The sequence below is a fragment of the Notolabrus celidotus genome, chromosome 16 (genome assembly GCF_009762535.1).
Source record: "Notolabrus celidotus isolate fNotCel1 chromosome 16, fNotCel1.pri, whole genome shotgun sequence".
Taxonomy (NCBI): domain Eukaryota; kingdom Metazoa; phylum Chordata; class Actinopteri; order Labriformes; family Labridae; genus Notolabrus; species Notolabrus celidotus.
In genome coordinates, this window is record NC_048287.1 from 15079256 (window position 1) to 15144493 (window position 65238).

At 39.8% G+C, this 65238-nt stretch overlaps 7 protein-coding genes and 2 long non-coding RNA genes across 11 annotated transcripts in view; 2 read left to right on the plus strand and 7 right to left on the minus strand.

Annotated features, from left to right (window-relative positions):
• Window positions 1-7285: 7285 nt before the first annotated feature.
• twist1a (twist family bHLH transcription factor 1a) lies at window positions 7286-10105 on the minus strand. Its single transcript, XM_034704259.1, has 3 exons — window positions 10025-10105; window positions 8197-9800; window positions 7286-7751 (listed from the first exon to the last, which is right to left on the minus strand). The coding sequence occupies exon 2, from the start codon at window positions 8781-8783 to the stop codon at window positions 8223-8225; it is 561 nt and encodes a 186-aa protein (XP_034560150.1). The 5' UTR covers window positions 8784-9800; window positions 10025-10105; the 3' UTR covers window positions 7286-7751; window positions 8197-8222.
• Window positions 10106-10205: 100 nt separating this feature from the next.
• On the minus strand, window positions 10206-11862 carry LOC117827639 (pancreas transcription factor 1 subunit alpha). The gene has a single exon (XM_034704260.1). It carries the CDS (start codon window positions 11419-11421, stop codon window positions 10975-10977), a length of 447 nt encoding a protein of 148 aa, XP_034560151.1. The 5' UTR covers window positions 11422-11862; the 3' UTR covers window positions 10206-10974.
• Window positions 11863-20803: 8941 nt separating this feature from the next.
• Window positions 20804-33129, plus strand: LOC117827973. The gene is made up of 3 exons (XR_004634308.1): window positions 20804-20847; window positions 31963-32256; window positions 32638-33129. It is a non-coding gene; the product is annotated as an uncharacterized LOC117827973 (long non-coding RNA).
• On the minus strand, window positions 22593-25312 carry polr1f (RNA polymerase I subunit F). The gene is made up of 4 exons (XM_034704874.1): window positions 24934-25312; window positions 24245-24386; window positions 23948-24156; window positions 22593-23805 (listed from the first exon to the last, which is right to left on the minus strand). Exons 1-4 carry the CDS (start codon window positions 25233-25235, stop codon window positions 23316-23318), a joined length of 1143 nt encoding a protein of 380 aa, XP_034560765.1. The 5' UTR covers window positions 25236-25312; the 3' UTR covers window positions 22593-23315.
• LOC117827971 (transmembrane protein 196) lies at window positions 29521-38006 on the minus strand. Its single transcript, XM_034704880.1, has 6 exons — window positions 37507-38006; window positions 34902-34958; window positions 31959-32094; window positions 30743-30861; window positions 30198-30265; window positions 29521-30089 (listed from the first exon to the last, which is right to left on the minus strand). The coding sequence occupies exons 1-6, from the start codon at window positions 37669-37671 to the stop codon at window positions 29981-29983; spliced, it is 654 nt and encodes a 217-aa protein (XP_034560771.1). The 5' UTR covers window positions 37672-38006; the 3' UTR covers window positions 29521-29980.
• Window positions 38007-39600: 1594 nt separating this feature from the next.
• On the minus strand, window positions 39601-40795 carry LOC117828320 (4-galactosyl-N-acetylglucosaminide 3-alpha-L-fucosyltransferase 9-like). Its single transcript, XM_034705360.1, has one exon. The coding sequence runs from the start codon at window positions 40793-40795 to the stop codon at window positions 39785-39787; it is 1011 nt and encodes a 336-aa protein (XP_034561251.1). The 3' UTR covers window positions 39601-39784.
• Window positions 40796-44510: 3715 nt separating this feature from the next.
• On the minus strand, window positions 44511-46704 carry LOC117827969 (4-galactosyl-N-acetylglucosaminide 3-alpha-L-fucosyltransferase 9-like). The gene is made up of 3 exons (XM_034704875.1): window positions 46637-46704; window positions 46282-46363; window positions 44511-45877 (listed from the first exon to the last, which is right to left on the minus strand). The coding sequence occupies exon 3, from the start codon at window positions 45875-45877 to the stop codon at window positions 44798-44800; it is 1080 nt and encodes a 359-aa protein (XP_034560766.1). The 5' UTR covers window positions 46282-46363; window positions 46637-46704; the 3' UTR covers window positions 44511-44797.
• Window positions 46705-48364: 1660 nt separating this feature from the next.
• Window positions 48365-52943, minus strand: LOC117827970 (4-galactosyl-N-acetylglucosaminide 3-alpha-L-fucosyltransferase 9-like). Of its 3 annotated transcripts, none has more exons than XM_034704879.1 (2): window positions 52892-52943; window positions 48365-50135 (listed from the first exon to the last, which is right to left on the minus strand). In XM_034704879.1, exon 2 carries the CDS (start codon window positions 50133-50135, stop codon window positions 49056-49058), a length of 1080 nt encoding a protein of 359 aa, XP_034560770.1. In that variant the 5' UTR covers window positions 52892-52943; the 3' UTR covers window positions 48365-49055. The 3 variants fall into 3 exon arrangements, with proteins under 3 accessions (XP_034560770.1, XP_034560769.1, XP_034560767.1); XM_034704878.1 differs by lacking the exon at window positions 52892-52943 and adding an exon at window positions 51390-51434; XM_034704876.1 differs by lacking the exon at window positions 52892-52943 and adding an exon at window positions 50438-50448.
• Window positions 52944-64676: 11733 nt separating this feature from the next.
• LOC117827972 overlaps window positions 64677-65238 on the plus strand; it is a 5040-nt gene continuing 4478 nt past the window's right edge. The window contains exon 1 of the long non-coding RNA XR_004634307.1: window positions 64677-64741. This is a non-coding gene — a long non-coding RNA (uncharacterized LOC117827972). The remainder of the gene's footprint in view (window positions 64742-65238) is intronic.

Genomic DNA, 65238 nt, shown 5'->3' on the forward strand with positions numbered 1-65238 from the left:
TAAAATAACACAACCAACCCCTTCTAAAAGAGAGAGAGACACAGACAGAAAAACAACAGGCAGAAGTGCCGTAATATTAAACTTTTTGCTGGGTTAAAAACATGCTCACACTCACACTCAGCACAGCACAGCACAATTGCCATGAAAAATGCTGGCCGGCGATAATCTCTGCATCAGCAAGACTTTGTTTTCCTACAGTCCCGGCATCTTTCTCTTTGTCTCGGCTGGATTTTTCTTCTTTCTTTCTGCACACACACTTTTGGCAAACACCTCCAAACACATAGTGAGACATGATGAGTGTTATTGTATTTGTGCATGGACGTAAACAAAAAGGGGAGAAAGGGAGGGGAGTTTGAAGGAGACAAGGAAATGAGAGACAGGGAAATATTAAACAGCGAGAGGGAGATTGCACGATAAGAAGAGTATGAGATGAAGAGGAGGAGGATTTGAGGGACAGAGGTGGAAAGACAGAGAGCGACCACCTCAAAGCGAAGAGAGCAAATCGAGGAGGGAGGTATAAAAAAGGTGGAGACAGAAAAAGAAAGAGAGACCACCCGATCAGAGGGAAGGTTGCAGATTTCAATGTCTTTTTCTCTCCCAACTTTGCTCCCCTTAGACCTACAGAGAGGCTGGATTTGCTCCTGCTGCCAAGTCATCCCTCACTTTACCCTTGTGTGTATGTGTGTGTGTGTGTGTGTGTGTGTGTGTGCGCGTGCGTGTGTGTGTGTGTGTGTGTGTGTGTGTGTGTGTGTGTGTGTGTGTGTGTGTGTGTGTGTGTGTGTGTGTGTGTGTGTGTGTGTGTGTGAGTGTGTATGAGCTGGCTCATTACAGAGGCCCTCAGAACGCCAGTAAACTATGGCTGTGCTCTGGTTATTGCTTTCAACAGAGAAAAGCTCGGAAACTTTATATAATCCAGGATGATGCAACAATCTCTCTTTACTTTTAACACAACAAGGAAACACACATTTAAAGTCACAATGCCATCAGTGTGAAGGGACCCTTGTTCAGTCAAGCAATGCCCTCTTTTTCTGTGTAAAATGAAAGGTGTGTTGTGCGTGACTTTGTGTTATTTCATACCAATAGTCCACAGATAAGAGGCCAGTGTTGTTTTAAATGTAAACATAGGGAAAAAGCCCCTTTAAATCCATCAATAGAGCCCCTAAAGTTCTTCATTTTAGGCCAGAATCAAACATTCAAACAGTGCAAATCCAATATAGGACCTTTGTGTATAGGTTCGAGTTAAATTAAGTTAGGAGAAAGAGCCTGTGAGTTTGAATGAGCTGTGCTGCTCTTTGATAAAAGCGTGTGTGTTTATGTTGGTGAAGCGAGGGTCACTGTGATATTGTCTGGTATGCGGAGAGTTATAAGAGGCTTGTGCTTAACTCAATCTGCAAGATAAACAGCCCTGAAGCAAGGAGCGAGGCTGAGAGGATTCGTAGCTCCGCTCTTCCTGCCCTCTTTTCCTCAGCTCCCACTCTTTTTTTCTCACTCATTTGTCTTCTCGTTCATTTCCCCCCCGTATCCTCCTCTCCACGACCCACACTCCATCCCTTTGTGCTTCTCAGGCCAACAATCTGAGAAGTGTTTTAGCGAACTGAGGGGTTACTTTGTGGAGGTGAATGTGGTGGCTCGTGTCCCAGCTTGGGGTCCCTGATCTCTAGGGATGGGGTCAGTGTGACAGGTCAAAGGTCAGGGCTGATTGGTCCTGTTAGTGTGTGTGTGTGTCAGGTCATTATGTTACAGCGCTGGTGGGACAGTTTTTGCGTTGACTTCCTTTCTGTCACTCTTCTGTCACTCTACTCCTTCCTGCTTACTTTAACAAAGCCCCAAAGACATGCTCTCTTACATGGCTGCCAACACTTAAATGATAAATGTCCCACTTATTACTTCATACTGCTGTTCTATTTGCTGTTCTATTCTGTAAAGTACAATGATTTGAGTGATTACGATGAAACACATTTAGCTGTGTCACAAAACTGGTGCTCACAAGTATTCACATGGCTCAGAAGTCAAGGAATTTTAAAATTAAGAAAACCTGAGTTTACATCCCTGGCACAGAGTTAATTCCCAAATTGCAACTCAGTACCATTTTTTTTATTACACCTTCATGCCTGCCAAACATCTACTTCTGCTTGGAGATATGGGTAACACAATACAGCAAGGATATAAATAAAATACTAAAGTAATGCTTAACTACTGCATGACTCATACAAACTCAGTGCATGACTTGATGCAGGGTGTATCATCAATTCCTCTTTAAATTAACAAGTATGACTTGAAGCAACAGTTGCTGATTTTGAAAAAATTTAATTACTATTGAATTTGTGAGATTCCATTTACAAAAAGTTTGAAGTGAACTATTTGCTTTGTCAGTCTACTTGCAGAACAGCAGTTCATATCAAAATATAGACCTTAACTTTTTTTAACCAGATTTCATTTGAGAATATTTACATGACCAATATAAAAATATGGACACAGTCTCATTAATATCCTGTATCTAACTGGAATCCAGCCAACATTGTGCACATTATGTTGTACAAAGTGACTCCAAAACAAAATCCTTTATAATATATTCACTGTTAGATGCATTAAGTCGTAGTGATGTGATTATTTGTTATAGTTGTAAAGAAATGTATGATATATCCTGCACTGCCTCAGAATTTTTGTCATGATAAGCCATACATCAGTTTTTCTATAGCGTACTAATTTTTCTTTTTACCCTTCCGGGCAGAGATCACAATGGTGACGTCATCAGGGTAAGATTCAAGTGTTGGAAATCTTGTTCCAGAACTACAAAAAACTTTATACAACTGATCTGACTGAGTACTCCCGATAATGAGTATGTTTAACTTAATGTGTTTCACTTTTTGCTTTAAAATGAAGGTAATGTGTACATTGTAAACGAAATGAAAGCAATATAGGACACTGTGAGTTTTTGACAGAGGAACAGAATTGCATAATAGTCAACCTAGATTGTGTTCATTTTAAAGAGTTGAACGCCAAACTGATCAAGTTGCCATGCAAGGATTTGGACATCTTTATATTCATTACTGATGACATGTTAATCGTTGTCTGATTTTATTGTTTAATTTATCAATACTAGTCTAAAGGCATCTGAATGTGTGTCATACTTGAGTCTTGGTGAAATTGCCCTCAGATGAAAATATAGTGAATTGTATTGCATTGTATTGTATTGTATAATTTTGTATCATTTTTGTATTATTTTGTATTGTATGGTATTGTATCAAATAGTATCATATGGTATCGTATGGAATCGTATGGTATCGTATGGTATCATATAGAATCTTATGTTATAATATAGAATCATATGGTATAATATAGAATCTTATAGTATCATAGGGTATCGTATGGTATCGCATAGAATCTTATGGTATCGTATGGTATCGTATGGTATTGTATGGTATCGAATAGAATCTTATGGTATCGATATACATTTCATATATTTATATATACATAATTTTTTTCTCTATATTCAAAAAATATATAAATTTCATTTCGCAGTTCTCCATTCCTGTTCAGGGAATATCCTCTGGTGTAATTGCCCATGATATAAGATCCATTAGTCAAAGCAAAGGAAGATAAATAAAAAGAGGCTCTAACAAATACACACACATGCATACACACATACATACACACATGCAGGCACACACTTTACTGCTTTACGTTGAGATGAAACGCAGATAATTAGCCCTAATGGAAACCAGACTTACAAATCTGGTCTGTCTTCCTCTTTCCGCTGTGTATGTGTGTGCATGTGTGCTCGTCAGTCCACCCCCCAAGTCTTCTTGTGGTGTTGAGGGTTAATGTAAACCAGCTCTTGTTACCCTGTAATGGGGAACTTCAGAGAGAGATAGAAGTAGGGGAGACAAAAAGCTGAAACACATGAAAGCGGAGGCAAGACAGGTAAATATGCAGCCCTAAACAACAATAATGTAGGCCTATTGGAGTTAAAGTTCTGTTTTTACAAAGATTTATAGCTCTTAGGTACACACAGACCTGCACCTTTGACTTTTAGATCTGTTTAAGGTCTGTGTGCCTAAAGCGAGGAGATATAAAGTGTGATTAATGAGCGGGAGAGAGTGTGTGTGTCAGTCATCAAAGAGCCTGTCATAGCACACTTAAACCCAAAGAACCAGATGCCTTCACACTGATAACAAGCGATCATCCCATTACCTTCAAACATCAAAAGGCGGGGGCAGGAGCTGAGGAGCAGGAGCCCTCTTCCCCTTCTCCTTCTCTCCTTAGAGGAATGTATTTCCCTGTTTGGTAGGCGTGAGAAATCTCCCTCTGTTGTGTGTATAACCTATATGTGTGTGGGTGCATTTGTGTGTATGTGAGAGGTGACATTCCTCTGTGTCAGAGCAATAGCCTCAAGTTTAAGATAACATGGCCACGGTGATCTGAGGGTGGGAATCGATTCCCCCCCGTGGCTGGCTAGGGCCGGGGGTCAGAGCTGATGGCTTTACCTTACGCACGCACACCCACAATCCAAAAACACTGTAAAGCTCCCATAACCACCCTCAACAACCCCACAGAACGATAGGAACACACTATGATTAGTCTAGATTGACCTCAGTATCTTTCATATGTGATCTGTCTGGCTGATAAAACGGTTAAACTTCGGAAATAGCCTAGAGCTTAAGGAGCTTCACACTGTGAGAAAATATAAATTTATTAATCAATCAACTGTTATTTATGCAGCACTAATTATCAGTCAACTCATGACACTTTGCATAAAGAGCAGGTCCAAACTGTACCATTTGTAATATTAAGTACGGACCCAACATTAACTTGGGTGAGCCAGAACTTGGCAGCAGAGTTAAGGAAAAACTTTTATTAAGAGGCAGAAGCCTTGAGCAGAACCATTCATATTGGTCTTACAACTATCTGCCTCGACCTGCAGGGCCCAGAAAGTGAGACAGAGAGAAAGACATGGCGTATGTCATCTATAAGTGGACATTTTGGAATATTTTAGTGGAGAAAACATACATATTTTGGCAAATAAAGATAAATTCAATCCAAATACATTTTCAAGCCCCTTAAATCTAGTCCTACTCTACCTAAATGCATTGATGGACCTGAATTAGTCTTTTAAATATATATTTAATGATATGTAACTTAAAAGTAAGTATCTGATAATATGTATCTCGTATATTACACCTGTTCTGTCATATCTGTGTTTCTTAAATGTACAAGTTATCCACGAGGTGTCAGAATGCTAACCCTATGTGCTCTGTTGATATCTAATAGGTTATCAAATCTGTTTTTAAACTCAGTGTACAGCCTGACGCCTCTCTAGATTTGAGGTATCCATCGCCTTTGTAGTGTCTTGTTTATTGGAAACTATAAAATGAATATAATTAGTCAGACAAGGCAGTACATTGTAACACTGAGCTTCCACTATAACCACTTTGAGAGGGTGACAATAATGTGGATCTTTGGATCGCTTAGGGAGCTTTTATTTCTGTACTTTCGCTGGGTGGCACTGTGAATTTGTATTTTAGCTATTTAGCTATATAAACCACTAATCGGGAGGTTTAAAAATTTAACATCTAATATTAAAATGTGTACTAACCTTTATGTCTAACATTAAAATAAAGATATAACATTTAGCATTTGTTTTCAATATTTAGATTTAACTTTCAACATTTAGATTTCATATTCAACATTTAGATTTGTTTTTATGTTTAAAAATTACATAATCTTTCATATATTTTTTACAACAAAAATCAATGACACAAATTATTCTTAATGTGATAAGTTACTTTAAAAAGTTCATACTATGTTTTTGAACAATTTTAAAGCTAATGTTGGGGGAAATGCCTGTTAATATCAATGTGAACAACCCTACAATTCCGTGTCCCCTTTGACTTGACAGAATCTAGTATTTGTCATCAAAACATCGACAAAGGTGTTTTTTCCAGAGGAGTACATTAAAGTGTTCTGATTTTGATCCAGAAGACTTGATTTCCGTGGGCAGATGTTGTCATCTATGAACTTGCAATTAGGGAAGATGGACTGAATCCTCTACACCATTGCTCTTTTTGTACTTCCTGCAAGAGTTTAAAGCAAGACTTTTAAATCTTTATTCCAGTTTGTTTTGATCAATAGAAAAGACACAAGTAGATATTTTCTAAGACAATTTCACATTTTATCTTTAATATTGATCTTATATAAACATCAAGGTCTTTTTGTTTGTTTTGTTTTGTCCTCAGAAATATAGACATATTTAGGACTTGTACCAGTCCCGGGCCAGGAAACGGGTAGGTAGCATCACCGCTGACCCCTCACACCCTGGACACAAGTTCTTCAAACTCCTCCCCTCCGGCAGGCGCTACAGATCACTGTGCGCCAAAACAATCCGCCATAAGAACAGTTTCTTCCCCCTGGCTGTCACTCTGATGAAAACTAAACCATAACAGTGCAATGCAACAATTCTCCAAGCAGAATTCCATATTTTTATTTATTTTATTATTTAACTACTATTTTTTAATGTAAAAACTACCTCTGCTACTCACCACTGCACTTTATCATATTATTTTAGTCTGTACATATTAGTCATGCCTATTTGTTGTTCTTTTGTATTTATAGCTGATGTTGTTGTTATTATGTTATTATATTTTTATTTGTGTGTCTTATTCTTATGCCTTTTTACCAAGTCAAATTCCTTGTGTGTTCAAGCATACCTGGCCAATAAAGCTGATTCTGATTCTGATTCTGATTCTTTAATGACCAATGACCAGGGCTCTTTAGTTTGCATTATCTACCCTTTTTATCTGTCAGAGCTGTTGTTTCTAACTGCTGCTGCTGCAGCACCTGCAAGAGACTCCCATGCTGACCTGTGGTTTCACAGGACATCTGGGAATATCATGCATGCCTCCCACAGCTACACATTCACATTTTTAAAACAGACCACCAGCTAATTATGGCTTTCCCAGATCCCCCAGCTCAAGAAATCACTACAGAATAAGCCTTGGGTATGAAATGTTTTCTTTTGCCCCCCTCCCTTCTGTGGTTTAGTTAACCGGGGATTCAGCAACAACCAATGAAAATAAACTTTCCTGAGTAAGCTCAAAGTACTGAGACTATGGGAAATGAGTTTGTTTCAAGAAATTTCAGGTATTGAAAACAACTTTTGGGTCAAATAAGCAATCCTGAGGCATTCAGCTGATGGTCTTTTATTGAGCAGTTTATTGTCTTATATCCTGCTCCTAGTTATATAGCTTATTTTAGGTCTATAATGAAAATCCAAACTACTTAGAGATAGGAATGATACTTTCATTTTTAATTCAAGATATTAGCAAATATTTACAACGTTAGGACTCCAGATCTGTTCAGCATTCCGAGATATCCAAAAATAAATACATTTTATCAGAGAAGCAGGGAAAACAGATTTTGAGCCTGTGTAGAAAAATAAATACAAAATACTTTATTTGCTGTGAGACACTGTCACAGGAAATGTGGAATGAGTTGTGGTTTTTCCAAACAGAGCAGTTCCTCATATCTATTTTTACAACATTCATAGTCGCAGTGGTCTTTCTTCCTTCATATCTGTCCTGTGGGTCATAAGTGCTCCCTCTCAAACATAATGGTCCATGCAGAGGGAAATATGAAAAGCCTGCTCTCCTCTGAGGCCTGAAACATTGATATGGCTCAGCCTCAGCTTGGTTGCCCTGTTTCAGTCTATCTGAAGGGCTTGCCGGATCCACTGGCTCTTCAAGCTGGATAATCTGTAATAAAAACAAGAAAACAATCTGGATCAATACATAGAAATGTGTTGTTTGGTGAACCCGGGTTGAAAGTATTCTGATAGATCTCATTTTGACTAATTGGGTAAGCAGCATTAACATAAATTCATATTTCAAGGATTACAACATGATTACCTCTTGTAAGCAGTAGTTTTGTGTGGTTTAATGTAGTACTTTCCCAAATTTTGGTGAACAGTCTGTTTTGAGGAAGCTGTTTTGTTATCTACAGGGATCTACAATCATTTTATATCATATCAAACGTTGTTAATTACAGTGGTGTTGGGCTAATACTTTACATATTTGCCTTGGGAATTGTCACTATCTCTTTTTTTGTGTTCTGGTCAGCAGTGCGTAAAAATACGCACGGTACCATTTTGGCACAGCTTGTCTTCCTGCAGGATGAAAAGTGAAATAGCACACAGCCTACCGTGCTGTTCCATCCACTGCAGCCTGCTAGTGGGACGTTGTAGACAAGGACCACGAGCCCCCCATCCTCCAGACAGAGAACGCGTAGCTCAAGCGCTCGTGCGCCACGTAGCTGCAGCTGGTCCCTCGCGCATCCAGCTCGTCGCTCTGCAGAACTTGGCAAAGAAAGTCGATATACCGGGACGCGAGCTTCAGGGTCTGAATCTTACTGAGTTTGTCCGATGGCAGGGTGGGGATGATCTTACGTAACGACGTGAAAGCCTCGTTGAGGGACTGCGTCCGTTGCCGCTCACGGATGTTGGCCATCACGCGCTGTGTGTGTAGGTCATCGAAGGAGGGCACAGGGCTGCTGCTGCCCTCGCTGCCCTCGCTGCCACCGCTGGTACCGGCGCTGCCACCTCCTGCGTCGCAGCTCTTCCTGCATTTCTTCTTTTCTGGACCCGGACTCTCCATGTCTCCCTCCTCATCCTCTTCGGCGCTCCTCCGTGCCGCCCTCCGGTTCCTCGCGCCTCTCCTCGGCAGCTGACGATCTGTTTCCTCCTCGCTGTTCCCTGCACTGTCCATTTGGGAAGGGTCTTCTTCCCGCATCGTCTCTTCCAAAACTTTTATATTGTTTTTAGGTCGCTTCTAACCGCTGAGCTTAATCTACTGAACTTGTTACAGCATCAACAAACTCTACAGGTAATAAGAAACCTTGCATTCACAGGGCGTGGGCTGAAATAACGGTAAATCTCGGGCGCCAAAGAGAAGGAGAGGTGTCTGCCAGACTAGGAGGGCCGGGGCTCTTATAGAGGGGAGCGTGCAGGAGGATTTGGGGGAGCTCTGTGATTGGGTGAGGAGGGGTGTAACATAATACTGCCGAAAGAGAGCTCTAGTTATTATATCAGGAATGGTGTTTAAGACATGCAGGCTCCTTGCACGAGATTATGAGAAGGGGAGTAGTCGAGGCGTTGTATTATATAATAAAGGTGTAGATTTATAGGAGAGACATAACTTTTTGGGATGTTTTTTTTCCCTTCTCCATCTCAATTTGTCTTCAATTTATTTATTTATTACCTAAAACCACAGTAGTGTTTTCCCCTCTGTACTCTTGGATTTATTTATTAATTCATTCATTATTTTTCAACCAGATAATATCTGTTTATTACAAGTCTATAAAAAATGAAAATACAGCAGACGCTTGCTTTGATGTTCCGACTCATTTTGTGTCTCTTTCCAAATTCTAAGCCTTTTCAAAAGTATAGCATTGACCTTCTTTGGGCCAAACAAATCTAACATCAGAGAGGAATCTATAAGTCTGTTGTCTGCTGCCCAAGGTCTCCTCGCACATGTCTAGACGCTGCCTGAGATGAGAGCAGGGGTGGCGGTGAAAAATATCAGACTCACTGAAACACAGGAGGTTGTCACAGCAGGAGGCCTCCGCTCGTAAGTAGACCGAGGTGTTTATTTTCCCGTCAGCGGCCCCGCGTTGAGGTATGCGCTTAAATGGGGTCTAACTCCCGCAGGGATCTCGACACCGCGGCTCAGGTTTAAAAGACTGGCCGTTCCAGGGAGCTCTCAGGGCGGATCCGTGCTCACAGCAGGGACGCTGAAGGCGGTGGACGGCTGAAGAGAAATGCAAACAGTGGAGGTGATAAAGATGGACAGGGGAAAGAGAGAAAGAGAGGGAGATAGAGAGTCTAAACACGCACACATGACCACCCAGCTCTGGGGCCTTCCGTGGTATAATATCAAAATCCAGCAGAGCAACCTCAACATGTGGCTGAAACTAGATCTGGCAATTTGTGGAGGTGGTCTGTGGTGTGAATGTGTCCTCAGAGAGGCCTCACCTTTGATGAGGAAGGATGACACGCGAGGAGGGCCACAGCAGGCCCCGTCTAGTCCATTTTTACGATTATGATCAGAACAAATCCACAAGCGCCAAATATTAGCCCGGATCCCCATGCAACAAATATCTAAACATCACTGTCTTTCATCCCCATAACGCACGTCTGAGTATTTGTCACCTTGTTTACCCCTGACTCAATTCACACCTCTGCGCTAAAGATAACATTCAGCGTCATGCAGTGAGCCTTGACTTTGCGATTAAAATCCGCTCAATCTTTACGCATTTGCAAGTGACAAGTTGATAAGGCTTCAAGGGGGGAAATTAAAACTGTTTTACTTGTTTGAATATTCTCTGGAAGAAGGTAAAGCCTAACACTGCATTTTTTTCTCAGACACACCTGTTCCATGTTACCACGAGGCCAGGTGAGGCTCGCGGCTGTGTCGCTCTCCAGGGTGCTGAAAGAACACACCTGAAAGAAGCGTCGCCTTGCGGACTTTGACTTTTATTGGAAGTTATTGGAATTTATTCATAGATGCAGGGTTACAGTAACGTACACATTGTGCTAAACTCGTAAAACTGTCATCAGTTGAGTATGACGTGTTGTCTCGCGTATCCTGCATGTTTTTAGATTCAGTTTTAGGCCCATTGTTTAATGTTTGAATTTTTCTACATAGGCCTATAGCTAATCATTCTGGTAGTTTGGGTAAAATAAAATAAAAAAACACTGAATGTTTAATATTTTTAGTGGCTTCTTTGAGATTACTCCTAATGCGTGCCATGAACAATACTGATGTCACCGATAGAAATTTGAGAGAAAAGAGGGATTTAAAAAGTTTGTAATGGTTTCAAATATTTTTAACTTTTGTCTAGATTTACGATCTCAGTCTCTGAAAAAGGAGAGTTTATCAGTCCACACTTTCAGCGCGGTCCAATATACCCATGGAATTAAGTTCACATTGGACTACTGTGGCTGGTTTGCTCCAGCAGGTCCGTCATAAAAGAGATGTAGACGATGGCCAGACGCAGCGTATCTATCCGTGAAAGTCTCTTCTCGTAAGCGAACGTAGGCACCTTCCGCCTCAGTTCATCAAACGCCTCATTCAGACTGAACATCCTCTTCCTCTCCCGCACATTGGCCGCTTGCCTCTGCACCACAGTGATGATCCTCCTCCGTTTGGACTTGTTTTGATACCCGTGCGCCCCGCAGCTGTAAAACTTGGGTGCACCAACAACCACATGCTCGCCGCTTTCCAGGTCCAGGTCCTGGCTCCAGGGTGAGGTGTTGCTGTTGGGACTCGTTGGGTCATCGTCCATCTGCTGTTTTGGTGTCATGTTGTATTTCTGCGAAATATCCATCAGGTTAAAGTCAGTGACAAAATGAACTAACGGGGAGTCCATTTAGTTGCCTTGCATCTCTGCATCCAGGTCCAGAGAGTAGTCCTGCGTTAAAAATGTCACTTTCGTATGTCTGCAGGCGCAAAAACTGACGCAAAACAAATCGTACAGGATGGACTGAAATCATCCAGAGACCGAAGAAGAAGGGCATCGCAACAAGTACACCCAAAACTTCTCCAAATCCGGTCAGCTCACGACAGGGTGAGATCCTATTTGGCTCAAGTCCAAGGGCCTTTCCTGCTGTTTTAATATGCCTCCTCACAGCGCCACATCTTTCATGTCCACTCTGCTTTGGCTCTAAATTGAGTCCATTTCTGACGCTCCTCGGCCAGTGAGTGAGTTGAACCCGAGCAGAGAGGCTTAAAAAGGCAGAGAGGAAACTCCAATTGATGCGCAGTCCTCCTGGAGGCCCTTAATGAGCTTCTGAAGAACGGAGGCTCTTGACAGAGGGTCATGCAGTCGTGTTTGCGCTCTGCCTTCTGCTTTAGAGGCTAAATAATGACACTTTTATCACTTAAACAGGCCAAGGGAAGAACAAATAGAACATTCCCTAACTGTCGCTATACACCACACGCTTTTCTGTTGCAAATTAAAGCAAATAACTCTCGGTTCCCATGGCAGGACTGAGTCCACAGCGCAGGGGATGCTGGGAGACACGCTGGTATCATTATGCACTGTTCAACTTGGATAAGAGAGACAGGTCTCAGCAATTCTGCATCATGAGACCAGATCATGATAATGAGCTAGATTTTGCTCCAGCCACCTGTAATGAATGACGTTGGCTCGATTAATTGTGTAACAATTTGTTAAAAGAAAAGAAAAACCTCACACGTGCTGAATCTTACCTGACCCATGACCCTGGCCTTCCCTAAACTCCTAGACCTGGATAAAAAAATATAGCATTAGCAACTAAACACTCATCAAAAAGGACAACCCCAAGGCCCATCATCATTAACATTGATACTAAGGTTAGTAGAAGTATTGTAACTCCAAATGCTTAGTATCTGTAAGTAGTATTTGACAACAAAATGGTTTACAACATATAATTCTATGGTCCCAGACACCTATATGTGCTTATTAATGTCTTAATAGAGCATCCCTGATATCAAAACAGATAACAGTGTTATACATAGTCATACACAATGATATGAACTGCCCTAAACCTCATCTTTACTTTAATACACAAAGGAAAACCATGGAAAAGCACTTATATTTTCTCATTAAATATTTGTGTAAAACGCCATTATTAAGTATTTGTAGTGTGCTTATGAATGCTTAATAAAAGTTGGTACCGTGAAGAGTCAACACAAATAATTAGCCATCATGAGTCAAGAGTAAACACAAGAAGCTTTAAGCCTCTACTGGATGAAAACAGGCTCTAGAATCTGTGTGAGAATGGAGTCTTTGGGTGTAGGCCAGGATCTAAAGTGTCCTGGTTCTCATGTGAAATTAAAGTCATTTGGTATTTGGGAAAACAGTACAGAGAACAAAAAGTGTGGAATGCATCAACCAGTGAAGTGCAATCCTGGAAGTCATCATTGGTTAGATTATGTAGATTCAAGTGAGATAATATCTCTAAACAGACATTTGAACGAAGGTGGAGCAACTGTTCTCCAGTACGGGCCTCAGACTAGTCTAACTAGAGTCCTGATTTTCAGGACGTGTGACTCAACTTGGACGCTAGCATTGACTGCATTCAAACTCAGACCCCAGAAAGGAGGACTCAGACTTTTTTATGGGTGAAGAATATTTTATTGCTTTTTTGTTAAAGGTCCTGTTAGATAGGCTAATTCGTTTTAGAGCAAGAGCAGGCACATCTGTAAACCTGCATGTGCTATCACTTCAGCCGTCTTGTTCAGTAACAGCTCCTGCCAGGTTGCACATAGAGGCACTTCCGGTAATGGGGACTTGACTTGGACTTAAGGTTTGGTGAATCAAACCAGACACTAAATTAAACTAACAACATACTCGCGGATATTGTTTTTCAATATCAATTTCATGTTGCTCTTCAATTTGCTGGTCAGATTGTAAAGAAAGGCACTGCACAGTGAAGGAAGTCGTGGCTATTAAGTTCTACTTGCTAAACAGAAAGCCCCAAAAGTAAACAGTCGCTCGAAAAAGATATGTCTTTGTCAGAGGATAGGTCGGTTCTGAGTCTGGTTTTGTGATTTCCTGTTATGGGTGTACTTTAAGCAGCATTTTGTCAAAGCTCCTGCCGGTGTGAGGAGTAACACCAGCAACATACCAGCAGTAGCTTTGTTTTTTCGTTATTTGAAGTGTCTTGTGCTTTCCTGTGTGGTTATTCCAACAAGTATTAGGGTTTGAGAGCATAAGTGTCTGTATACAAACTCTAATGCCAATCTAAGTGTATCTCCTCCATCGTCCTCCGCTGCCTCCTCTTCCTCTTGCTCTCTGTTTTCCTGGCGGGCAGATAAACATGATGAGACATTCCGCCGGTTGTCGTGGAAACGCTGAGAAAGCACAGCTGGGTGGGAGAATATGAGGTAATCTCACCCTGGGGCTGCTGGGTAAATATTGGTCTTAAATAAGGAGTAAAACCCCGAAAGAGGCACACAAACATACACACACACACAGAAAAACACACACCTACAGGGGTTTATCCCAGTTTTGTCAGAGTGGAAACACACAACACAGGCCTTCACACAAAGACTCATAATGGCCCGTTTCCTGCTCTGCTTTGTTATTAGTGGCTTCACAGAGTGAAATTAATGATAGTTTGTGGTGCGACTAAAAATTTATGGAAGTAAACTGTGGAAGTCAACAGATAAAACCTCAGAGCTTTGTCAAAGTCAGTCAAGCAGAGTTTCTTTAGTTTTAATTAAGAGTCTACAGCTATGCTAACAGGTGCTACGAGGCTGTACTTTGAAGTAGAGCTCTGAGACAATGCTAAAACCAAAATGCTAATGTGGTAGCCATTACGCAGCTAGCATGCTGGTGCTTAGCAGGTATATTTACCATGTAACATATTTGAGTTTAGTATGTTAGCATGCTACACTCACTGACATGCTAAACTTCCCCATAAATCAAGCAGCCTAAAACGTTGTTGTTGACCTGATAATAGCACTTTGGTTATTCAGGGTATCACCAAATGCATGTGCTTTATCCCAAGGGGAAATTAAATATGTGCACGACAAATTTCATGTCAATCCAACAGATGCTAAGACATTTTTTCTGGAGAGAGACATACCAATTATGTAAAGATATGTTTGGATTATGTGTTTTTTTAGGTCTTTTGCACTAAGACTCTACAGGGGAAATTGAAATTGACAGGCATGAGTTGTGAGGAGAAGCGAAATCATCACCCCTGTAGAGCCCAGGCTCGCGTGTTGGAGGTGGTTGATGACAACTCCTGCTGAAAATGAGGAAACGATGAAGCTGATAAAGCTGATGAAAGAGCTGAGACTTAAGGTGGTGATGTGGAGATGAAGGGATGCATGTAATGATGAAATGAATGAACTGGAGGCAGAGGAAATGCCTCATTTAGGAAGAAAGCAGCAATATAATAAGCAAACAATAAAGGTGTGTTGCAGAAATCATAGAGTCAAAAAGTCTGTATGGCTCATTCATTGGGGACAATGATTATCCATACAGAACAACTACACAAGCCTGTAGAAAGTTTTCAAGATATATATCTGTGCTAAAGAAGTACTATAAAGCCAAGTTTCTAAATAGACTGCATATTTAATTTAGGACAGATAGTTGCACGGACTGATAATGAAGACAAAGAGAAGAAAATCTAGGCTCCAGTCTAAGCAGACTGACCCAGAGTATACAAATGCAACTTGATACCTCAGCTCATAGTCACCAAGTTGTGACACAAAGTTTATTCATCCTTGTGGTACCACAGTAATATCTGGGAGGACGGCTTAGGGAAAAAACAGACTTGTGTGTGTGTGTGTGTGTGTGTGTGTGTGTGTGTGTGTGTGTGTGTGTGTGTGTGTGTGTGTGTGTGTGGGAGCGAGAGAGAGAAACATCATTTCACTTTTGGATCTGTGGATTTTTTAATATAAAAGTATTGTTCTTTTGTGCTGAAGTTGTTTTCATGTGTAGTTCTTTTAATGTAGAGATCACTGGAGAACAGTCTGTGTGCAGTGTGCTGCTCCAGAGTAGCCTGAGCTGTTCTCACTGTGTAAATCTGTCTTCCTACTCCTCCTCTGGTTCAGTCCTCAGTGTGCTGTAAGAACAACGCCAAATCTCTCCCACCACCTCAGTAAATCTGAAACTAGACACTTCTCTCTAATTCTTTTTTCAGCTCTCTTCTCTCTCTCTGACTCTTTGTGTCTTCCTCGGATTACCATTGAGTCTGTTGCTCTCAAATACTTTTCTATGAAGCATTACTGACCAGGGTCTTTTCAATAAAGCAAATCTGAAATTGAAATTTATGAGGGGGTCAGAGGAAGACATGAGGAGCAAAAGAGATTAATTTAACTACTGACCTCTGTCACTCTGACTCTCTTTCTCGTCTCTCTCTCTCCTCCTCCCACACCCAGAAGCTGACTCATTGGCACATTTGTCCTGCCTTCCTCTAAATCTCTACCTCTGATTGGCTGCAGATTTCAGCCAACAGCCAATCATGAGATATTTACATGGGTAGCTGGCCAGTTAAAGATGGGATACTTACATTAATGTGTGGAAGTTGAATAAACCTCAATACCACATCATATACAGTTGTGCTCATAAGTTAACACACCCTGGCAGATTGATGGTTTCTTGGGTAGTTTCAGTATTCTTTATAATATAAAAAGAGTAAACAAAATTGTTTGATAAAATGTTTTGCTTCACCCAACCACTAACCATGAGTGAAAAAAAAGTTTGTCTCTTATCATTCATATTCTCTGAAAAATGGCCAGAAAAATTACAAATTCTGCCAGGGTATGTAAACTTATGAGCACAACTGTATCTGCTTCCCCCTCCTCCCATCCCTCCCTGTCCTTCTCCGAACAGCTGCGGCTCCTCCTATCTAGATTACCCTCCTCCTTCTAATCCAACCCCTCAAACCTCTCAGCTCGCCTTCTCTACCACCATGTTGAAAACACACACACCCATGTCAGCACCTTGCCTCAGCTCACCCACACCCACTCCTCTGCTGTCTAAGTAATGTCTGTGTTTATTTTTCTAAAAGAGGGTCACCCTGTTAAAGCGGATTTTCTGGATGCTGTGTTGCATCTGGTTGAATAGTCATATCCTCTTACCAGAGATGTCTGATAACAATATGACCATGACTATTTGGACATTGGTGAGAGGAGTCATGCAGTGGGTTTATCTTTCATGAGGTTTTATTTTCTGGTTTTCTTTGTATATAGGGCTTATGATTAATCAGTCTTATCCCCTCTTTGTTCTGATATATGTTAAATATGTGTGTTCCAGATGGATTAGACTTTTCCCTAAGAAAAGACACAAAGAGCAGGGGCAGATCAAAAGGGTGGCCAGGGGTATAATATACTGTATATATACACACCCACCCACCCAGGAATTGAATATCTCTATCATACTTTCATGTTAGTAGTCAAATGCGATAACAGCGTTGACAGAAAGGATACATTTTCCACCCCTGAGTAAATCTGTGCTGAAGTTGGGCCTGGAGATCTGCCCCTGGCAAGTCATAAAACAATGAAAATAAACGTTTTCACATAAACAGTAAATAACCAGAGCTTCAAACAGAGTTGAATAAAAACTTTAAAATAAATGTATCTTACCAACTTGATTACTGGTTAGAGGGAGGGCTACAAGAAGCCTACACTCAGCTTCAGCAATCACCTTAAGTAATCATAGCACTTTATTGCAACCCATTGTATTCTCTCTTAGATTTTAAATCATAAATATAACATGACAACACTTTGGAGATTCTGCTGCATATTTAGCAAGTCAGAACTGCTTAATAGCTTTCAATATCCTCTGGTTAAGTCTTTTTATCAAGAAGGGGATGAACCAAACCTTACAAAATTAATGTAAAAGCCCAAAAAGGCAAAAGCACAGGAGCTTTCAAGTTATCACTTCTATCTCTCTTACTATTGCAAAACACAAGTTAAACTCAAATCCAGCTAAAGTTCAAATGACATTCATTTACCAGTAAATAACTTTGATTACTTATACCTCTTTGAACACCATGATAAAGTTGTCTCTGAACTATCACTGTATCTCTATTCTGTTTCAACATGGAAACTTTGTTTATCAGACTTTAAGATTTTCTTTCACTGAAAGCTGTATGAGTGTGTAAACCCACTGAAGAAACCTGATGATCATTGTGTTTTCCTTCTTATAAACACATTTGCCATGATTTAAACTAGACTGCCGGCCAGAGTCAGCAAATATTTCACCAACTGATCAGAGGAGTTTCCATCTTCGTATTAATGGCCTTTTAATTGCTTACGAAGCACTTTAGCCATCCAGGTTTTACTTTCACTTTTTCCCTCCCCTCTTTTTCTCTTTCTCTGTCTCTCTCCATCTTGCCATCTTCCCTCTACCTCCCTGCACAGCACTTTGACAAGGTTGTCATAAAAGTAAAATAAAATATTTAGTGTTGTCCTGGGTGTTGTCGCCCCACACAACTAAAGATGAGGTCATTTTTTCCAGACTTAGAACTTTTTTTCCCTTTTGGCTTCTTCTTTTTCTGCGGTTTTGGGAGGTTGTGGCTAAAAGTTTGGAGATATTCTGTGTGTGTTCTTCTTCTTACCCCTCCACTCTCCTCTCTGAATGCCTTCTTTCCTCTTGATTTATATGAGGAAGGAACAGGGAGTGATAAAAATACATTTTTTTTACATTAGCTTGTTGTTCCACAGTATATCACTGTGTTTACTTTTACTTGCAAATTCATGCTCATGTTATTTGGCCTCATTCTTTCATTGTTAGTTTTGTCTCTGTGGATGATGTTATTATCATAATAGCTGCATAAAGTTAAGATTAAACTATTTTTTATTGTACCTTTTGTCCCCCAGAAGCCATATCTCCTAGTTCTCTGGGTGTAGGAGTAATGATTTGGTCTGAACACTGTCTAGACGCCTGAGAGCCTTCCATTAACTCCTGATTAAACTGAGCCCTATAAATCTCACTGGACTGGGCTGGACACACACACACACACACACACACACACACACACACACACACACACACACACACACACACACACACACACGTACAAATATTCTCGCACAAAAATGAGATTGTAAAAAAGAAGGTATTCAATGCAAAATGACTGAATATTATGACTGTGTACATTTAATACAGGTTTGATATATGGCCGATAATGCAGGGATGCATTCGGCTGAAAGTCACCAGCTATCAGGTTCACTTAGATTTCATACTCATATTACATCTTAGTCATAGCACAAATTACTGTGCTAGCTAGCACACTAACAACAATAGATGACTATTACCCAAATATGAAGGAGCAGTTTGCTGTCGGGATGTGTTTTTTTTTGCTTGTTTTTTACAACCCAGGTCTCTTACATAGCGGTCTTGTGTGTTTGTCTTTTGGCTAAGGGGGATTTCCTTATTTCAAGACACAAAACTTAAGAGTCTCTGTCTTGACATTGATAGAGTGACTTGTGTGCTTGTTTTATCTGCTAAAATAATCTGGCCACTGAATATTTGTATACTGTCTATTGTCTTCTATCAGTTCACTTATATCGCACCGATCTGGAAATTGTTTACCATTTTTCAAAGTCAGTCAGCAATCACGATCTTTGGTGGTTAATTTCCTCACGCAGCTTGACAAGCTATTGTACTGCATACATCTGTTGGGCCACCTCATGCAAAAATTCCTTGGCAAGTCCGTGTGTATGCCACTGAGAACGAAAATTATCGATAGAAATGTAATGTGAGATAAAAGGCTTACCTTTGTGATAGTAAAAAAGTTTTTAGTGAGTATTTGTAAAATAACACTGCTGAGCAAACTTTACTATGAAATTCAGGATGTTGAAAAATCTGGTGACAGGAAAATCATATATTTTTTGTTACAAATCTGAAAACAACTCTTTTAAAAAAGGTTGTACAAAAACCCAAAGCTTAACCATAGAAGCTGAATCTGAATCTTTTATATCAGAGCTACTTACCTTTAAAACACCTATGCCTTTAATTCTGTCAACCTGAGAGACACAGACACTGAAACAGATACACAAAGGTCAGATGAAAATGTCCAGTGATCTAATTGGACACAACACAATCTCCATTGTTGTTTGATAATTCCCTGAAGTATCTGAAAGATGATAAATGTCTTAAAGTGGAAAAACAACACACATAGACTCACACAGATTATTTAAAGTACAATGGTTGTCATCACAGGTAGGGATGTGGGTGTTGGGTGCCATGGAAACAGACTAACTATGAGAAACCAACTCATCAGCCTACAGTCCTGTTTACTTTTGGGGTTAACAGTGTGTGTGTGTGTGTGTGTGTGTGTGTGTGTGTGTGTGTGTGTGTGTGTGTGTGTGTGTGTGTGTGTGTGTGTGTGTGTTGGCCTTTGCCATCCTTGTGTGGACATTGATCCCTTGGGAAAGAGTTTAGCACTCAAACCGGTCTGACTTTATGTGACCACAAGCTCTTTGTCTACCTGAGGGAGCATGAAAACAGAGATGCATAGCAGAAGTGCCAAAAATCTTTCAGAAATGCCTTTGAAAGCGCTGTAAAGGGATTTCATGGATGTCAGTAGACCTGTGAGAGACGGGCTTTGATACGACTTGGCCGTGTTGGACGATATACGGCCACAGTTGCTCAGCTCTGACTGCTGGAACACTTAAAGGTTTTATGACCTGCTGCCATTTGGGGCTCTGGGACAGAGCAGAGTGCCGACCACAGGACTAATTAGGCCTGGCCAAGGCAGGTGGAGATTTGCGGATTGAGGGTTGTGGATGTGGTGTGTGTGGCATGGCTTGTGTGAGTGTGTGTGTGTGTCCTGAACCTGGAGCATTGCGTCAGGGAGCCGTTTGTTCTCCATAAAGACTTCAGGGGATCTTTCATGTAGGAGGCCTGGAAACTTTGACAAAGAAGATAGAGAGACAGCCAATTTACACACACAAACACACACACACACACACACACACACACATACACACACACACACACACACACACGCGCACACACGCACACACACACACGCGCGCACACACACACACATTAAACCGGCAACAGGCAGACAGAGGTGGATGAAGAGAGAGTCTGGCCTCCTCAACAAAAACAACACTCCTTTTATTGTTTCATCTCTCCTGCTCTTCTTTTCTCGTCTTAATCACAGAATCATGAAGATAGACGACCATTCAGAGATATGAGAGTGCAGTGGCAGGAGGAGGAGGTGGAGGAGGGGGGGGCTGTCAGAAGTGGAATGTGTGTGAACTGCACACCGCCTCTAATAAATCAGAGAGACAAGTAGAAGAGGAGGAGGCAGAGCAGGATGGAGGAAGTTCGGGAGGCAAGGTAAGGGAGTGATAGGAGGACTGGCAAGATAAATGAGTGGTGATGGAGGGGAGGGGGAGGGGGGTACAGGTGCAAGAGAGGTGCACACACGTGACGGTTGAAGTCTGGCAAAAGTGTGAGAGGCAGACGGAGGTCATGGGAGGACAGTGACCTGGATTAAGTCACTTGAACTTTTTAAAAACTTTCAGCGAGTTTAATTATTTAAAGTTTTCAGGCATCCTGAGCACTGAGGAAATCGCTGACTGAATTTAGAGATGGTCCACAAACACCCAACTCTTGCTGATATACAAAAGTGAAGCCAAAATACCAACAACAGGTGCTGACATATTGTGCTGGTTACAACGTTTGAACCCAAGTCTGCACAGTAGAGATTGTCTGGAAGAGCCATGGTATTGACATCCTGCTGCTTCTCCAAATCGAATTACATTGTTGCTAAAAAAGCAGTCGAAGATTCCTGTGGGACCTTCCTGAGATATGGACCTCATCATCATCCCTTTGTTTGAAGTGTACACTCACAGGGATGGAAAGACCAATGATTGAAACATTAGTGATTGGGAAGCTTTGTCTTGAAGTTACTCCTCTACCCAACCAACCCAGTACTGCAGGATCCGCATTTGTAAACAGAGCTGTCAATCATGGTATTATACTCCTTTTTGTAGCATCAAATTACTTATTAAAACTACCAATTTACAGAAAAAATTATATTTTGACATAAATTTGCATGTTGAGAACCCACTGTAATGACAGAAAGTGTGTCTGAAAAAAAATTGCATTAAGTTTTTATCTTCAAGTTTGATCCATGTCCCATCTGCTAACAGGAAGGGGGAAGTAAGCCAATTGGTCATTTTCATTCACCTTCACTTTAAAGTTACATAGTAATACACAATTAAATCTGCAGTTATCTGGTATTTTTGGTAATAATGCTTATAAAATTGTTAATTAAAAATAGTCGAGCATTTTAAACTTTGTTTTTGCTAGGAATAAGATAAGAGGTGTAAAACAACTCTAACGGCCTCATTAAAATTACACACTAATTTTTGTCTTGCAACATTACCAACAGAGACTCCAGAAGGTCACTGCTCCAAGCAGAGATGACAAGGCACACGGTCATTTTAGCATTTGGTGTATTTACTCTCACACGACAGAATGTTTTAAAGTGAGCTTTAGTGACTTGGTTTCATTCACTTTTTAGATCTCTGTAGAGAGCCCTTTTAGTTTTTTCTATTTTAAAAAACTGGCTGCATGCTTTGGATTTAGATATACATGACACTGCAAATATATAACCCAAAGCTGTTGTCTTCTTCTCACTTTCTGGAAAGCCGTCATCAAGGGCTTTCAATTAAAAAGCACAGATGTAAGTTCTCATGTGTGACAGTGGAGGATGAGCCGAGTTAATTGCAGTATGCTTATCTATCCTCTTACTCTTGATAAGCTCTCAGACTCTTAGCACCTCATAGCTGAGGATGAGACTCCCCACACGAGCGCCAGTAAGGTTAAAGTGTGTATTCGTGTGTGTGTGTGTGTGAGGGAGGGGTAAAGAAAACAAAAATTCTTTAGGCTGTCTCTCAGCACTTGACCACTTGACACCCACTGGCTGACAATAAAGAGTATGTTGTGGTGGAGAATTTGTCGTGAAAAACATGACATTTTTGGATTAGTAATAGTTAAAGAGGATGTATTTGTCTCACAATTAAAACAATACTTAAACTTAATAACTAATGAATGAAAAAATAGGAAGAGGAAAATGTCAAAATATAGAGATCTTTAATTTGGATCTGGTATTTAATTGCCATTTCTGTTGGTTTCCAGACAAACAAACTCAAAGTGAAAATTGTCATTGAAAAACCATAGTACAAAAGTGAAGCAGGACAAACATGTCATGACAGGGCTGATCGTCACTGAGCCTGATAATGATGAAGCACTGGTGCTGCAATTATCAGGTGTTACAAAATCTCTCTTCATTGCATATAGTATTTAAGACAAAACTCTTCAAATATGCGGCACTCATAGGACATAAAAAAGGCAATTATTAAATAGAGGGTCGCTATACAAGCAGAACAAAATGTGCTGAAGTTGGTACAGACTTTTAAAATATTTCTGTAATATTTGGCTCCATTAAGTCAATGCAAAAACCCTGTTAATTTACTCTTACCACCATGAGTTTGACATGGTTTCAATCTGTTTTTGTGTCCTAATGATGTGGATTCCTGAAGAAGTTTTGCACCCCCATCAGGCAGTTTAAGGGAAATGCAGTTCAGAGAGAGTTCAACTGGCATCCGTGCCTCCATTCTTGCAGGTGTTTTTTCCCCACAAACTACATCATGTGGTGGAAGAAAGTCTCGACCTCTTGGAAACAATCAGAAGACTTGCTTGCTAAAATAAATGAGTGTGTCTGTTGAGGCACGGAAGATACTCCTCAGTCATCACACACCATTAACCAATTTTTCTGATGAGAATACATGACTTTTTCAGGCAAACTGCTCTATTTCACTTTTCCTCTTCTTCTTTGATTTTGGTGACACAGTATTGTCATTTAAACTCAATGTGATATCTGTACCAGCTTCATGTTTCCTCTTTTTACTTGGCTTGTCGCTGGTGTATCCACTGGAGTCACTGCCGCCTTGTACCTCCACGTTAGAGAGCTCCGTCTCCTCCTCTTCTTCTTTCTCATGTTTTTCCTTTTTCTTCTTGTTCTTCTTCTTTTTCTCACCAGCTTCGTTGCCGTTTGCTTCATCCAGTGTTCTGTTTGGCTCTTGTGTAATGTTGGTGTCCAATTGGGTGGTTGTACTTGTAATCTCCTCTTCTGTCTCCTCCTCTTTTACTTTCTTGTTTTTCTTTGGGGTTTTAGCAGGAGACTCCTCTGTGGGTTCCACATCTGGTTTTGTTTCTGGTAGCTCTGGTTGGTTTGTGGTTATGTTGGACTCGGAGCTCTCCCCCATAGCCAGCAACTCCTGCACACTGAGACACACAAATGAAACAATGTGATCAATCAGGGCTTATATCACACATTGACTTTCTACAACAGAAGAGAATCTGTGTAAGGAGAATCTTGTCTCCACCCATCCTTCCCTCCAACCCCAACACCCACATGCACACTTACCTGGTCCTGTCCAGTCGTCCTCTAATCAGCAGCACCCCAAAGATGTCAGCATCAAGTGCGGTCACCTCAAACTCCAGATCCGCTCCGATTCTTGGCCCTGCATCCCGCCATGTTTCCACAGTAACCAGGTTGGGTTTGGGGATGCTGGCGTTGAAGCAGCCGTGCACCAAACAGCCCACATGGCTGACTCCCAGTTTGTTTACCTTACCCTGAGGACAGAAACACACTTTTATTGATGTTTTCTCAGCTAGCACTTTCAGAAATACATTTGGAAAGTGCTGCACATTAATATCTCACCATCAGTCTTTGTCCCTTTGTGGGCTGAAAGACGATAAAGTTGGCCTCGATGTCCATGTGGATGTAGCCGCTGTCGTCATAGATGTTTCCATGCTGATTCACTATCCTGATGTTGTCATACGCCATGGGTACTCCCTCTGAACTGCAGCAATCGAGACAGACAGAGGATTTAACTTCAAAGAGCACATTAATAAGGAGTAACACAAATGTATGGTGCATAAAAATTTGCATCACATCAGAAACATTTTAAGAAAGCTCACATTTACTTTAACCATACGGTTGCTTTTTTAAGTGATTACTTGCACCCAAGACCCAGAACTGACGTTAAAACTCCTAAAAATGTACAGGGCAGTTTGATAACAGAGTAGATACAGGAACAAAACTCGAGAAAACAAAATAATGAATTGATTGTTATTAAACTATGAAACTAGTCATACATTGATCACATGGACTCTGCTTCATCAGTTACATAAATCCATAATACAGGATGGAGAGGGGGGTTATACAGCACAACACAGAATTTGCCTTGATACCCTAGACGCAGCTTTATTCTTACCATTGGCTGTACAGGATTGCAACACTTTCGTCACACTAAAGTAAACGCTAAATCTTGCAATAGTTGTACAACCCAGCAGACATATTGGAGCAGCTGGAGAGGTATGACAAAACAGGGTCTCTGACTATGTTACCTCTGAGAGAATCTGAGCAGCTCGGCCTCCAGCTCCTCTTTTATACCTGTCCTCTTCTTGTTCAGGTAAATGGGGGGCAGAGTGATGTGTCTCCGGTGTGTGCTCATGACCAGACACGAGTAAGGCGCTGACAGCAGCTCGGAGGCGGCTGCGAACGACGGGATAGAGCACGCTACTGCTCCCGCGTCTCTGCCCGGCACAGAGGACACCCCGGCCGGCTGGACTTCAGAAGCAGCGGCGGTGATTTCAGCAGACATTTTCACATGTTTGGGGTCGTCTTCGACATGTTCTAAGTTTGCCATGCTGTTAAGGCAACCCGGAAACGTAGAGGAAAAACATTTCCGCTCGTAGGAAGACTTCACAGCTGTTCAATTTTGACTGAATTCCTTTGTATTGCTCCCTGCTGGATGGGAGTGGAATGACAGTCGATAAATAGGCTGCCTCATCTGAGTTCTCTTCTCTTCTCCAAAAATGAACTTACCTGATAAATACTATGCATTCTGCTGCATTTCTCCTGGTTTCAAATAGAAAGTTGTTTAAAAAAACATTTGTTTGTGGTACTGATGGTTAAAGCAAACAGTTGTAAGCTTTGACGGGAAATACAGTTCAGAATTTTGAGTTAATTCATGTATTTGATAGGTTAAAGTATGTTAATATTATAAACTATTCACATACAAGTTTACTTAAGTTATTATTTGTGTATTAATAATAAGATAATTTCTAAAGAATCTTGTGGTTGTGACCAAAACATGTTGAATGTATGGTCATCCTAGCTTCTGATTGGTTGATTCTGTGCCATGTGATGGAGTGACGAGGAGGTTTTAATGTTGATGCTGTCTGACTGTGGTGACAGTAAAGTGCTATTGAGAAAGTTACTCATCTCCATCCTGTCTTCTTCTTTTGATAAAGTCACCAAACCACCACACATCAAACCCTCACGTTACACAGTCATTATCTATATTCTGTCAAACTCTACACTGCAAGAATTCACATAACAAAACTACAAATAGTAAATGTAAATAGGCAAGTGGCAAGTAAATGTAGTGTTGGTTGGCAAAAGCCCAGTTCATGTCAAGTGGGGTGCTGAAAATTATTTGTGGAGCTCGTGAATGACAAACAAAAAACACTGAGTAAGCCAGTATACTGCTTTTTAAAAAATGTTTTTAATGCTATCTCCTGAATAACAGTTGTCAAAAAAAATCACACTTGAGGTTGTGCTGTTGTACCGAAGATAGCCTAATCAAAGTCTGAGTTCCCGAGATCTCTTTCCTTTTACTGAATCACAGCCAAATGTATAGTTATTGTCTCAGCACTCCCTCTTGTGTCTCAATGTGTAAATTATAGACAGCACATTTATTCAGCTTTTACGGCAGTTACAGGCACATACACTTTCCTTGTTTGCCACCATGGTAAGGTAAATTGTAAATCTTGTTAAGGGTTCCAGAGATTGTCTCATGTGGGACTTCGATTTTGGCTAGACTTCGTACCAGCAGGATGTAAAACCCGCTCCCATTATTATACTATAGGGTGCTTGCTTGAGAGCTTTCTGTAAAAAATTTATGATGCCCAGACAGCTTCTTGTTTACCTGCCAACCTTGAATATTCTGAGTGACACATGCGAGAACAGCATGTAGTGATGTGTCATGATCAAAAGCTGCGGCTCTGAGAGCTGATGTTTTATAGTGAAACAGAAGAGCCTGCTCACATCAAGAGAGAGCCGGCTCCCAGTTTTTTCCTTTGGCTGCTTAGCTCTCACAGTGCTCAGCCCCAGCTCTACTCACAGCAGAACTGTGTTTTGATTGGTCAGTATGGCGGCCATGCGGCCAATCACATGTGAGGATATTGGATACAGGTGATGGAGGGGAGGCTGTGTATCGTGGCTACATCTGTTTCTTCCGAGAGAGTCTTATCAAAGGCAGGGCAAATACTCACTGAGAGGAGAAATCGGATCAGCCCATCCAAGCTGAGGCATCTGATTTTTCTCAATGCCAACCTGGCATTATTAATGTTTGCTTAAGTTTGGTTCCGGTTCTGTTTGCTTGAGTTGGTTCTGGTTCTGTTGGTTCTGGATCTGTTTTCTTGAGTTTGGTTCTGGTCCTGTTTTCTTGAGTTTGGTTCTTGTTCTATTAACTTGAGTTTGGTTCTGGTTCTGCTTGCTTGAATTTGGTTCTGGTTCTGTTTGCATGAGTTGGTTCTGGTTCTGCTTGCTTGAATTTGGTTCTGGTTCTGTTTGCATGAGTTGATTCTGGTTCTGCTTGCTTGAATTTGGTTCTGGTTCTGGTTCTGTTTGCTTGAGTTGGTTCTGATTCTGTTTGCTTGAGTTTGGTTCTGGTTCTGTTCTGTGGATATGTTTGCAGTTTTTTGTTAATTTGTGCAATAAAAAAGTTTCATTAAAATACCAAACAAAAGTAAGAGTGGTTTTGTAACAGAATAAATGCACAAAACTAGGCAATTGTAAGGCTTCTCATAAAAACAGTTTACGTAAAAGGGTTTTCAACACACAAACCATTATTTTTTGCAAAGTTTAGGTACAATATACGGCTACAGAAGATCCTAAATTAAGAGCAGTTTGGGAGTCGAAAGAGCCGGCTCTTCTTTGGGAGCCGAGTCAAAAGAGCCGGCTCTCTGAAAAGAGCCAAACTTCCCATCACTAACAGCATGCTGCTCTTCGCCAATGATATCCTTTTATTTTTTTACTATAGATGTTGAAGAATCATACTTTTTTTTTTTTTACAATTCTTCCTGTCTAATTCCGTTCACCTTCTCCTTTTGATGATCTGGATGGATTATTTTTTGTTAATACTGATAGCGGGGAGGGAAAGGGGTTGCAGATGGGAGATCCACATTGGCTTTTAATCTGAGAGAGAGCGGCACACTATATTAACATAAATCCATGAGTTGTTGTCTGACACTTACCTATTTGAATTCTTTTTTTAAATGTATTGGTGTATGATGTTTTCATTTATTTTCCTTCAAAGTGTCTTTTCAGGTCATTTTGGGCTTGCCCCTTTTAGTGTTCCATATTACAAAGAAGTAAAACTAACACTAAAACTAATAGAAAATTAACTAAAACATAACATTTTAAAATATGAACACTAAACAAAAAAAAGGCATTAAAAATAAAAGAAAAAATGAAATAAATGTGACAAATTCAAGACTAATATGACCTTGCTGTTTCTAAATAATTAACTGTAACTTTGTAAGCAAGGATTGGGATACTGCCCTAAGAAAGCACAACACTGATTAACATAAAAGCCAGGCTTACTTGGTGCTTGGAATTGAATTAAACTGTGTTTAACGGATGGATAATTACCAAGGCTGTGTTCTGTTCCAGCATAGCTATGCTGCACACACTGCACAGATAATACAAAGAGCAGGGAGTAGAGGTCCAACAGTGCAGTCTCTGCTGGGGTGCTCTCAATATAGACAAGTCTGTTTTAACTCCTATGACAAACATTCACATGTTAAAGCTTTGTGTTTTCTGTAGGACACAGTTTTACCAAATGGGTTATTCACAGTACATGTTTGGGACAGACACATGTCTTTATGATACTAAAACAACCTAAATAAATATGTTTTTCCTACTCTACATGCCCTTTGTTCTGTAAACTCAAAGCTTGTATGTGGCTAGTCTTGCAAGGATGCTGAAGAGCTGTTCACCTCATAAGAGATGTGCATTGATTATGTATCCTATTCTTACCTGCAACAGCACAATAAGATCATTAGGGTGACCCGAAGTATCAATTAGCGCAACTAGTGCATGTACACACACACACACACACACACACACACACACGCACACGCACACGCACACATAGACACACGCAAGCACTCTTAGACACATGCATAAAAAATACTGTTGCAAGCAGACCGAGCAGTTCGGCTAATCTAGTGTTACCATTTTTTGACAGAGGTCACATGATTCAGCATTTCTGCACGCACACACACACACACACACACACACACACACACACACACACACACACACACACACACAAACACGCAGTGCAGATCTGGTGCTCTCTGGGACACCAGGGCTCACTTCTGTCTGTTGTCGCGGTGATAAATAATGACGTGGGCTCTTAGTCAGCAAGACCTCCCAGCGGCTTCTGCTGCTGTGGGCCCTGGTTAACACACACACACATACATACACACATACACACACACACACACACACACACACACACACACCATAATGAGGTATTGAGCAGCATGATGTTCTCAGAGCAATTGTATATCTTCATTAGCCGTCACAGCTGTGTCATGTGTGTGTGTGTGTGTGTGTGTGTGTGTGTGTGTGTCTTTGTGTGTGTTGCATTGAGGATGTTTCTGCATTTGCTTTGTGGAGCACTGTATGTTTACCAGTTTGAGCAGTGCCATAAAAGAGATTTACTCTTACACTTAGCTTTACAGTGAGTGTGTGAACTTTGAAGGCAGCACTGTGTTAAAGTGTGGTCCCAAAGGATTGCACTCACTTCTTAAATCCTGCTGCTCATTGATTATGTTGATAATGTGGGGCTGTTAATGCGTGACAATGTACACCTGGTTCTTTATTTATCAAACCCTACTGACATAAGACATCTGCAATATTTGTTATACTTTTATTGAACTCCATTTTTATAAGAAGCATTTATAAAAATATGTTGATTTATAGGTACGGCTGTATACCTGATAGACAAGCATGGATATACAGTACAATAAATTGCGCATCGCTGTATTGCCATGTCAAAGCATTCCATTATCAGATGATACATACACTTTACTGTAGGCTATCTCAAGATCTGCATTCCATAACAAACAGAGAGAGTAAGGACACTGAGACTGAAATAGCTCATCATAACAAGTGAATCAGCTGCATGCTTGGTTTGTGCTCATTCCTTTGAGGCTTCTGATTGGATAGAGTCTATCCTTTCTGTTCATTGGTTTAAAGGTGAAATGATGTCCTGCAGATGTCTGTCATCTGAATTGTCACCGAAAATGGCATCCGTGCTGCGTCCTGGTTTGAACTTGTGTTTGCATAATTATTCAGAACCTCTCCCTCTTGTTGTCAAAATCTCCCTCTTACACTCCAATGGCAAAGAAAGGGGTTCCAAGGCAGGAGAGACCTGGTTTTGCTTTGTTCACTCCCTGCAGTCAGGATATACTTGCAGTGTAGGCTGCAGGACAGATAGAAAGAAGTGCATGCTTCATTTGTCGTCTGCAAGCGATTCACGTTTTGTTTCTGTTGCAGTTTGTGCAAGTTGCCACTGTGGACATATCCTCACGGTGATGCTGTTGTGTGTCCGTTATACGAGATCTGAGGGATGCCCATACTGGAGTTGTCCAGGATCTCCTGTTTAGACACAGAAACACATTAAAACGGCATGAGAAAGAGGCTACAAACACAGAAATGACACAATTTCAAAAACACGTGCCTATAGTCCAAAATAAATGCAGCTATAGAAAAATGCTGTAAATGAATAAATGGGATCCATAAAGCTGAAACAGAAGCATTAACTGGAGACGCACTGCAAATACAAGAAGCAAAGCAAATTCAAACACACAAACCCTGACAAAACATGCGCAAGAAAAACACTGCAAATCAAGTAAATGCAATTGAAATGCAAAAGAGACCATCAGTATTAGCTAATGTTATGCATACTTATTCACACAACAACAGCAGGAGCTGCAGGAGATGGGAATGAACCGCCAACCTTCCCAATTGAGAGACGACCGACTTAACCCACTGAGTCCCAGCCGCCCCCCACATAATAAAAGCCAGTTTCACACTCTAACCATAAAGACACTTAACTTTGCTGTCATGTCGTACCTTCTCTGTCATCTCGTGTGAGTGGTGCAGTGAGTGCTCCCTCTCCAGGAACATCCTCTGCTGCTCCGAGCTGGCCAGGCGACAGGTCAGCCACGTGGATAACGTACAGGAGGAGATTCCTGCATGAAAAAAAGAAAAAAAGAAAACAGATGAAGCAGCAGCCCAGTGTTTTTTTTTATTCTGGAGGAAGAGCAGGCTGAAGCGCCCTCAACATTCACTCCTCTTTCATAGTTGTGATCGTGACAGGCTCTTGAATTGTCATGTAAGTCTATTTGTTTCTTGTCCAATTTTTTTTATTTTATTTTTTAACAACCACAAAACACACAATTAAGATTGTATCACTGTTTGGAGTCAGGGTTCAGATTTTTGGGTGTAAATGGCTTTCCATATTCCTTTCCAGTTGCACAAAGCCTTTCTCTGTGACAGTTTCATCGACCACCACTCTTTAATGACCAGTATCTTAAAGGATAGCCCAAGTGCTCACACCCAAACGGCGCAAGTGCTGCTTTTGTTTTGCTGCAATGAATGCAGATAAATGATTTTCAAGGTCTTCTGGTTTTCTGCTAACCATGACTATCACTACATACGCCTAATTTATTTTTTAAAGGATGGACAGCTCTGTTGGCAAATATAGCTCCTTTTGTGTTGCACCATATTAGTGTTAGATCAAATGTAACATACCCCTAACATACATAACTGAACTTTCCAGAACTGAAAGTTTCTTCTTTAAATCAACTGGAGAAGCTGTTTTGTTGTGGACTGTCCTGACCTGAGGGACGGTTGACTTGTTACCTGTAAGTTAAACGTGTGTTTTAATGAGAGGAAGGGACGGGCCCGCAATACAGCAGCTCTGCCAGCTCTTAATATGCAATATATCACCTTTTTTGCTTCACTTTTGTACAACAGAAGGAGGTGTAGGTGCAGCCGTCCATCTTGATATACAATCTATGGTGCTGACATTAATATTCAGCTTGGAGCACCACTCTGCTTGTGGTGTTTGGCAAGATTTGATCTGTACAGAAACATTTGACCATGCTTGATAGCTGATAGTTGACAAATGAAGAGTGTCTCTAGCTAAAATTCAAACCTTCGAATATGTAGATTATCTTTAGACACTTAGAAAATGATACGTTCTAACAACATTACCTCATTTGAGTTGCATAGACACGTCACATAAACCTTGCATCACATTCTCTTGTGTCATATTTTTCTTTACCCAGACAGGCCAGCGTCATGGCCGCCAGATGGATGGAGTGCATGGACTCAGGACGTTTGTTCAGCGCCCGGACAAACTGGAAGTTGAGAATCCCACCGATCAGCCCGCAGATGCAGCACGCTGAGAATAGAATCATCTTGGGGACACAGAAAATTGTTTATGTTAATGAAAACTACAGATTGATATACTGTCAACAAAACCATAAACAAACTGACAAAATGTGATGAGAAGGAAGATAACCATACTGCTATTGAGCTTCCATCTCCATCATTCTGCTCTTTTGGCAATGGCGGCTCTGGTAAGTAATGTATATCAGTCAAAATAAATCTAATTTCCTATTAGATAATTGGATCGCTCTCAAAGAGCACTGTCTCTCACAGAAATATAGTTGCATGACTCACTTGCTGTATTTGTGCTGGTGTGGTGGTGAGATTTGACTTTTAGTGTTGAATGAATCAGATTTTACGGGTTACTCCTTTAGAACTGGACTGAAAAACTCAAACTCAGTGCAGGAGTCAAATTGTTGCGAACTGTGAGCAGGATCTCCTGAATGCAGTTCTGTTACTTTGCAATCAATTCAAAACTACTCCGTGTTTACTGTATATGCTCCCATGTGTGCGTCTGTGTGAGTGTGTGTTGTGTTTGGAGTTCAGGTTCTCTTTCATTGCTTCCAGTGCAGATGCCTTTAGTGTCTTTAACCGCATGGAAAAAAAGACGTCTCCAATTTCAGTCATTACCCCAGTGAAGTGTGGAAAGCGGCTGGCAGGAGTCCGGGGCCAAACCGACCTAATGCAATCTTCACCCCACAGGCTGACAAGGAGGGAGTGCATGGGAGCATATGAGGAGGGGAAGATGGAGAGAATCAGAGTGTAGAGACGGCTGTGAGGATGAGATTTTGCATGGAAGGAGGAACGATGAAAGATAGATATACGAGATTGATGGAGAAGGGAACAGCATGAAAATAAGGATGGTGACAGGGACAAAAGGTGCGGATAAATAGGGTGAGACAGAGGGAGAGGAAGGTTGAGAGATGTCTCCGTTACAGCAGATTGTGCTGACATTGATCCGTCATTAGCACCCTCCCCGCAGGAGACAGAGAGAGTCAGAGAGAAACACGAGGACTCGGACACACAGAGAGACTGGGAGAGGATCACTGAGGAAATGAACGGGAAGAGAGGAGGAGAGGTGACTGCTTGTCTCCTCTGGTTTTCTTAGATGTCGTTTTCAGATCAAACTGTCTGTACCTCGACAGCACACATGTCAATCACATGTCTTTGTGTGCAAACATCCAGGAGTAGATTGTGAAGACATGTATGAAAAAATAATGCACACTTCATATTTGTATCTTTCAGATTAGAAATGTTATGGATATGTATTCTTCGGAATCCAAGTTTATATTTGATGCTTGATAATTGACAGCTCACACTTTATATCATCAAAAGATTTATTGGATACAACTACATTTGTTTTGGTGAAAATAAATAATCTTTCAAATGGAACAAAGCGTCTTTATAGTGAAAAATAATTATACATTTGTGTTTTATCTTCAGCATATCTCTAAGACTTGTTTATGCTACCACTAGCCAATCATCTCAACACAAGAATATCTGAATCTACTCTGAAATTTTGTTTTTGGCAACACACAATCCAAAACATTATGCAGTGTTCTGTATAATGAGTTTCCAGGCTTGTTATAAGACAACACAACCAAGAACTTTAAAGAAGACTGAAGCAAAAACTGCATAAGATGCAAGGAACAGAATAATTTCAACTACAGTTTTTAATAGCGAGAGGGGTAATGTTTTTACAAATACAATCTCCAACATTTTGGGAAATATTGATGCTTAGAGTTGGGAGACATGAGCAATGTCACTCTAACCTGTTGGTTAGAGTTACATCCACCAGCTAAGCTTAGCTTAGGCTTAAAAAATGAGTTTTTAGCTGGTGATGAAACAAACTGAAATGAATATTCATGTGCTCTACAGAAGCACGAGAGGACCACCAGTGAAAAGACTGATCATTTCCAATTTGTCATCACGTAGGTGTCAGGTGTGAGTTACAATATGCTGTAGAAAGATTCACATTGAATGATATGTTGGATTGTTAATTAGAGCAAAATTTGATTTCTTCATCAGAAAACATACTGACACGTGCAAGACAAACTAAGCACAGAGATAAGTGGTATAGTATTTTTCACAGAGGGCGTTAAAATCAACACAAACAGAGAGTTACCCACATGACCTTTAAGTTCAGGATAATGTATAGAGAGCAAGTTGTTATCACGGATTGGAACTCAGACAAGGGGAGCACGACCCCGATCTGAAGCTAACTTAGCTGCTTTTCCTCACGTTTAACTGAGCATTTCCACTGATGGTTTAGATAAACAAGATGAACAGGACCAAATGAGTCTGATTCAGTTTTTCAGCCTTGACACTGTCAGAGTCTGTGACATTTTCTTTGCCATTTATCATTCCTTAAAACAGCTATATAGTATACCACGCTACCAAGTGTTTGTCCAATGCGCCACATTCAACACGCCACTTCAGTGCTGCTGAAAGGTTCCCTGGTTTACACATTATTTTTTTGCTTGAAAATGTTTTATTTCTTGACTTATTGCCAGGTGAGACTCCAGGAAGGTGACTAGTCTAGCTAGAATATATTCCATCATTATTGTTTGGATTTCACAAACAACTTCTGAGATTTTAGTCTTCATTTAAGAGCTGCTGGTGTGGCAGACTTTGTTGCAGTTGTAGCAGCTAGGCTAGCCTTTTCCCTTCTTTGTTAAGGCTAATCTAAGCAGTCAGCTGTAGCATTGCATGTACTGTACTGTAGCCTTTCCTGTTTCTTGCTGTAAAGTTCTATTGGAAGAGACAGACCATGATTTAAAACATAACAGACAAAAGAAGCTAGGGGACCAAAAATGCTGAATATGCATATACTCACAATAAGACCTGTCCTCTTTCGAGCACACAGCATTCCACACATCCCACAGACCAGAAACTGGAAAAAGAGAGATATCAAAATCAGAGTGAGTTAACACTTTAAAACTTCTGTACTGGGTTTTCAAGAAAATTAATGTCTGGAAACTTGATGATATTTAAGTTATTTTTATCACCTCTCCCCGGTGTTCACAACAGGAAGGGTGAATGGATTCTTTACACTCAGTTAGTTCGGATGCAATTTTCTCTCTCTAAAAATAGAGAGAGTCACCATGGGGTTGCAGCACGAGGCCATGTTGCCCTGGATGTCACTGATTCAGACTGAGTGTGTGCAGCAGGGTGGTGTGTTATGTTGGTATTACACTTCCTTCACAATAGAGCAAGACAATGCGCGGTGAGCTGAGTGTTCTACTGAAACTTCTCAGAGGAAGCAGTAAACGTGTGTCTTTATTTCTATATATTTTTGTGTACTTCTATGAAGAGAAAGTGTGATTCCTATCTTTCATACACTCTCATTTTTAATGTCTGGAACCTTCGTTTGAAATCTCTCTTCTTTTATTTCAGACGAAGGTTAATCATTTTTTTACCTTAATTGTTATAGAAACTCAAGGGTTATTCCGTTTCATCTTTTAGTCCACATCAATAGATGGAATTCATCACTTTCAAATTTCTTAGTTGTATTTTTAGACAAAGTATAAAAGAGGAATTTATTTTCCTCCGTCTCGCTTTAATTTATTTGTATATTGTTCATTAACAAATTAAAAAATACCCTAAAGTCCTACAACTTGTGATTGCTATAGATATATTTCACTCAACTATGTCAGTTTTCAAAGAGAGGGTACTTTGCTCATTTTCAGGTTTCATATTGTCCTTCTAATATCTTTATAGTAGTGGCCTTTCAGCCTCCGTCTCTTTAAGCAGCACCTCGAGAAGCCTCCTGTACTGTTGTCATGCTACTAAGTTGTGTTTCTCTGTTTGAAATGACAAATTATGAAATATGGCCTCATGTTTTGGACTCCTAATCTGAACAGGAAAGGTCAGAAAGGTGGGAAAGGGACAAAAAAATTCCCAGGAACAATGCTTTCATTGTAAGACCTATGTTTACCGTGCTCTTTTAATTTACCAATTGGTGCTATCATGATTTGAGCAAGTCTTTTTCTCGTGTGACTTTTTAAACAAGCCGTTTAGAACAACAAGCAGACTTTACCTGGGATTACTCCAACACACATTTACCTCACAATTTGAAATTTTGCCCAGGGATTAGTTTATACGTCAAGTATTTGAATAATTCATACAATATCAAAAAAGCATAGTACCTACTCTTTAAGTGACTGTCTGCCTGTAAAGTCAAACTTTTAAGGACTGTTTCTAGCTTCTTTTTTTTAATTTGAATGTTGGAAATCATTCTGGATAAGGTCAGGTAAATATCAAATCATTTTCCACTGACTACAAGTTTGCCCCTGTTAATATGAACAATATTAAAAGAACTAATTGAAGCAACGTCATGTGTAAACACACTTTTAGTACCTCTATATGTACTGACCCTGACCTGACTAAACTTTAAGTTAAAAGTTGGACATCCTGTCAACCTCTTGGACTGCCATCGGGCAGTCTCAGGTCCCAACAGGACATCTACACCTTTTGGTAATCACGAGACACAAGTTGCTGACTCAGCTGACAGCTTTGCACAACTGTGAGGTTATCACATTGCAATACAGCTTAGTAGCAATTTACACTGGGTCATACCGCACACACACTAAACACACTCAAATATCTATCATGTATTGTCTTTGTTTTTTCCTTCTTTCCATCTGATGTTTGCACACACGTATATGGAGTTAATTTGTCCTCAAAACTCTGCCAAACATCCGGTGCAGATATATATTGTTATGACTCATGTATTTCCTTGGCTCCAGGCACTTACAGTAATTCACCGCAATAACTGACAGTTTCCTGAGCTGGAGCAGCAGTCGTAGTATATATAGCTTTCAAGAATGTCAGAAACTCGACTTTCCATTGCTCAGCTGAAAAATCAAGACTGAGATGCTGAGAGGAAAACTGTAACAGTAGGAGGGATGATTGAGCGTAAAAGCTTTGACCCTGCCAAACACTGAAAACAATTTGTGTATGTTAATGAAAACTAATCTTTAGTTCAAGCACACTAATGGAAAAAGGCTATTTGTGTCTGAGTGAGCACATTATAGAAAAACATAATGAAAATATTTGGATTTTACCAGCTCCATGGGTGCCAAAACTGATTTGAATTATGAATTTCAAGGTTTTTTCTCATTGATAATTTGTCAAATCCAAAGGTATATCAACATTAAGATTAATACAGTTTTATTATGAAGACTTTATGAGAAAATAATCTTAACAAGTGTTGTATTTCTAAACTTACATGCTCATACCTGGTCTAGCGCCTTTTCATAATGAAAAAGCAATCTGAATGTATTTGAGTTAAACACAAAGTGCTTGTGCTTATCCTAAAATCATGCAACATGACAGGGGATAAGTTTAAAAGTAGTTCCCCCACAACCCCCCGGGAGTTACTTATCCTCACTGGAAGTAAATACGGAAAAGTGAGACCAAAAGTTGTTCCCGGGACGTACACAGAGTCCGCTCCACACCGGAGACGCGTCTCCTTGCTGCGGCTTGTAGTGGCCCCGGACCCAGCTGATACCCACGGCTCCCAGGACGATGCTTGCCACACCCAGGCCCACCTCCACCACGGACAGCAGGAGCAGGCTCCACAGGATCTTGCGGCTGGAGCACATCCTGCCCCGGGCATCTCTCCAGCTCCAGCAGGAGGAGGAGGCAGGAGAAGACGGACGGGGTGGGGAGAAGGAAAAAGTGGAGCCCGCTTCTCGGTGTTCCGAGTGCGGGGCGGATCTACAGCTTCATATCCGGCTGGGAAAAAAGAGCGTTCTCTCATTAAAGTAGGTCCAAGAAGAGTAAATAGGTAAAAGGAAACTTCGTAAAGTAAACAAAAAACGGGAGAGTCTTAGTTGCTCTGCGGATGGATATTGTTTGTGAATAAAAAGCGGTCCGCTGAAGTCCTTCCGCTGACTGATGTGTGCGGTCCGCCTGTCGCTGTCCAGAGTACTTAAGCACCACTGCAAACATGCGCGCACGAGTCACCGGGAGAGGGCAGCTTCTGCCCCCACATGAAAATATTCAAACACCATTAGGCGTGATAAAATCAGGATAGACAAGGTGGGCCTATACGTCACCTTCAAAAAACAAAGAACAGGGACGAATGGACTCTAAACTAACAGCATTCCAGGAACTGGTTTGGTGCAGCGCACTTGCTGGTTAAGAGTTAGTCAGGACTCAAGATGAAAGTAGTTCAAATGGATTCATAAAATATAACTTATAATGTATCTATTTTATCACAAGATATCCCAAACTATCCAAAGTGCATCAATGGCAGAATTTTGCCATAACTCAAATCATTCCCCAACTAATTTCTGCTCCTTCCCTGGCACAGTATCTATAGATTAACATATAAAAGCTTGACAGCAAAGTGCAGTGGAGGAAATAAGAAAACTGCATGAATTTTTGTGATTGTAAGTAGTATTTTATTGGTGCTATGGTGCTTTCTTTGTTAAAAGTGGTGATGCTGATGGTCTGGTTTGCTTTCATAGCGCATAGTCATGAGTGTTGATATCATCATCAGTAAAGGACAAAAAATAAACACCATACAGTAACTTTAAATACAACTGAGTAGGCCTCTCCTTTCTGTTGGTTTGTTCTTGTACAAAGGAGAAAAAAAATGATTGCTCACTCATTAAAGTTTTCAGTGATTTGGATAATAAATCTCTGAGGATTTAGCATGCAGCTCTTACAGATAAGGATGGCTTTGTCTGAGTTCCTCTAGGAATACTACTAAAACTTACCCACGATGTTGTTTTCATTATTAGAGAAATAAAAGCAAGTGATTATATTGATTTCAGTTGTGATCTTTGAGCTGAACACTCACATGTTCTCAGTCATGGTCATTCATTCTATCAAAAGATAGAAGCGAAATCAACGGGGCAGAGCTTCACATGTCGAAAGCTGCAGTTTCTTTAGTGTCTACTTGAGGCTTTCTCCAAAGGCGAGTAAATCAGCATTAGGTGCTGTGTTAAAGGTCCAACTTCACAGGGGAATCAAACTGTTTACAGCCTGGTACAAAAAGCAACGTTGGTCTCTGTATCTTATCTAATTGTCATGGAAACTTTAAAAGGGTCAACATTTATATAACTAATCTGTTTACTTTTCATTAAGGCTAAAGGTTGTACATAGTATCAGCATTGGCCACTGCTGCATATGGTCAATGCAGAAACCAGGCTAAAGTGACAGGCACATTCTGTTGGCTGTGTGCTAGACATGAACAAAGCTAATACAATCACTTGATTTAATATTCTGCCTGTGTTAAGGTTGTTGTTGTGTTTTGGAGACATGCAAATATCAAACAAATGATATGGCTTTCTGTTTGTTACGGATCATATCTCACTCTCTAACTAGTCCTGCCAGTGGTCATCACCTCACTGGACTCTTTGGTGTGCATTACTTATCTACAAAAAAGGCAGGAAATAACCCTTTAAACATGATACATTTGACTGATAAAAAAGCAGAGAGAGATTTGTCATCAAAAAACAAAACTGTTTAATGTACAGGACTTAATCAGCAAAGAGATACAAAGTACATCTTTTTCCCCAGGGGATGCCAAAATCAATACTAAATGACAGTTTCTCACATAGCTTTAAAGGACAGTGTTAATGATCAACCCCCAATAAGTTATGCCAAACATTGCATTGCTGCTACTGGCAATTTAAAGCATTTCCCTTTACATCCAAATACAACTTAACTATGAATAGTTACAAAGACAGAAAATCAATAAAAACATCACCTAAAGAACCATTTGTTCAGATCAGGTACTACTCTGTAAACCTTGTTTACACTCAGAAAATTACAAGCCTGGCAGATAGCATGTGCAAACTCATAGTTCTCCTCAATAGGATGGGGTCTGGCGATGTAGAAATGCCGCCAATTAAAGTATCTAATATAACTGTTATAATCTTTATCCAGCTTCAGGAGGAACTCAGCCAGTTTCGAGGCACTCCTGAAGTCATTGACATGTATGAAGGCAGTACCCGGGATGAACTCTTCATAGTTTTGCCTCGATGGGCCCAAAACTATCGGCACGGTACCAGCTGCTACAGGTCCATTAAAAGTCTCTGTAATGTAGTCTCTGTGGATTGATTCCTCGAAGGCAATGTAGAACTTGCAGCTGCTGATAGTCAGGAAATAGTCCTCACTTTTGGAGAACTCTGCAGAGTAAAAGACATCCACCTTGATGTGTTTTACCAGCTCTCTGTAGTAGTTGAAGCTCTCCCTTGATTTTGCGTGGGGGCCACTGCTACCAGTAATCCAACAAAGTAAGCGTTCCTTCTTTGGGAGTTTAAACTTTTCATCTGTGTTCTTCCTGGCAGACAGTTTCCAGTGAGCCGGAATGTCTGCATCCTGCCTGTAGCTTAAAGTTAGATTAAAGAGGCCTTGAATGCCTGCTATCTTGCGCGTATTGGAAGGTGTGTCTGGGTTAAACCAGATCCACCTCTGAAACCTCGGTCTACGTAAGGTGGGAAGGTTGGAGAGGTCATCCTGGATGCCTCTGTGAAAAATTAAAACTCCATGAGCATCGGAGTATAAGGATTTATTATCTGTGAGATGGCAGTTGTCAAACCCGAAATGTGTCTCACAGATTTGCAAATCAAACTTCTTGTTTTCAGGCCAGAACCACAGCAGCATTACCGCCATGTTCTTCTTTTGTGTCTCTGCGGTGCTGTTTGAAGTTTTTGTTTTCACTGCTGTGCTTTGAAAAGTAGCTTGCTTTCCCCATGGCCCTGGATGAGCCATGGGAGGAGGACATTTTTTAGCTGGGAGTGAGTTATAGTACATCAAAAATAGAACCAAGGAAACAGGAGCACAGTTCCTTTTACACCTACAAGGACAGAAGAAACCTGCATCAAAATCAATGGTAATATGTTACCTCAGCAAACTATCAGCCGTTTCAATTCAGATATGTTATCCCAGACTTTAAGGAAGGGTTAGGGCTAGGAAGGAAAAAGTAATATGATCATACAATGTTTACCAAATAAGCACATTTTCTGCACTCTAAACCAAAATTTTTCATAGAGAAAAACTGTAGCATAAGATTCTAGAGAACAAAGAACACGTTCCTGTACTCTGTGTGATATAATTTACAGAACCCAACATCCATTCACCAATGAGCAAGCATTTGACAAGAAGAAAACTTTCAAATATCAGTCAGAAATCCAGAACTGATCAGATCCGTTATAGAAATTGAAACAGCCATCTGCTACAGCCAGGTGGGATGTGAATAGGCAGAGAGACGGAGAGAGAAAGAGAGAGTGGCGGAGAAAAGACACACAACCCGGCAGACAAACAAAACACCAGTTTTAAGAAAAGGTAGTGACAGCTCTAATCATAAAAAGCAACAAAGTGTAATACAGGCAGAAAGTTTTATAAAATGAATACTCACGTCTTCATCAGAGCTCAAAGTAAGGTTACTGCCAGGATTGAGAGCTTGTAGCTATTCTGCTACATCCAGACTGAACCTGCACTGGTTTTGCAAGTTATGACTGACAAGTAAAACCTGCTAGATGTCTTTTGCCCCTGGATCCCCTCAGATGTGTCATTTTACTGATGCCCCACCTACTCATAAGCCTAACCAGAGCTGGAACAGTCGAACTGGACAGTCAAGTAGGCCTATTTTGCTTGAAAAGACAGAGAATGAAAAGGAAACTTTGTGATGGATTTCCTTACCTTATAGCAGGTGCTAAGGAAAGGGGGAAAGCACAAAATACAAAAGGAACGATAGTGACACTCAAAGAATAGCAAGCTAACTAATTATAAGAGGTTGAATAATACACTCACAATGTTAAACGTGATAAAACATAATTAGCTTAGGTCTATATGAATTATGAAGGATAAATGTCAATATGAGCCTTTATGAGATGAATGTACAGATCGAATGTAAAAACAATCACACTGACTCCCTTTTTAAACAAATGGCAAACAAATCATGTTTTAACCTGACATATTTGCATCATCCTTCATTGTCTTCAGCTCAATGGCTTACCTTTTGCACTGAGGGTGTGAGCATTTACAAAGCACAAATAACAAAGGAAGCAACAGATGAAACAAGGCAAACACTGATAGCATTTCACTCAGTGCAGCTGGGTCATCTGATCTATGCACAAACAGACAAAAAGCAGTGAAGCACAGGTAAACCTACGAGATATGACTTCCTCTTCCACAACAAACACCTCTGAATACATGGTACATTAAAGTCACATTGACAGCATTGGGAAAAAAGATAATTGATTTTTTTTGTTGTAATGGTTTGAGTCTGTGTTTTATTGGTAGATGTAGAGATTGAGACCATAGTCGACAGTGAAGTTAGCCAAAACTAGGAAAATTGTTTTGTTCCAGCAGCTTACAACATGGGACAGGGGAATGCAACAATGTACCTATAGTTAAAATATGATAATACTACTACTACTACTACTACTACTACTACTACTACTACTACTAATAATAATAATAATAATAATAATAATTCAATTCAAAATAAAATATAGGCAAAATTATAGGTATATACACCATGTACATTTCTATCGTATGAATAGATAGTGAGGTAAGTTATTGCACAGATAAAATTGTGTCAGGTTATTAAAAAACATACATAGTGCAATGTAGATATGAGATGGTTACAATCAGTTTGTGGGTGTGAATCATAAATGATGACCAGGGAAGACAGAGACTTAGTGCAAAGTCACAAAGTAGCTTCCATGGACTGAAAAGAAAGAAGATGATGGATGACAGATGACTATTGTTGAGTTAAGAGGCAAAAGAAAACAGGAGCTTGGATACAGGTATACATCCACAGCAGGTGTGCAGCTCAAACTGAGTCAAGGGCAAAACAACAGCACCACCAAGTGAAGTTGCAAAACACAGTATGTCTTAAAAGTAGATTCCCAAATGTCCACTGTTACATAGTACAGTTTGAAAGCAAAACACAGAAGCAAGCCTTTTCAATTTTTACTTGATTTCATTAAAACAAGAACACAACATGGTACATGAAGGAACCACACTTATAACAATAAAATACTACATATTTTTCTTTAAAAATTAAAAAAATATTGAAGATTGTTTACTACTGTTAAACCAATGATGTATCATTTAATCATTTAACACTTTCAAGAAGATTTCAGTTTTAAAAATTCCGCGTATATATGTTCCCGCTGTGCTTTTTTACTATTCAAAGTAAAAATATGTACACACAGGAGCATAACATCTGAATGATAGCTTAATTTTGCTAGTTTAATTAATGATAATAGAGGGTAGAGATAAAAAGGATAGATGCTGTTCATTTGTATGCGTGCACACATATGCCTATGCTGCAAAAGTCAGTGCCCCAGTTTGGCTGCCCAAGTCCAACAAGTCTGGATCTGCCTCTTGCAGGTGTGTTTGAAAAATATAACACAGCACAATTATGAACTAACCCAAGAGTAATATGTAACATAATGCAAAATAAATCTGTTAATATATTTTCAGTCAATGGAACTCCTAATATTTGACAATAACATTTTTATTCTGTTATTACTGAAACCTTGAGATACTTGATTGGTATTTGCTCTGCCCTATCGGCCCTTAATGACTTGAGACCTGTCTTGGACTTGCCCATCAGAAACTTAAGACTTGACATGGACTTGTGACCAAAGACTTGAGACTTGACTTGGACTTACATAAAGTGACTTGTGCTAATCTTTGTTGTCATCACAGCAACACTCAACATGTGAAAGGAACAAAAATAAAGTGGGTTTCATTTTTAATGTTTAATAAACAATATCTGGGCATACATTCAATTAGAAACTGGAAGGATCATTAACCTAGCTTTCCAAAGGTTGAGCAATTCAAGCAACTTCAAAGACAAATGATCCACATTTAATTCTGTCTTGTGAACTGTGAAAAACAACAGGTTGTTTTTACTGGACTTCAGTAGTTTTACCCTGTCTCCAGTCCTCATGCTGATCTTAGCTAGCTGACTGGTAGCTGTTGCCACATGTATACTAAAGGTGATATTCTTTATAAACTCACATTAACATGCCAATGTTACACTCATGAACGTGATGACCCCTTCTTTGTCAATACATGATACAGGGAAATATTCAAATATATAAAAAAAAATAGTCTCAGAAAAAGTATCCAAGGTAAAATCAAAACAATCTTCAAAAAACTCACTGAAAAGGCAACATATCTAAAGCTGACAAAATTGTAAAATCATTCATTTAAAAAAAAAATGTATTTAAACTATTAAAATTAAATATTAAAATCCAGGATTTTCAGTCTTCGTGTCAGTCTGACTGCCTGCTAAATGTTGCCCTATATGTTGTAAAATACTTTCTTATTTAAATCACATCACAACATTTGATAATGCCTTCTTATCATCACAGATACATAAAATCAAAAAAATATTTTCAAACAGTAATCTTTGTTCTTGTCATTCGTTTATTATTTCAATTTTGTATGAGACCAACATATACAAAACACCCAAACAGGAACCTCAGTGTGTGTGTGTATCTAGACATTACTAATATATAAACACATTACAGATATATACATACAGCTAGCTGGCTGCTAGCTGTTGATTTAGGTTTACAACCAAATATCCTCTCACAAAACCTTCTCACTATGCCCAACATTTTTATTTACACCTGTAACATTTTAAGCCTTCTTGTCATTTCAGAGTGAATGGTTCACAATATTCAAATATATAACACGCAGACTCTTTGTATCTGTGTTCAGGGAACTCTTTAAAAGATTATCTGAATTTTATGAAGCGTACCATTTGAAAAGGTTGTGAACCACTCGGAAATTTCGGTCTCTAGAGATGTGGTCACAGGCGAGGCAGACGGGCTGAATGAATTCTTTCTCAATTGACAGGAGATGAGGAGTTACAGAGTAGAACTTCCTCCACTCAAAGTAACGCTTATATGCTGTATCATTCTTGTCCAAAGTGAGCAGAAACTCTGCTAGCGCCTTTGGATTTGGGAAGTCATTTACATGAATGAAGGCATCAGAGGGATAGAACTGCTCGTAGTTTTGTCTTGGAGGACCTAAAACTATAGGGATGGTCCCTGCCACAAGGGGGCCGTTTACCTTCTCAGTGATGTAGTCTCGGTGGAGCGAGTTCTCAAAGGAGAGATAAAACTTACAGCTACCAATGGTTGGATAATATTCGTCAAAACTCAACCTGTGCCCTGTGTGAGCTGTACCAAAAAGGTCGACTTTGATGTATTTGGACAGTTGTGCATAGTATCTTTCTCTTGCAGTGGCCCCAGTCCTCCTGTTTTTGTTACTGACAATCCAACAAACCAATCTGGTCTTATTGGGTGGTACATAATCATCTTTGCTCTCTGTTTCCCTGATAGTGACCTCATTCCTCACCGTGATGCCGGCATCTCTTCTGTAGCTCAGCGTTAAGTTGAACACATTGTCCATTCCAGATTTTCTCCCTGTGTTTGTTGGAGACTCCACATTGAACCAAATCCACTTCTGAAAAGATGGGCGTGGAGCTTTCGGCATGTTGTTTAAATTCCAGGTAATGTTTTTGTGGTAGAAGATGACTCCTTGTGCTTTGCTGTAGAGGGCTCTGTCAGCTGTCAGAACACAGCTATCAATGTTGTAGTAGGTAGAGCAAGCTTTGAGATCAAACTTCACACCAAGCGGCCAGAACCACAGCAGAACTATGGGCTTTTCGTTTGGATTCACGCTTTCATAATGTTCCACTTCAGCTGATGTTGATTGGCAAACATAAGATGGAGTCTCAAAAAACAGACAGAACGCAATAACGCAGAAGAGCCCAAAAGCAGCTAATTTGGCTAAGCATAGAGTTTTATTGGAGGTTGGCATCTGTGGAAAAAAGAGTGAAAACTGAAGTGAATATATGCTCTGTCCTTCATATCTTATACAGGGGTTAGCAAATATGGAACAGACATGTATGAGACAACATCACTCTTTTAACAGAGATACCAGTATGAAACATTGTCCCCACACCATGCTAGTAATCCGAATTACATTTTGACAAAGGTCCAAATGAGGATTTTGTTTCTTGCCACTCTACTAAATACACCTAAATACAGAAAGTATAGGGTTTCCAACATTTTTTGCATTGGTGGTTCCCAAACCTTTGGTAAAACCAAAAAAAAAAAAAAAGCAAAAATGTATCTTAGAGACTTTGAAGTTCAATATAACCTTCCATATTCTAGATTTTCAGTGAAATTTAGACAATCACTACTTAAAAAAAGTGTTCTTACCTTTCTGTAGCGCACAAGGCCTGCTGGGTGTCTCTCTTAGTTACTCAGAGGATAATGAGTAGTCTGAAGACCTTGCATATTTCTGTGAATACAGATGCAAAAGGGAAGAGTTCAACAAGAGAAACCTGTTATATGACTACTCTGACTGCTGAATGTATTTTCTTAAGTGTCCACATGACTCAGGAGACTGCCCCTGCAACCACTAATCCACATCTGTTAGTTATATGTTTCAATTTCAGATGACCGTGATAATAATGAACATGATCTGTCCTCACCCTTACTCATCCATATGCTGAAACAACCCAACCACCACATAAATGCATCCAAATAGAAAGAAAAAAAGAGATTTGCATACTGTGGCAAACCAGGAGAAACTGCCCTTCCAATCCAGCACAGAGAGCAGTCCCACAAACTCAGTCTGGGGGAGGTGAAAGAGGGAGTGTTTTTCCAAGTGCACGTGCTGCAGCCACTGGGCACATGGGACTGGACTCACCAGCTCATTAGTACCCCTTTTCCACCTAAGCAGTTTCAGGAGCCGGTGCTTAATTGAGAACCATTTTTCTTTTGTGATTTGACTGCAAAATAACCACAAGCAGCTTGGAAACGAACCCGCTAACTTAACACAAGAAAACACAAGACTGACCGATTTCTCTCTGCTACAGGACTCTTGTAAAGCCTTGCAGGAACTGTTGGCTAGAGAAGAAAAATTTGTTGAATTTCTTCCCCCCTCCCTTTACTTAGTGGCCCTGAAGGGCAAAACGCAACATTAAAGAAAACACAACATTTCACAAAACACAACATTTCACAAAACACAATAACATTTCACAAAACACAACAACATTTCACAAAACACGACATTTCACAAAACACAATAACATTTCACAAAACACGACATTTCACAAAACACAATAACATTTCACAAAACACGACATTTCACAAAACACAATAACATTTCACAAAACACAACATTTCACAAAACACAACAACATTTCACAAAACACAATAACATTTCACAAAACACAATAACATTTCACAAAACACAATAACATTTCACAAAACACAATAACATTTCACAAAACACAATAACATTTCACAAAACACAACAACATTTCACAAAACACAACAACATGTCACAAAACATGACATTTCACAAAACACAATAACATTTCACAAAACACAATAACATTTCACAAAACACAATAACATTTCACAAAACACAATAACATTTCACAAAACACAACATTTCACAAAACACGACGACATTGCTGAAAACAACATTTCACAAAACACAATAACATTACAGAAAACATAACAACATGGGAGATGGAAATAAAACCCTTTACTCACACTGTAGTTTGAACTGTGCTTTTGAAGTACAATATCTAAATTGTGGAATGAAAAGATGTAGAAGAGAAAGCTCTTCCAAGCAGCTCTGTGGTGTTGTAGACAAACTGCTGCTTTTCAGTCTGATGGTTCTGAGTTCAAGTCTGGTTGAGGATGGGTCAGCACAAGGTTAAGGCAGGGAAATTGTAAGAAGGAGGAAGGGACAGAAGAAGGATGAGGAAGGGAAGAGCAGGACCAAAAGCAATGAAGAAAGTAAATCAATGAAAATGAACATAACAAGGAGAAAAACCAATGAGAAAAGTACAGAAATGAAAACAGACATGCGGTATAAGGCATTTATATGTATATGTTGCTGTCTCTTATCAGTCATATGTATCAGTCTTCGAGAATCTTTGTTATCTATCATGAGAAAAAGCTGCATCAGCAGCATGCCGTTAAATACTTGGGTTGACACCTTAAGACATCAGCTTTTATTCTGTTATTTTATTTGTCTTTATTTGTCTTTAACTTTAACGTTTTTTTTATAAGTATGTATGCTATTAGATTCAATTTATAGCTTGGTTGCGTTTAATGTTTTCTTTTACTTTTCCATGTTTTTATTGCCTATTGTCAAGCATTTTGTTACCTGTACTGAAAAGTGCTATTTAATTAGAGTATTAATATTATTGGTTTTACTATTTTCAATATTTATTTTAAGAGACGTTGAGATGAATTTTAATCCAAAAGCTCCACACAAAAGTTTTATTTCCAAAGTTCCTTTATTGTTTTTTTTTATGCACAGACAAGTACAAAGTAGGTTCTGTGACACGTAACAGTAGGAACAGAGTTCTGTGACTGATGTTACAAAACACCACACTCAAGCTTTAAACAACCTAAACCTTTCATCTACATAAGAAAAAACAAGCAAAGATAAAAAGTCATATCCTCAATTAGTATGTTCTTCTTGTTATGACACAACCATGAACTATATGAGGAGGTAGAAGAATATGGAGATGGAAGAGGTGTTTGTTAGATTTTGTGTCAGGCTGTTCCATTGAAGACACCTAATGTTGTGTTCTTCCTCATCACCTTCATTTAATACTGGAATGTTTGTTCTTGTCATTCGGTTTTTATTTCAATTTTGTATGAGACCAACATATACAAAACACCCAAACAGGAACCTCAGTGTGTGTGTGTATCTAGACATTACTAATATATAAACACATTACAGATATATACATACAGCTAGCTGGCTGCTAGCTGTTGATTTAGGTTTACAACCAAATATCCTCTCACAAAACCTTCTCACTATGCCCAACATTTTTATTTACACCTGTAACATTTTAAGCCTTCTTGTCATATCAGAGTGAATGGTTCACAATATTCAAATATATAACACGCAGACTCTTTGTATCTGTGTTCAGGGAACTCTTTAAAAGATTATCTGAATTTTATGAAGCGTACCATTTGAAAAGGTCATGAACCACTCGGAAATCTCTGTCTTTCGATATGTGGTTGCAGGCGAGGCAGACGGGCTGAATGAATTCTTTCTCAATTGACAGGAGATGAGGAGTTACAGAGTAGAATTTCCTCCACTCAAAGTAACGCTTGTATGCTGTATCATTCTTGTCCAAAGTGAGCAGAAACTCTGCTAGCGCCTTTGGATTTGGGAAGTCATTTACATGAATGAAGGCATCAGAGGGATAGAACTGCTCGTAGTTTTGTCTTGGAGGACCTAAAACTATAGGGATGGTCCCTGCCACAAGGGGGCCGTTTACCTTCTCAGTGATGTAGTCTCGGTGGAGCGAGTTCTCAAAGGAGAGATAAAACTTACAGCTACCAATGGTTGGATAATATTCGTCAAAACTCAACCTGTGCCCTGTGTGAGCTGTACCAAAAAGGTCGACTTTGATGTATTTGGACAGTTGTGCATAGTATCTTTCTCTTGCAGTGGCCCCAGTCCTCCTGTTTTTGTTACTGACAATCCAACAAACCAATCTGGTCTTATTGGGTGGTACATAATCATCTTTGCTCTCTGTTTCCCTGATAGTGACCTCATTCCTCACCGTGATGCCGGCATCTCTTCTGTAGCTCAGCGTTAAGTTGAACACATTGTCCATTCCAGATTTTCTCCCTGTGTTTGTTGGAGACTCCACATTGAACCAAATCCACTTCTGAAAAGATGGGCATGGAGCTTTCGGCATGTTGTTTAAATTCCAGGCAATGTTTTTGTGGTAGAAGATGACTCCTTGTGCTTTGCTGTAGAGGGCTCTGTCAGCTGTCAGAACACAGCTATCAATGTTGTAGTAGGTAGAGCAAGCGTTGAAATCAAACTTCACACCAAGAGGCCAGAACCACAGCAGAACTATGGGCTTTTCGTTTGGATCAACGCTTTCATAATGTTCCACTTCAGCTGATTTTGATTGGCAAACATAAGATGGAGGCTCAAAAAACAGACAGAACGCAATAACGCAGAAGAGCCCAAAAGCAGCTACTATGGCAAAGCGCAGAGTTTTATTGGAGGTCGTCATCTGGGGAAAAAAAGATAACTGATGTCAGGTCATGTTTATTACATCATGAGTTGAAGCAATGACAGACAAAATGTGCAACCCTGATCAGCTGTTAAGGTCTGCAGGCTTGGAAAGAGACAAAAGTGCAATCAAACTAAAAAATAAGTGATTCTGATAGCCACAATGACATACTGTTTACTCAGGACACTATAAAAAGCCTTTATGAGCTGGCGTACAGTGAGAAAGAAAGAGACCAAACGGACCGTAAGAGAGAAGAGAGAAACTTCTGAGCAAACTCAAGAGCAGGAGAGATCCCAAGTTACCTGGTGGTGTAGACGTGTTAACTGTGAGCCAGAGCCTATATCCACTGACAAAGCTACTGGCTGACACAAGGGAGATTTGAAAACAACATTATTTCAGGATCTTTCTGGATTAGAAGACACCAGTGGCATAGAGCTGCAATCTGTATCACTCACTGAATGCCCGCTTTACCTACTTTCTTCAATTTTCAGAAGATGAATCTATAACTGTGTGAGCTGGAAAATGCTTAGTATTTGTTGCTTAAATTATGTACAACTGAGATAATTTAAAGATTTACAAAATATCAGTGCATCAGGCAAAAATCAAGTTGACTCATACATTTAATAGTTGACCAGTGAGCTTCTGGTGGAGAAACAATGGGCCTGATCTACTAAGATCCCAAATAACGAGCGTTAATTTGCGTGTGCAAATTATAATTTTGCACGTGTTTTTATACACGCAAACCTTTAGTAGATCGGGCCCATTGTGTTTGAAAATAGTGCTCAAACAAAGAAGCTTTCTTACAGTGAAGAGAGGTGTTCCAGCCTAGTAGGGGTTCTATGTGGCACAGGTTTGTTATTGACAAGATAAAGAGAAGAAGTGGTAACTGATGTCATGAGTTATTAAACTGTAACAATGCATGCTGCTGGAGCAGAGTGTTTCTGATGTTGATGACCGTGTCCTCATGTCAACTGTGGCAAAACCAAGCAGCAACCTCCAGTCTAAAAATATGAGTCCAATGTGGAAGTGCTAAAAACTGCAGTTCATTGAGGATCTGCTTAAGGCTGGCTCAGGAAGTACCGGAAACCACATACACACCAATTTAAAAAAGACGATCTTTACAGCAGAAATAAACATGTTTACGGCCTGGTACAAAAGACGAGTGTAGTCTGGATAGCTAATTTCTTGATCAGCACACACTGATCAGCACTACATTTTTTTCTAACTCAGCAATTTCGAAGATTTTGAGATTACCAGTCTTCCAATGAGAGGCACAGCTGACTTGATTGACAGGTGGGAACACTGTAGCTCTTGGCTAGGAGGCTCAAAGCCCACCTTTACGTCACAATCGCTCAACAGCAGCAATATGGCTCCCGCCACTAATTGGCCTGAAAACAGTGCTTCAGAAACAGATGGGTGACGTCACAGATCCTATGTCCATATTTTATACACTCTACGGACAAAACACACAAAAGCATGTAAACAAAACCAGCGCAACTTTAAGCAAGTTGTTTCCGGTAGACAGAAATCTTTGCTATGTGACCGCTGCTAAGTGTAATTTTGGTCAGCTACAGATCCCAGTAAGCTGCTCTTGGTATTATAAGCTACCCGGAGTCAGGCTCTGTGTACACGGTGTGTTGGCGTTAACACTTTAAGTGAGCAGAACTGGCACTTGGATGAACCTAACACCCGGGGATGATGGAGAAGTCAAAACAATCTGAGGCATTTTAGCTCAACCTGGCAAGATTTCCACTGTGCTGCTCAGGGCAGCTTCTGCTAGTCAGAGACCTGCCCTAGCCGCACAGCTAGCCGTACAATTAGCTGACTCTGCCCGGTGTAAGACTCTGAGATCAGAGGCAAGCTGCATCATTATAGCATATGCAGCAAGTTTTAAGTTATGAAGGGCTTTTACCGATTGTCTGCCCTTGTCAACCACCGTAGTCTGAAATTAGGGCCAAATTTTACATAAAATAGTAGATAATTATAAATTGTTAATTTGCCACTGTTATCATAGTAAACTGCACATGTAGGAAACCATGCTTGAATTAAAAACTTGACTAGTGTGGAAACAGTTGGAGGGTTGTGCTTGTCAAATGTTAAGTTTCAACAAATATTTGCATCAAATAAGGAAAATGAAACAGAAATAGATAAATTGTGAAGGACTCACCGATTGTAGTTAAAGATTACAATTTTTTTAAAGACAAGACACCATTGAAACCTATCACAATCATATCACAAAAAAATGCCTATTGTGGACTAACTGATGAAAAAAAAAATCTATGAATAACACTGAAAGGGAAACTCCCTAAAATGTTAAAAACCTGAATAACTCTTGATTCTGTTTGGAGATGGGAGCGCAGCTGAACAAAGAGCTTCTGTCTGACGTTTATTTTTGTGAATCATTTGAATGACGGCACTTTAATCCCTCTAAGAATGTGGAAATGTATGCCGCAAGTACCCATCATTTAAATTAAAAAAATTATTCTGTTTATTTTACAGAAGCAAAAACATTTTTTGACAAGTTGTTGCATGAAAATACCAAAGTACAGAAAGTAAGGGGTTCTATATATTTACAGCACATACACAGGCTTCTACTGTATATCTGTCTCCACCTATTCTTAATAAAACATACAACTTTTGCAGGAGATATCCAAAAAATGTATCCTCATGATTTCAGAATTCAGCAAAAACCTCAGTATTCTTGACTTTTAAAGAAACTAAGACTGTCACTACTGAAATGGGAGAAGTGTTCTCACCTTTTCGGAAGACACAAGGGCTGGATGTCTTCTTCTGTTGCTCGGAAGCTGATGAATGAGATTAGACTCCTGGAACATTTCTGTTAATGCTCATTTGCATATGGGACGACCCTCCTGATTTCAAAAAGCAAAACCTGTTGAGCAGGTCGAATGCCTCTTTATAGGTTTCCACATGACTCTGTAGACTTCTGCTGCAACCATCAAACTACATCTGCTATTCATATATTTAATATCATGGTGATCACAATAGTACTTAACATTTTTAAAGTGTATATCAATAAAAACTGCTGACATTTTCCAAAACACATCTTTTGAAATAAAAGGATTACACTTACTATGATTTGTCTTCACCCATGCATCCATCCACTGAAACAACCAAACCCCTTTAAACAAACATGATTACAAAACAAGCAAAAGCAATTGTTCACCACTGACACACCCAAGTCAAACCTGCACTCAAATGCATACAAAAAGAAAAAAAAAAATACTTCTCATACCTTCTTATGGAGCATGCATGTGAAACCTGACTTGTAGACAATGTAGATAACAATTGCAGAGATTGCACAACGTAGTCACACAAGAAAGTCTTTAAGGACAGAGTCTGCTTTTAAAAACTGCCAAACTGGTTCTCCAGAAAATACTGTTGAGGGGCACATACCCTCTAAAGAGTGCTTAGGAGAGATTTATATTGTTACTGTTTATATACACTCACTTCCCACTCCATTGCCATTCTTGTTCACAGCCTCGCCACCTCCCATTTGGACTATTGCAACTCCCTTCTGTTTGGCCTCCCCCACAAAACCTTCCATAAACTATAACTGGTTCAAAATTCAGTCGCCTGTATCATCACACGCACCGCCTCCATCCGCCACATCACACCAATCCTACAACAGCTCCACTGGCTCCCCATCACAGGCCGGATCAACTACAAAATACTTCTCCTCACCTTCAAATCCATACACAACCTTGCCCCTCCATATCTCTCTGACCTCCATCCATACTGCCACACCCGTCCCCACCCTCAGATCCTCCTCCTCCATCCACCTCACTGTCCCCCTGCTCGCCTTGTTACCATGGGGAGCAGAGCCTTCAGCCGCTCTGCTCCCCAGCTCTGGAACTCTCTCCCACCTGACCTCCATAATACTGACTCACTCCCACATTTTAAATCCAAACTCAAAACTAATCTGTTTAGACTGGCTTACTCCATCTGATCACAACTCCACTGTCCATTCACTTAAAACTTTTAAAATTGTATTTTATTTACTGTTTGGTATTTAACCTCTGTTTGTTTTAATGTTGTAAGGTGACCTTGAGTGTCAAGAAAGGCGCCTATAAATAAAATGCATTATTATTATTATTATCATTATATAGTAATCAATAAAAAAAAGTTATTTTGTCCATTGTTGTCACTCGATTTAAAGTCAGGGGGTTGTGCAATCTCTGCATTGTTTTTGCAGCGGAGGCTGAGCTTAAAGAACAAAGACAGATCAGAGTTTTATCTACCAGTGTCCTCACATTAACAGCAAACACTTTATTATACTTAATCCACTTTTTCCTACCTGAGATGGGTGGGGCCCAGTAGCTCCACAGGTACCCTCACATCTGTACCCAGTAACTGTCATTATTTCCTGACTCTTAAGACCAGCCTGATACAGGAACCATGGCCTGTATCAGGCTGGTAATAGGGTTGTCATAAGCTCTGTTTTGGGGTTTTTGAATGGCTTTTTAACTTTTTTGAAAAAATACAATCAACTGACATTAAAACGATTGCAAAGTTACATAAAGTTGAGCGATTATACTGATTCCTTGTTGTGTGTTTGCGTCCTGGTCTTCATTGCTGTTGCCGGCTTGCACAGCTTTTTTGAGGTACACTTGACAGACATGTTCCTGTCTTGTCCCTCAATGCATAAGGCTGTATTCAGTAAGTCAAGCAAGGCAAAAAGAGCAAAAGAACATAATGAGCTACAGATACAAACTATAGCATTGATCCTCACAGCCTATCTGGCAAGAAAGGTAAACATGCATCCCAAAATGTCAAATCGTTCCTTAAAGTAAAAAGACTGATTGTAGCAATGTTCTCATTTGTGTGATAGCAAAAATCAGTGGTTGATCTCAAAACTTTCCCCCTATGAAATGATAGATAGATAGATAGATAGATAGATAGATAGATAGATAGATAGATAGATAGATAGATAGATAGATAGATAGATAGATAGATAGATAGATAGATAGATAGATAGATAGATAGATAGATAGATAGATAGATAGATAGATAGATTTTGTTTCACTGAGTGGTTTCACCATTGATACATTAGCTTTACTCATTGACTGCAGTGTGTGAGTGGAAATCATATCCATTGCTAAGGCTAATATACTATTTATAGAGGCCATAATGTTTTCTGTTGTCTTCCTGTTGCACTGTGAAAGCTTGAAAAGGAAACGATTCAATCTCTGGCTCATTAAAGCTGGGTTTCATTTTGACTTTGGATAACCATTCCTCTCCTCTGCTCGGCAGTGTTACTTGAAAGAAAGATTGCTGTAACTCATGGGTTAGGTAAGAAGAGCTCATACCAATTCTGCGTATCCACACATGTATCTCCTGTGTTGTCCAAAGGCAGAAGACATATTAGATTTATAAACTTCTTTCCAGCAAGGTAAGTGGATAAAGGGAAGAGTTAGAAGGAGGTGCCTGGAACTACGGAGTCCCCAGAGGCCCATTATAAGCTTCTCGGAGGTGCCATCCACTCACTGCCAGTGTGGCTCTGACTCATTAGGAGACATATGTCTGCTGGCTCATAATGAGTGCAGCGTTGGGCAAACGTCAATCTGTCATCGCTCCCAGGAGACGAGAGGAGTGAGGGAGATCGAAAACGCTGTGAGCCACTTGGACATTTTTCTATATGCCAGAGGCTTCACTTTAGATTCAAGTTAGACAATGACTGTCATTGTAGTGTATCCCATACAGACTGAGAATAATTGACATGAGCCAACACCATGTTATCTAAATCTGGATTTTTACTACTTTCAGCTCATTTTTTGTAGATTACCCTCATTCTCCTTACTATACTTGAACCGTATTGTTTCAACTCAGTGATGCGAATTTTCAATAATCGGCCCTCTAACTAGACGGCATCTGCTCAAACTGACCTCTAAAGCAGGGAAAAAACTGTGAAGAAAATTATACTTAGTATTTTAAAGATTTTTCTAATTCAATCGGAATTTCAGATTCTCTTGAAAACAATCTATCATGTATTCATGTTTACACTTTCTATATCTCTTAGCTTTACTACCTCATTTTTGTATTTAATGACTTTCACACATTACATAAAATATGGATTAAAAAACTAATGCCAAAAATGGTAAAGAACCAACAGAACAAATCCCATCTTGTTCCCATTTCTTCTTTTAGTCTGCCTGTTTTGCAGGAAACAGGACAGCTCCATTGTCATTGGTCCCTATTTTTGGTTGTCACTGTCATAACCTGCAGACTATGAACACGGTTTCTTGAGTCCTTGCTTGTTGGTCTTTTTTTTTTTTTGACATGCCTGATGGTCACCAGGAACAGATGCCGAGGACTTGCCTCGAAAAGGAGAGAAAATAGACAGTGGTAGTAGCAATAGTCTTCAGGAGGCTGTTAAGGGCCTGTGTCCTTTAACCCTATTTTTGGTGATGGCAGCACCAACAAACTAAATTTCATAGAACTTCTTACCAGCTCTTACTGTTGCAGTTAAAAAAGATATCCCCTGGCACTTTCACTTCTCCAAGTAGTGACTGTTCAGTCTGTTTAAAATGCTCTGTATACTTTATATTTATTGACATTTTAAGATAACTTGTGATCAACTGATAAAATGTGAGTAGTACTATTGGCAGCAGCCATAGATCATAGAAATGGTAACTTTTAAAAGAGTGTAGTTAGTTTTTCCTCTGTATGAACCTCTGCCATTGTTGTTGACATAGTTAATATTAGAACTCATGCTCTGTCTTGATATTGATTGGTCAGTGACAAAGAAGTGACAATGATGAGCATGATGGTACTCCAGAAGTTGAACTATTTTCAACAGAGAGAGCTCTAAAAGTGGCGACAACAAACAGCTAACGCCAAGGACGTTTTTTTGCTTAGGACGATGAGTGCTGATTAAATTATGTCAGCGTAGCCTCTAACAGAGCACAGAATGAACTTGACCACCATGAAAAGGATGTGTATCACCTGCCTCTACAATGTAAACATGCAAACATGCGCTACAAAATTCTCAGGTACCTCAGCATGATGCCCAAGTTGCAATGTCACAGGGTCAGTCATGCAGATGTATGTCGTTGAAGATACTTTATAAAAATATAAGTAACACAATTGCAAGTCTGAAGTTTACTGTCAAATTTTATGAAGAAACATTTTGCGTGAGGGAAAAACCTGTGATATATTATTTTGTCTCGTAGGGGTCAGAACCTTTGTCATTCAAAGACCCTATTAAAAAAATGTTGTGGAAAAATTTCAATTGTGTCAATGTACATAAGATGTACTCTGCATCCCCAAAAATATCACATCAGTTTTTCCTACTTTCCTGAAGCCATAAAGGCGAGGCAACTTGCCTCAATTACATAAAATGTCCTTGCTCCCGAGCTGTCATTTTAATGCAGTCACTCAAGATGATATGTAAGACAGCTGCATCATTTGTCCGTTGTGCCTTAGCCATCATTTCTTGTTATGATCTCTGTCAGTTAAGCAGAACACTTTTTTTTAAAATTTTATTTCAAAACTTTATTTTATTTTATGCAATGCATGAAGGAAAGCAAACGCTTCCTGGTAAAGCTTTGAGGAAGGACTCCTAGCAATTAATCCCTTTTGGAAATCTCCTAAGCATCTGTGATATAAGCAGCTGTGTGCACTTTTCAAAATACTGCATTACAATACTCAAGCCATAAGACAGTTCCCTCTTTCATAGATGCATATGAAACCCTGCCATTTTGCCTTTATCTGACCTGGAACTGTCCTTGATACCTGATTGTACTCGCCCCATAAATGAGTTAACATCATCCTCATCACCCAAAAAAATAAAAAAATAAAAAACAGCCCCTATAATGTTAAAAAATGCTGTTATAAATGATGTTGATGTTCTGATGTTCCTTCAGAAGCTTTTAAAAATCCCCAAAATACATCCACTTCGGAAAAGCTCCAATCCACCAAGTGAAAATGACAAAATCTGCTGAGATGGCTCGATGTCCTTTCGTCCATCAACTGTCAGCCCATGAGAGTCCCATCCTCTGCAAACTATCTTTGGCTGAACAGCATGTGTTAAGTTTATCTTTCTGCTCTGTGTCTGACATCCAATTATCTCCTGAGTTGCTACTTATGAGGTGCTAATAGTAAAAAAAAAAAAAGGATTGGTTGTCACAGCACTTTGGTAAGTTGCAAATGACATTTTATTGAAAGCCAGCTCCAGAACCACTTTGAGTCAGGATGCTCGGCCTCAGAGCCTCAAGATGAAATCGTGTTTGTTTATGCGATAACATTTTTATAAAAAGCTTTCCCAAATTTGGAAAGCCTTCCGTGTTAGTTTTTTGGCTACAGCAGAACAGCAAGTGAAACACAAAGCTATGTCAGTCTTTTCTTATAGTGAAGCCATTTCAATTATTAAATCCAACCTCGGTTGAATAATCTTAAAGAGCAATTTTACAGTTTTACGGATGGACGGTTTAATCCACCGGGTGGAAAAAGTTTCAAAAACTTATTTTTTCCGTGGCTCAGTGGCTGCTGCTGCAGTCTCACCATGTGCAATGGTTGCAGATCGATCTCCTGCTGGATTTGTGATTCCAGCTGCCAGTTTAGTTGGAAAGACTTGATAGGATTTTTTTTTTTCCAAGATTTTTTATTGATTTTTCACATTTTAACAAAAGAGACAAAACAAAACAATGGCCGCACTCTTTACAGTAGAAAGACCACCAGAAACAACCGCTGGTCAACCATTCAGACCAAGACATATAATGTTCCACCATCCAAGCTAGGGAATCTTCAAAAACAGACAAGAGAATAACAAGCAACATTCACAATAGTTACCATATCAGTAAAAGAATAATAATAGTAACTAAGAATGTATATATGACAGCAAAATCAGCAATAGCCGCACTATTACCAAAAAAACCCAAATACAAATACAATGACTTGATAGGATTAAGTTGATTCTTGGAGATTTCTCCCCTTTTCTGCTCTGTCAGTGCAACATGCAGAGGTAAACTTCAATGTTTTTGAAATAAGCCAACATGATTCATCAGGATATAATAAGATATGATATGACATGATATGATATGCTGTTGGGGTCTTTAACAAACAACCTTGTATGCTTGGGTTGCTGTTGCTGCTAATGAAACTACCACTCTTATGTGTGGAAGTCTGCTTGACTTTTTAAAGCTTGCTGTTTGGGCAGCTCTGTGATGATGCTAAAGTTAGCACGGCAATGCATTCCAGTGAGAAATTGATTTTTTGCACATGTTGACTGTAATTGCCTCAAGAGTTATACAAGAATACTGTTTTGTGTGAGGAATATAGAACCATACCAGCAAAAGAATCAGTCAGAATAATGTTACCACTGCAAAATAAAACTTCACACTATATACGCAAAAAAGTTTATAACAGAAATAAACATACTTCACCACAACACACAAACACGGGGCACTATAACAACTTAAACCTCTGCATTAAAAACAAAAAAAGAAGACACACAGGCACACATACACTCTCAAAAAACAACCAGACATCAGAGATCTACGCAACACTAACATAAACCCAGGTAATTAAGAAACGAGGAATGTTTGGAAGATGAAGAAAAATGGGAAGTGCAGGAACAGATGAGTCATTTGCCCTGTCATCTAGTGATGAATTAAAATTTGCATACACATATTTTCTATCAATAAAACAAAATGATGATACAACACCTTAAAACTTTTAAAACTATTTGGGTGAAGTTCAGATCCGAGAGCTGAACTTATTAGTGTATAAATCAATAGTTCTGACAGTATCTACCTAAAACAAGGGTTTGTAAAACTCAAGGCACACGCACACACAGTATCTACTGTAGAGCCCAGTAAAGCCTGATAGCGTGTGGTTGTGTGTCCAGATGGTGTCCGGCTGTGACTCCTTCTGTTCCATGGAAAACAGTTAGAGGGCAGATCTGTAGCAATCCTGCTCCAGGTGACTACTTTGAAGTCAAACATTCCCATCAACCTATTTCATAATTTGGAAAAAAAATCCCTTCCCCTTCTCAAGAAGTACAGTTAAGAAAGTAGAGATTGTATTTCACCTCCCTCTGATGACTTAGGCAAATTCGCATGAACCTGAAAAGAGGGTGTGTGTCAGTATGTACTTCTATGTATATGTGTGATTTAAAAAAGAGTTAGGTTGCCAGTAAAAGAACAAGAAGGGAAGGGTCACCTGAAAAGCAGCATAGCAACACAAGTCTAGGACTGTAAAGATGAGTGAACACGTTGCTACAGAGGGATGAAGGAGAAAGGAGAGGATGAAAGAGGAAGAAGATGAGGGGGAGATGAAGAGAGATTGCGCAATCAATCGATGGGTTCTTAGTGTGTGAGCTCTGACAAAGACAACAAATTCTAAAATCAATTCATCCTCTAGAGCTCACAGAGAAGAGGCTCTTATTACTCCTTTCCTTTACGATTTTACATGCCCTCTGGTTCTCCTTCAGTTTCTTCTTCTGTGGCATCCACTTAGGGCCTGATCTACTGAGATCCCAAATAACGAGCACTAATTTGCGTGTGCAAACTATAATATTGCACATGCTTTAAGTGGGCGTGTTGTGGGTGATCTACTATGATTGCGTGCTTAATTGATAACAAGTGCAAAAGTGGTGCGTGTTGTGACTGCCTGTCTACTAAATCCAGGTCCACGCAGTTGTAACGGAATTTGAGCTCATCAGCTAACTTCTTTATTGCTTCTCAGCACCGTGCATTCACCGTACGTCTTAGCGTACATACATGTATACAACACTTTCGGTTTCTGTTGCAATGCATTTCAAAGGCTGTTTCCGAAATCGCCTACTATACTAGCAGTACGTACTGAGTTGTCCAAAATTCAGTATGTAGTAAGCAGTATGTAAACAAGAGCAAAATCTGCAGTAAGCCAAAACTCCCCGGATGTCTACTGATTCGGGAAAATATCTCAGCATGCATCGGACCAGTCTGCCTCGCGTACTGTTTCCCACAATGCACAGCACTGGTTCTGCCTTTTCTTTTTCCTTATTTTTTGACGGGGGGAAATCCGTTTTTGGGTGCTGTGAAAGTTATTAAATTACATATAAACTACTTCCTAACTTTTTAAATCATAAATGGATGCTAAATAAGCATTTTATTTATCGGCGTCACCGTTGTTTACCTCCGCTTTCCGAAAACCGGAAATCCAGCGACGTCTGGCTCAGCATGCTGCATGACAGATCGAACAGAACAGTCATACTATATACTAAATTCAAACGCAGTATGTAGTACGCAATACCTACTGCCTACTACATTAGTAAGTAGTATGTAGCAGGCCATTTCGGAAACATAATAAAGGTTGTATGTATCACCAAACATTACAGTGCGGACCGCCCTATTTTAATGAGGATCTTGTGTGCGCTACCGCTGTGCCAGTTTGCACCTGCCTTTCAAACGTGCTAAATATAGACGCAAAAACACTGCCCGCTATCTGTTTCAGGTTTGATAAATCACATTGCGGGTGCTAAATGATTACATTTGCATCTGCTCCTCCCAGCATTTTGCTCATTCTGATAATCTGCATATATTCTGCATATTCATGAAGGCAAACACGGTAAATGGCTTGCGAGTTCTATTTTGCTAATTTGACAGACGCAATCCTCAGTGCTCCCTGTAGGTTCATCAGCTTTGCGTGTGCTATTAAGTTTGCACATGTTTTTACACATGCAAACCTTTAGTAGATTGGGCCCTTATGGTGTACTTTCCTGTTGAAAATATGTTCAAGACTGTTCTAAAAGTGAACATATTTTACAAACTAATGTATGAAAAAGGAATAACATGAAGTGTTTGCGAGTGCAAGTGGAGGTGGATTCAAATCAGCCAATGAGGCTGCTTTGAGCCAATGATTCGGTTGAATATCAATGAAATATGTCGGTTCAAGGGGTTGTTGTGCCGTCAATATCAGAGCAGTCTCCTTTTTTTAGTTTTCTACTCCCAATATGTTGTCTCTGAACCTTCTGGTTAGCATCACAACATCAGCCCATATCTGTGCACTTTATGATGCATTGAAGTTATCTAGCTGCTTGGACCAAATTTCACGTATACTATTGCAAAATGATTTATGAGAAATTCAAAAATAATCTGTGTCAGCCAGTAAAGTAGAGTGGTCGAAAAGTGATCTTGGAGGTTAGGCATAATTTCACATTTTCTTAAAGTCTTAAAGCAAATATCAAAGTTGAAATCTCAGTTGGTCCACACTGGGACTCAAAGCAGCAGCCAGCACCCCTCTGTCAGCTCTGAAGAGGATGCCAAACTTGCTGAGCACACAATGATACAGTTTTGGATTTTGAAAGTCAAAGGTCACATGACTGGCTCTATTAAATAGTCCTCCTGTGCCAACAGAAGGTCACAAACTCAGACTACTTGCTTGCACAATAACATGATACATTCATCTGTATAACAAATTATTATATGTGCAAAGGTTTAAAGATGGAGAACACTTAACTTTCAACTTTGAATACAATGCCATGTGAGCTTTTAATCACTGTCAAATCTGTACAAAAGCATGAAGCCAAACATTAATTACTGTTTCATAATCCTGACAAAGCACTTTTGTCTTTACACTGTGTGTGTTAAGTTGTGTAAGACTGTCTGTGTGTGTGTGTGTGTGTGTGTGTGTGTGTGTGTGTGTGTGTGTGTGTGTGTGTGTGTGTGTGTGTGTGTGTGTGTGTGTGTGTGTGTGTGTGTGTGTGTGTGTGTGTGTGTGTGTGTGTGCTGGCTCTTGTGCAGCATGGAACTGTACATTTCTTCCATCTGCTGGGCATGTTGCTGTATTGAGTGCCAGGAGACTGGTGGAGGAATGCCCTTGAACTTGGCACAAAAAACAACGAACACCCAGAAAGGCACATTAAAGCACACCATGCATGGACTGGCATTGCTCCCAGTCCTAGAAAAAAACAGACTGTGTCAAAGAAAGAGTAAGACAGGGATAGAGCCTCTACCAATCACCTTTTGCGCTTATGACAGTGAACATGTGGTGAACAAGTTTTCTTTCCTTGTTTCCTGTTGGTGACTCAAACTTCAAGAAAGAAAGAAAGGAAGAAAGAAAGAAAGAAAGAAGGAAAGAAGTAAAGAAAGAAAGCTTTGACTGAGACCAAAAAATAAACTGTAACAGGTGAAAAAATAAGGGTTGACAAAAAGGGCTGCAAAAAGACATTAAGAAAGTTCAACATTATGGAAAATACATCACATCTTTGCTTGAAGTGAGACGATCAATATAAAAGGTTATCTCTCTGCTTTAACTATGAAGCTACGTTTATTCAATAATGATACAAATTCTTTTCCAAGAGATTTTTAATCTCAATGAGCATTTCCTGGTTAAATAAAGGTTATAATAATAGTAATAAAAATAGCACACAACTACTCAGTTAGTGACTAACAATAAGCATAACTTAGCATTAAGAAAGGAAAAAGGATTAAATATTGTTCTTTGTTCTATCTAGTGTTGGAAAGAAATGCAGGAATGTAAGGTATAAACACATATCGCCTGTCTTTTAAATATGACATTTTGGAGTTGGCTTATTTAAACAAAATGTATAGAAACAGTCAGAAACAGCGAGCAGAGCTCTGTTCAAAGGTAAAGTTGAAGGCAAAATAAACTAAGTTGAAAACTTTAAAGCTGACTAACTGGCTCATTTAAAAAAAAAAGTGTTCTTTAAAGTCAGATAAGCTGGTTAGCTGGTTGTGCCTTCTTCCAGTCACTTAGCTAAATTAAACAAACTGGCTGCTGGCTGTAGCTTGAGTAGAGTACAGAGTGTGATATCTCATTGTAAAAAAAAAACAAATTCAAAATATGGTTTAATATCTTACTGGGGGACCTGTAAATTGAAAACTGTAGGAAACATGAACATTGTCTAACTGATGTTACCTATTGGTTTCTGAAGAGGTGTAATGATGTCCAAACATGGCTGTCGCCATATTGGAAATGCAGACTCCTGGCAAACAGTTACAGTGCAGCTGTCTGTCAAATCAGCCACGCCCTAAATTATGCATAACTGTTAACTATTAGCCTTAATATTATTAGTGCTGTGTTCACAAATTGAAATGAGCTGTTGAGACCAAAATCAGATTTTTGGTACTAAGCTATTAACATGTAATATTCTGCTGTGACATACAGCATTTTAACATGGGTGTGAATGGGGTTTCATTCGCTTTTGGAGCCAGCCTGAAGTAGACAGCAGTTTAGTGCATTTTTAAATTGGTTTATCTTTTAATTCTGGATGTTGCTGCTTTCTGTAAACACAACATTGAATACACTGGCTATTTGGAAGGTGATGATGAGTCCATTACCTATCCAAAAATAAAGAACCTGGTAATGCTAGTTATGCTAAGCATGGTGCAGCAAGTTAACTTCTCTATTGCTGCTCAGAGCTACATTACCTGATGCCATGGGAATACTACACACTGCAGCTTATTGCTAAACCACGGTGGTCTCGTGGGCACTTGCGTCCACGTAATGGGTCATCTCTCCCACAGATATGATAAATCCTGAATGTGTGTCTATGCTTGTGTGTGTGTTGTCTCACAGACACTGAGAATCTTGGACAATTCCCCCTGTGGACACTGCAGTCAAGCAGCTAACAATTCACTGAGGTATGGATGTGGTCATTATGAAAGAAATCAATGTGGTGCCCCTGATCAGTATTTCCCCACTTATTAAGGTCATAAGTCAGAGATGAAGGTGCTTGTTAGCAGTCAAGTAAAGTCAAAGGTTATACCTAATGATGCTTCAGCCTTTTGCAGACACTGTACTGTGGTCGATAGTCTTCTCAAGGCCCTCCATCTTTAAGTACAGACAGTCAATACATAAAAAGGGATACACATAGAGAAGAAGTGATAAGGGAAGATAAAGCTGTATTTTAGCCAACATTTATCAGTCCAGAAAGAATTACTACAAAAGTCAAATTACTCTTTTATCATATGAGCTCTAACTTCCTGATATATTTCCTTAAAGGATGTCACCTGAGGCAGCTGAAGACTACAAGTTTGAAAGAATTCTTGGATAATGAGTTAGAGATCAGTGAACTCAATAAGTCTATTTAGCCAGCTTCACAACTTTGTTTGAGGTAACAATAGGAACCACCTGTATT

Bases quoted from the DNA above. Each gene is read 5' to 3' on its own strand.
- LOC117827971 (XM_034704880.1), bottom strand. From the start codon at position 37,671: ATGTGCTCCAGCCGCAAGATCCTGTGGAGCCTGCTCCTGCTGTCCGTG. The intron at 30,266-30,742 runs GTACGACATGAC...GTGTCTAAACAG, and splicing joins CACACGAGATGACAGAGAAG to GAGATCCTGGACAACTCCAG. The intron at 30,090-30,197 runs GTGAGGATATGT...TCTGTCCTGCAG, and splicing joins GGACACACAACAGCATCACC to CCTACACTGCAAGTATATCC.
- LOC117828320 (XM_034705360.1), bottom strand. From the start codon at position 40,795: ATGGCTCATCCAGGGCCATGGGGAAAGCAAGCTACTTTTCAAAGCACA.
- LOC117827970 (XM_034704879.1), bottom strand. From the start codon at position 50,135: ATGACGACCTCCAATAAAACTCTGCGCTTTGCCATAGTAGCTGCTTTT.
- LOC117827639 (XM_034704260.1), bottom strand. From the start codon at position 11,421: ATGGACTCCCCGTTAGTTCATTTTGTCACTGACTTTAACCTGATGGAT.
- LOC117827969 (XM_034704875.1), bottom strand. From the start codon at position 45,877: ATGCCAACCTCCAATAAAACTCTATGCTTAGCCAAATTAGCTGCTTTT.
- twist1a (XM_034704259.1), bottom strand. From the start codon at position 8,783: ATGCGGGAAGAAGACCCTTCCCAAATGGACAGTGCAGGGAACAGCGAG.
- polr1f (XM_034704874.1), bottom strand. From the start codon at position 25,235: ATGGCAAACTTAGAACATGTCGAAGACGACCCCAAACATGTGAAAATG. The intron at 24,387-24,933 runs GTAACATAGTCA...CGATTGCTGCAG, and splicing joins CTGCTCAGATTCTCTCAGAG to TTCAGAGGGAGTACCCATGG. The intron at 23,806-23,947 runs GTAAGTGTGCAT...TGTGTGTCTCAG, and splicing joins GGACGACTGGACAGGACCAG to TGTGCAGGAGTTGCTGGCTA.